Below are 72,089 nucleotides of genomic sequence, written 5' to 3'. Positions count from 1 at the left end.
GAATAAGCCTTCAGCAACCCACGTGCTAGCGAGTATGCATTTGTCGTACGAGGCGACTAACGGGACCAATGGTCAGACTCGCTGACTTGGTTGCCACATGACATCGGATCCCAATTGCGCAGAACGATACTAATGTTGTTGATCACTGGATTGTCTTGTCCAGACTCGATTATGTACAGATCGTCGCCAGATAGCTGGAATATTGCTAAGTGCGGCGTAAAACTAAACTCACTCACTAACTTAACGGTTCTGAATTATAAGTGACTCTATGTTTACGCCGTTCTAAGCAAAATTCCACCAAAATGGCGAAAGACAACAGAATATATATTTATCTTCACACATCTTGGGCATTACAAACGCTCTAACCAGTAGGCTCCCCAACCAGCCCTTAGAACTATGAACTATATGAACACAAGTTGGGCTTTCGTCTGTCATTTTACAAATTTTAAATGTTCTGGAAGTCTTTTCTCAATTAAATTTCTGTAGAAAAAAATCATATTTTTTTGTAAATATACGTCCACTGGTGTGGATTTGAATATTTTGTTCATATTGATAAAGCTAGGCATTCTAGTTCGGTGTTGCCAAATTTCAGACAGAGAAGACTTTACACTGTAATTACGGTTACTCTAGCCTCCAATGGTCTGATCAACAAGACTGTAACGATGCGTCGGACTTTCAATAGTCACTGTTACCTTTCACTGCTAGTTGAAAAAATATAGGAGAATATACGTAAGGAGAATGAATGCACTGAAAGTGAGGAAACTGATCGTGTGAATTTTAATTCCAGCGATTGTAAATCTTTCTGGCACTCGTTAAAGTCCTTATTGTAAACGAAACACAGACCAAGTAGCACCAGAATTTTGGCACCAGTAGTTTAAAGATCTGCAAATTCCTAACACAGAAATCAGTGATTATGACTAAACTGTAGACCATTTTATTAAAGAACACGATCACAAGAATTGTGGAGATTGCAGCAATTCAACAATGTTGTCTGCAGACATTACTGTGACTAAAAAGTGAGATTATCAATGATTCCTTAAGGCAAAATAAGGCTCCCTGCATAGATGGAATTCCGTCTGAATTCTACAAAACGTCTTCTTGTCTTATGACTTATATTCAATTACTTGCTAGTTCCATATTAGAAAGTGGAGTATTTCCTGATTCTTGGAATGTAGGAACGATACTTGCATTATCTAAAAACGAGGATTCATCAGATCCAAATGATTACAATGGTATATCATTATTCAATGTCCTTGGCAAACGTTTACTTGTGTCCTAGAACGTAGACTAAGAGCGTGGTTAGAAGTAAGTGGGGTTCTCTGTGAAGCTCAGGGCCCACTTGCACAAAGTGATCTTAGCGCTATAACTATCTTAAGCCTATACTGGAGAATGGGAGTTACAATCATTGTAGTGCTAAGATCGCTTTGTGCAAGTGGGCCCTGGTCTGTATCCGGCTGCTCTGCCACGGATAATATTTCTTGTACTTCAGTCATTTGCATAAAAATATCTCAGAAAACCGTTTTACGCCGCATTTATTGACTTCCGCAAGGCATTCGATTTGGTTGATGGAAATAACTTGCTTTATCAACTAAAAATGAAACTCATGAAAAAAAACTTCATAAAAATTCTAAAAAAAGCATGTACAAGAATGCGTATTAATAATTATGCATTAATCTGTTGGATTGTGGATTGTCTCAGTTATTCAAAAGAAAACGATACAGATTTACGAACGCACCGCACACACGTCACATGAATCAACATAAATTATACCAGTAATACACTATCCCGCAAGTCCTTGTAATTCATAAATTTGACATACACCTGTGCGCCTGTTCTTGTAAATGCAGGAATACGTACTCTCCTCTTCCACCTCCTCCACTCATCAAGAGTGACGTACTGACGACGTATTCTCATCACGTCGATTCAATACGTACCGTACTCAGAATGGAATATATTGCCATATACATCTTATTGTACATGACGTATCTGTGTACGGCATATATACCTGTCCACTTTACGTGATTTTGTGTATAAATGTTCTTGGCTTTCTATGGTAGGTGCTCATGAACTGAGAGGAAATATTTGTGAAAACTCGCGCAGTGATGTGTTGATCTTCATTTGACAAGCTTATTATATACTCATGCACACGTATACGGGAACACATGAAAATACAAGTGTTCCTTTATTCTTTACTTATTACTATCATTTATATAAATATTGTATTTATATAGCGCCTGTATCCAGATCACCCGCTCAAAGGCGCTTTGTTTTCCTCTCGATCATTGGGTGTCAGTCTCTAACGGTTATCAATCTCAACTCCCCGAGGATCACACAACTCATACAGCCATTGGGCGCATCGAGTTAATATGGCTTTCCTCTTCTTACGAGGTACCCATTCACGGCTGGGTGGACTGGGACACATAATCACAGCACTTTGTCCAAGTTTACTGGACGTTGCTGTACCCGCAACTAGGTGTTTGCATGTATTCATGTGGCCACCATCTGGTCATAAACTAACAGATATCATTTACCAGGTCTCTTCACACAAATGTACGTATTGCACTGTGAAAATAAATGATGAGTGAGTGAGTTTGGTTTTACGCCGTTTTTAGCAGTATTGCATCGATATCACGGCGGGGGATACCAGAACATGGGCCTCACACATTGTACCCATGTGGGGAATCGAACCCGGGTCTTCGGCGTGACGAGCGAACGTTTTAACCACTAGGCTACCCCACCGCCCCAATAAATGATGAACCATTGTATACTTTGAAGCGTTCCTTTATTCGCTTCAATGAGTATATTATGGCATGCTTTCACAGGGCGATTGATTCCATGAATTTTATTGAATGTAATCATTATATTTTAAGCACTGGACCATATTTAGACTTTAGCAATTCATCGACTTACCAATTTTCTATTATTTTGCAAGATGATGTGGTCAACAGCTGGTTTCAAGGCAGTCTTGGTGTTTTTCGTCATACATTTTCAGCTGGTTCCATGTCAGAGTCAGAATATAGAGAGTTCAAGTAAGTGCAAGATATTCTTAATTATCATCATCATCATCATCATCATCATCATTTAGACATGTCCTTGGGGTGCTGGATTAACGTTCTCTGCCAGCGATATACACATATAATCTAGCACCGTCACTGGTTGCAGTGGGTGTTATTATGAAGACAGGTGTCTATCACTTTGCTATAATCCACGTAACAAATACTAGCGATGAAAAGTGATGTGCCATCATCTCATTGCATGACATTCCATGAGCTACTGTTAAACTGTTGGAACACAGAAGTCAATATCGAGAGTGACCTCCTCTCACGTCACGGACGGGTACACGACGTTTGCTCAAAGACAGCTGAACCTGTTGGAACACTCTAACCAGTGGCCCAAGTTCTTTTTTTCGGCGGTTGCTGAGCCCATGTTCAAACAACTATGTGAGTGGTGCAAGATATTGTAAAAAAACACCTCCCCTCACCATTATGTACAATCTCCAGTTTGTAATTTTGTGGAGTATGTGAAAATATATTTTTTTCATTTGCTAATACTATATGGATTAGAAGACATGTCTTGATGATTCATGCTATCCCTTATGGTTCTGCAAAGTAAATGTCGTATAAATTACTCTTATGACTATATGTACGTTGATTGTTGAACAGATCATAGTCAGGTGCTGATACTTGGGGCCGGAGCATCAGGCTTGGCAGTGGCAAAGACTCTGGGCGAAAGAAACTTCAGTGATTTCAGAATACTGGAAGGATCGAACAGAACTGGTGGAAGAGTCAAATCTGTCCAATTTGGTGGCAAGACAGTCGAGGAAGGAGCGACCTGGGTGATAGGTAAAGAAGGCACACCTCTGTGGGATGTCATCCTGAAGTACAACGTGTCGGGGAAAAAGTCAGATTTTGATAGTGTTTTGATAAGAACCTTCAGCGGAGACAATGCCACGGACACAGAGGGGGAAGACGCATGGGCCAAATTAGAATCAGCACAAATTACTTTATCCGAGATCTTCAAAAGATTTGAAGACAACAAAACCGAGGACATGTCACTTCGAGCCTGTCTGGACATTGGAGGATGGTCCCCACGAACACCTGTGGAAAAGGTTGTAGAAATATTTGACTACGACTTTGAATATGGAGGACCCCCTGGAGTGACTTCATGCCACAGCGTCGGTTTAATAGCAGATGCAGTCGACGATCTATACTACGTTATGGATGAAAGAGGTTTTGAGTTTATTCTTAAGAAATACGCTGAAGATGCACTATTGCCCAATGATCAGCGACTACTTCTGAATGAAGTCGTCACAGACATCACCTACAACGACACGACAGTGACAGTTACTACCCACCACGGAAATGTCTTCACGGCAGACGTTGTCATCGTTACTTTCAGTATTGGTGTCCTGAAAAGCGGCTCTGTTACCTTCAACCCACCACTGCCAGACTGGAAGATCGACAATCTGTTCCGAGTCAGGTTAGAAAACTATCTCAGTGTGTATCTCAAGTTCCCTAACACCTCATCTAGGTTCTGGGACAACACTGAATACATCTTGTACGCTGACGACAGACGAGGCGTCTTTCCAGTCTGGCAAAACTTAGAAGCTGAAGGACTATTCCCCGATGGAACCAATATCCTCCAGATGGTGACACAAGGGGAAGATGCAGACAGGGTGTCAGAACTGACTGATGCAGAAATCACAGCTGAGGTGATGGCCATCCTCCGACGTGTCTACCCCAGCGTTGACGACCCGGAAGATGTATACATCACCAACTGGAAGACTAACCCGTTGTACAGGGGGTCCTTCTGCAACATGGAATCACTGGCCTTCAATCCTGTTATCTTTGAAGCCATACGGGGTCCTGTTGGGAACGTATTCTTTGCAGGGGAAGCTTATGATATGGAGTTCTCCTGCTATGTAACTGGAGCCGTGAGGAGCGGAATCTACACTGCAGAGAGAGTGGTTGCCTATCTCTCCTCTGGCCATTCTGGAATGACACAAGCTGATGTTAAATCAATTATTGGTTCACTTTTACTTGGTTCATTGTTTGTAATAATAAGACTGTAAATCAGTGTAACAAAAATGTAGTCTTCCCATTAATCAAATCTATTTAAATCTAAGTATGCAGCATCTCATTCGTGTCTTCTATTTACACTGACAGAAGTGTTTAAGAATCCTTGACGTCCCAAATACACGGGTTTACTGGGAAATACTTTGTCTGCTATCTTCAAATGAAACAAAATATTTGACTGATGTTTCAAATTGGGAAAGTTGTTCTCTACCCCAATGTAGTGTTGTGTCCATTGACTTGGTTTCACCCATTATGGTTCAAGATTTCTCCATACCGGTGCTCGTGGCTGCAAGTTGCATTCAACGCATGTCTACTTGGGGTGGAACACTATACCGCGGTATCAGTAGAACAGCGGTATTTTGACTCTGTGGTCGGTATACCGTAATGCTATAAAAAATCGGTATTTCCGCTAACGTCCCGTTATTTCTATCGAGTAATAAAATAACAATTTGTTCATTCTAAATAACAAAGCTTATGCTGTTTGTTTTCCATGTTATCAGATAACGTAAGGTTTGGTTCTTGTCCTCAATTTTATGCACTATGGTCCTGTCTCATGATCATATACCGAACCGAACCGAAACGGACCGAAACGGACCGTACCGAAGCGTACAGTTTTCACCCCTAGATATTGTTTCCCTGGGGCATCCGTCTCGCATTTAACTTGACACTCCGTTGATTAACTGGGATGCCTTCCAGTGTGCAGTAAACATTGAAGATACGGGTTAGAATTGATCTTCGGTAAACCATGTACGTCGTATGAGGTGACTAACGAGTTCGTGTGGTCAGGTTCGCTGACTTGGCTGACACACAATTGCGTAGATCAATGCTCATGCTGTTGATCACTGGATTTTCCTGACTCGATTGTTTACAGACTGCCGCCATGTAGCTGTAATATAGCTAAACTCACTCATTCCAATGTGGAGAACATTGTAGAATTGTAGAACAACCCACAATCATATAAAACGATTACCTGTGATTTGTTGCTCCGCATTTGGAAATCAGTTAATTCAAAAATATTATGTTAATAAATAAGAATATTAATATCAAGTTATTTAAACTGTATGGTGAGAGAGTGCTGTTCATTATGTAACAGTGAGTTGATCTTGTTTTACATCGCTTTGGGCAATATTCCAGCAATATCACAACAGGAAGAGGTGAGAAAATGGATTAGGTGGTCAGCTGGGACTGAGGGTTAATATATAGGTCAACAGCACCAAGTGAAATTTGTACACATTCAGTTTTACCTACAGATCATCTACTTATAGGTGAGAGAGTAAAACAGATGTACGCATCCAGTTTCACCCATAGATCATATCTGTACACGGCAGGGGGTGAAACAGATCTCTACATCCAGTTTCACCCATAGATCATATCTGTACACGGCAGGGGGTGAAACAGATCTCTACATCCAGTTTCACCCAGAGATCATCTCCCGACAAGAAAGGATCGTGAAACAAATCTACGCATACAGTTTCACCCATAGATCATTTTAAAAATGCAGGATGTAAAGGGAAACAGATCTGTGCTTCCAGTTTCACCCATAAATCATCCTTGTGCAGGTTGTCAGTGGGGATTGAGAGTCATGAGCAACTGAGGGTCGCTATACAGGTCCCCTATCGCAAGTGATGTTTGTAAGAGGTGATCAAATGTATTAGGTGGTCTAATGGATAGGGTGGTCAGTGGGGACTGAGGGTTACTATACAGGTCCCCTGCAGCAAGTGATGTCTGTAAGAGGTGAGAAAATGGATCAGGTTGTCAGTGGGGACTGAGGGTTGCTATACAGGTACCCAGCAACAAGTGATGTTTGTAAGAGGTGGCCAAATGGATTAGGTTGTCCGTGGGGACTGAGGGTTACTATACAGGTCCCCAGCAACAAGTGATGTTTGTAAGAGGTGCCCAAATGGATTAGGTAGTTAGTGGGGACTGAGGGTTGTCCCCAGCAACAAAGGGTTACTGTTGCCCCACAACAAGTGATGTTTGTAAGAGGTGACTAAAGGGATTGGCAGTCAGATTCTATGGCTTGTTGATTGTGCATCATCATACTCTAGCACTGTGGATTTTTGCTCACAGCATTGATCACAAGATTCCTACCCAGATCGAACCATATTTTTTGGCACTGTCATGTAGCTGGAATGTGACAGAGGTTTATGTCAGGCAACAAGTTATTAAGTATATGGTGAAACATAACCAGTGTCATATATATCACATGTGCACATATCACATTTTGTCACCTGTGAAAAATTGACCATACCATCAATGAACTAGACAGTCACACTTGCTTACTGCACAAATATACATGAGTAAAATGGATAATAAAGAAATTATTACACTGGCCAGTGCACTACATGACTTATGCAAATCTCATGCAATTTAATGTGTATTGCCCTTGCTATCATTCACACAATACAAAATTTCACACTCAGTTGGTTTAAGTCGTATGACACTTGTTCATGAAATTATTTCTATTGATCTATTCATGAAAGGCATTTTCAAAATGAATGTAGTATTCCAAAGGTTATGACTTAATCATGATGACGACTATACATATGGAATAAATATATAGCTATTAATTACTTTATTGTTATTTTCAACAACCACATGTGTCCTTCATCATGTTTGCTAACCATAAAGACTTGATCCATGTCAGGTGAGGGAGGCTAGATAGCCTAGTGGTAAAAGGGTTGCTGTAATAAATACCGAATAATTTGCTTCAGGTCCATGGCAAGATATCAACACTGCAAAATTGAAACAAAGACTAAGATCCAGAGAGTTAATATTGGTATTTTGGATTGCTACTTTTCGTCATGAATGAAGTGCTTATCCCTTATGCCACTTTTCATCACACCTCATCAGTGGGAAATGAGCAATGTAATAGCAACAAACCCTGCCAGTCTCTCAGGGAAGACTTTCTACATTCTGTACTGACCAAAATCCACATCCAAGTTAATCCATGAAGACTGAGATGGGTGACATGAAAACAAGTACGGCCTTTATGGCCTTGTAGCAATAACCTTTACTGCATTCTAAACAAGCATGGCCTCATAGCAATAACCTTTACTGCATTATAAAAAACAAGCATGGCCTTGTAGAAATAACTTATATTGCATTCCAGACAAGCATGGCCTTGTATAAATAACTTACATTGCATTCCAAACAAGCATGGCCTCATAGGAATAACCTTTACTGCATTCCAAACAAGCATGGCCTTGTAGCAATAGCCTATACTGCATTCCAAACAAGCATGGCCTTGTAGACATAACTTATATAGCATTCCAAACAAGCAAGCACTGTATGGCTTGTAGCAATAGCCTATATTGCATTCCAAACAAATATAGCCTTTATGATCTTGTTGCAATAACCTATACTGCATTCCAAACAAATATAGCCTTTATGATCTTGTTGCAATAACCTATACTGCATTCCAAACAAATATAGCCTTTATGATCTTGTTGCAATAACCTATACTGCATTCCAAACAAGCATGGCCCTGTAGTAACCCATATCAGTGTTCTCTCATTTTTGTAAAAGAAGAATCGATTTTTCCATATATTGCTTGTTCTAGACACAACAATATATGTCCTACGGTATTTTGATACATTGAAACATATTACTGTGTCTGAAATAAAATAATATTTTAAATATCACATAAAGCATCCCTTCTGTTCTTATAGCTGTCTTTTTGGTATGAAATGATAAAAATGAAACATTACACTCGTTTCCTCCTTAACTCTATTATATCTCTACTGACATAACAAACATGTTGATGGCTCCCATAGCCTTTGCTGTACTGTCAAGACATACATGTTTTAGATAAAAAACCCAAGATTATTCCATGTCTTGTAAGAACACTGTATGTTGCACTGACAACAGGTATAATTTATCAAGAGATGTTGTTGTACTTAGTTGTATTTTGGACTGAGACTTTGTAAAATACAAATTTTGGGTAAATAAATATTTTACTTTGCCTGCTTGCTGCACTTGATACATCCCTGGTGCATGGATGTATACCAGTCTATGTCACAGAATCATTGGTCCATAGAGATGAGTGAGTGAACATTAGTGACTGAGGAAGATTGCACAGAAATTGAAAGACATATTTTCTTAATAGCGTCATTGACACAACATCTGGATGAAAAGATTTCCTAGTCCATATCCAAGAAGACATATATGAAACTAGGGCATGTAATTTTTGAAAAAAGCAGCAGGGTTGGCAGGTACTTTTTAAGCATCAACACAGTTTACACCACACAAAACCTGTAAAATACTGACAATACAAGGCACTTGCTAATCAGGTATATTCACAGACCATGTCAAATGTAGTCAAGTATGTAACACACATCAAAGGAACCATCTGGAGAGTGTTTTGTTTGGTGTGAGGACAAAATGAAAGGTCTAAAATGTTTCTTCTGCTTCAGGCATTATGAAACATTCATGCGAAGTATCAGAGCATTAAGTAATGACTTTTTGACACCTTCAACTTTGTCAGTCCTTTGTTGTTTTGAAGAGTCCAAACTGGATGTAATACTCCTGAACACCATTTTACAATGCACTAAGGTGATCATAAGTTACTAAGGTAACCTTAGTTCAGTTCGGAGTTATAGCATGAGAATAAAGGTTAACCTGAGTAAAGGTTGTTAAAACCATAGGGACATAACTAGCCTGTTCAGGATGAAAAACATGGCCTCAATGGCATGAGATGGCTTATACTGAGCCTTCTGCTTTCAATGACAGGAAATGAGTGTTTTTTAACATCGATATTAACTAATTCTAAAGTTGTGTTTGGTATCCTATGATAAAAGAGTGATTATTGAGTAAAACTTCCAGTCTAGACACCCTTGTACATGTAATTTTATACATCTTAAAATAGTTCAAGGTTCAAAAGTTTCTTAAAATTCACTTGTCACAGAGCAAGTGACATTAAGAAAGCAGTTTGTCCTGACCAATTTTCCACCTATCCTGATTTTAATTGACATAATCATCATGATGTAATTATGAAATAAATCAACATGGTATCTGATGTTAATGCTTAGTGGACTACTTCCTTAGAAGTGATAAAAACAAAAGATAACTACTTTATGATTGTGAAGTTAAATAGCAACATTCACAGAGGATATTATATGAGTGCAGGTCATACTATGTTTACTATGTGTCATAAACACAGTATATTATGGGCATGAATATAATATTCTGTAATTACCGAAGTTGTTAAATTGAGGAAAATAAAGCAAAATCTTCTTTCAATCATAGGATGGCTACCCATCTTCTCATGTTGACCGCAACGTAACAGAACCCTGATGTCATAGCATTATTCATTCCAGATCACCCTGACAAAGATGATATTTTGCCCTAGGGCATTGTATGAAAAATATGAACCCAGATTGGTTAATCCTCGTAGGTAATAATGAGCAGATATGCAATGAAATCAAAGTTTATTTGCAGTTTGAAACTGTAAACAGAAAGTATTTAGTAGCCTACTGACAAGTAAGATCTCAATATTTGATTGCTCGAAATGAAAACTGACTTGTCATTGGTGTCAAGCAACAGGATTTTTTGAACCCCTGAATGGGTTAAACATATGAAATGGAATCATACCAAACTTTCGGCATGAGTGTGAGTTCATGCTTTTCACCCTTGGGTACAACTGTGAATTTCAAGGTTGCCAATGGGCATGACAGCACAGTTTTACAGTGCTTCCAGCAATACACCAACATAATTGTGAACACAACAGAAATCAGCTTCACTCATGGTAATTATGTGGAGAAATCAATGGTCTTTGGTGTGACTAACACATGCTTCAAGCATAAGGTTACCCCATAGTACCAAGGAGTGCTAGAACTCTTTCACTTCAAATAGTCAGTGTTAGCCATGATGCAGAAAAACCTGCTTATTGGACTCCCCAAACCATGTCCATGACACCCTCTCATAACAAAAGTAGCCATGATAAACCACATTTTAAGCATGGATGCAGAAAAACGGCCTATCAAACTCCCCAAAACAATTCCATGACACTCTCTCATGACACAAGCAGTAATGATGACTAACAACATTTTAAGCATGGATGCAGAAAAACGGCCTATCAGACTCCCCAAAACAATTCCATGACACTCTCACATGACACAAGCAGTAATGATGACTAACAACATTTTAAGCATGGATGCAGAAAAACGGCCTATCAGACTCCCCAAAACAATTCCATGACACTCTCTCATGACACAAGGAGTCATGATGACCCTAACTTTTTAAGCATTCAAGTGCCAAGTTTCACTTCGTAACTCACTTCAGAATTGCACTTAGGTCTTTAACTAAACGACACGCCAAATACCATCAGAATGCAAAGCATACACTAAAACCGTATTCAATCAGCTAGTTCATCTAAAAATAACCAACAAATAAATCATCAGATTTGTTCTTTTATTTCCATATAATGTTTTGGTAAATGAAATAGCAAAAGTTGAAAAATATTTCAGATACTGAGGTTTTATATGGAAGAGCAGTTGGAATAGTTACGGTTGTGATAAATATAACAATATGTTCCCTTTCCAAGTTCTGGAATGATGAATTCAAAATATTAATTTCAGACTAAATCAAATGGCAATGCCATATTGTCAAATGAGTGATTATTCCATTATTGCCTTTAATAAATATAAAAGATACTGCAGAATATGGTACAAACTGACTTGCTTTATATTACAATGGAACAGTGATCTGATTTTTTACAGAAAGATACCAAAATAAGCATCTTATATATGCCAAAGGAGGAAGAGAATTTACTTGATGAAATGTTTTCAGAAATATCTAAAATGATAACCAGAATATTGATCAGGGCCCTGTTTCACAAAGCTCTCGTAAGCCAATGACCACGCAGCTTTCCTCATAGCACCATTACCTTCTATGCAACAGTACAGGAGGTAGAAATGTTATGAGAAAAGTTATGAGATCTCAGGCTTATGAGAGCTTTGTGAAACAGGGCACGGAATAAACCTATGGAATTAATTTCAACAAATGAACCCAAACTTTCAGAAAACAATTTTTAAAATAACTTTTAAGTTAGCAATTGGTTTAGTATCAATGCTAACTAATCAGTTCAAAAGTTATTTATCCTTCCTCTTCAGCCTCCTCCTCATCAAACTCTCCCTCCTCCTCGGCAGTGGCATCCTGGTACTGCTGATACTCAGACACCAAGTCGTTCATGTTAGATTCAGCCTCAGTGAACTCCATCTCATCCATGCCCTCGCCAGTGTACCAGTGAAGGAAAGCCTTTCTTCTGAACATAGCTGTGAACTGCTCAGAGATGCGCTTGAACAACTCCTGGATGGCAGTGCTGTTGCCTACGAAGGTGGCAGACATTTTGAGGCCACGTGGTGGTATGTCACAAACTGCGGTCTTCACATTGTTGGGGATCCATTCTACAAAGTAGCTGCTGTTCTTGTTCTGGACATTCAGCATCTGTTCATCAACCTCCTTCATGGACATACGGCCACGGAAGATTGCAGCAACAGTGAGGTAGCGCCCATGACGTGGATCGCAGGCAGCCATCATGTTTTTAGCATCGAACATCTGCTGGGTGAGCTCGGGAACGGTGAGGGCTCTGTATTGTTGGCTACCTCTTGAAGTGAGAGGTGCAAATCCAGGCATGAAGAAATGCAGACGAGGGAATGGCACCATGTTGACGGCAAGCTTTCGAAGATCTGCATTCAGTTGGCCAGGGAAACGGAGGCATGTTGTAACACCAGACATTGTAGCAGATACCAAATGATTCAAGTCTCCATAAGTAGGCGTTGTTAGTTTGAGGGTTCTGAAGCAGATGTCATATAGAGCTTCATTGTCAATGCAGTAGGTTTCATCTGTGTTCTCAACGAGCTGATGTACTGACAGAGTGGCGTTGTATGGCTCAACAACTGTATCTGACACCTGAAACAAAAGAAAGACACAATGTATTTAAGAGCGTTTATTAACAGGAACCAGCAGAAATGTCTATTGTTAAGCTTAAAGTAAATACCTCAACCACATATTGCAGCTTTCTGGAAAATATCCCACAGACGTTCTACTGATAGTCATTTTCCCTTGACCGACGAGTTACTGTTTTGGAGATGTGCTTTGCTCAGTTTCATTAATGATTGCCGCTCTACTAGCTAGCAACCAGTTATCGCCAACACCTGGCTGTAGTGCTTGTGAAGACAGTTTGATTTTAACTCTTGTCGTAAGAGGCAGCTAACGGGATCAGGTGATCAGGCTCGCTGACTTAGATGACACATGTCATCAGTTCCAAATTGCGCAGATTGATGCTCATGTTGTTGATCACTGGATTGTCTAGTCCAGACTCGATAATTTACAGACCGCCACCATATAGCAGGGATATTGCTGAGTGCGGCGCAAATCTAAACTCACTCACTCACTCTTTCCCCTGCTCTCTACACTCAATAATGGCTACATGCAAATCCTTCCCCTCCTTATTTTAATATGCTGCAACAAACGTGGAATGCTGTTTAGTCACACTCATGCCTTCAAACCACATCACACTGGGATATTTATCACTTCTAGAAGGTTGACATCAAGGGGAAATCCTTGTCATAACAGATTATTGTCCCTTTTAACCACAATAGGGACCAGCTAGAATGAGGTTAAGAAAGGCTCCCTGATCCATCAGAAAAAAATTCCAGTAGATAACAAGCTTATCTCAAGCCTAGAAAATTTGTCAAGTCTAGTCTGCTTAAAGCATGAAAGTCAGCACTGTTCTGTTGAATGTTGGGTTTCACTTTATTCACTGAGTTAATTATGATCATCATCTAGGCCAAGCTTTGAAATGACTCGCCCTGTCAATATTGGTGTTGTAACACTGATCAAGCTATCATGTTACAGTTACAGAATACCAGATGCCTAGTGTCACATCACCGTAACACAAACTCTAAATCTTACCCTAACCCTTTCCCTAGCCCTAAACCAAACCCTCACCCTAACCAAATGTAAACTTTAGAGTTGTGATACGCAAGGTATCGCGATTCAAGAACTGCACGATACAATACATCGATACGATTGTTGTGTATCGATTCAACACGATACTTACATACTTAGCAGTCTACGAAAACACTGTCTCCCCTTCTATTTAGATTTTCGTGGAAAATATTGCCATGGACGTGCTCCGACAGATATAATTTTCACAAATTTATTTTGTTTTTTTGTGCAGAAAAGCCAGTTGTGCCAATGTTGATCCCTGCTGTTCCATTTTTTGGGAAAACACTACTTTACTGACACATTTTTTCTTGGGAGAAGAATACCTTCCCTGAAATGATAACATAACAGCACATTATTTCCATTACTTTTATTTTTCTGTATACAAGGACAAAGTAACATGATACATATCGTATTGTATGTATCGGACCACCAGTATCGTGATACGTATCGTATCGTGGCATGGGCGTATCGTCACAACTCTAGTAAACTTGCTTGCTTTCAAAGTTGGCATGTGTTTGGCATTTTGCAAACTTGCCGCTATCACTAGCATCAGCCAATATTTATTTCTGACTGTCAATGCTATTAGCCAATCTGTAGTAAACATCCCATTTGTTTCATTTAGGTAATTTCTAACTTAACATTTACTTAAAATATCATGGCTTGCATTGTGCAGTTATGAGTTTTTGCATGTGAACCCATAGGTAATTCAAAAGAGAAATTATTCCAAATGCCTTGGATGTCTTACGCAGTATTGACCCTTCACCCAATTTAATATAAAGCCATGGATATCACTTCTTCAACTTATCTGATCAGGAATACTAATCATCAGAACAGGATGCAGCGAGCTAATGAGTTATTCCAATCACCTTACGGGTACGCTCTGCTACTAATCCAATAAGTCAACACTTATCCCTGGGCGCGATCTCAAAGAATTAGTCGCTGATTACCAATTTCCCAAAACGATCGAAAAGGAGTGTTTGGGTGGGTGGGGGTGTCCCATCCAAATGTTAAACCGTCATGGATAACCTTACCTAATTTTACGTAAATACAACATGTCCGCGCCAGACATGACATCCACAGCACAGCCAGTAAACAAAAGTTGCATTACCCTCAGTAAAATAAAGCCCCATACGGTACACTGACAATTATGATCAATTACTCAAGGATCAACATAACCACATCTGTCATAAAAGTGTCATAACTTGTGCTGAGAAAAGTTCTTAGTCTTACCTTCGGCGATGGCACGACGGAAAATGTGTTCATGATTCTATCTGGGTATTCCTCCCTCACTTTGCTGATTATCAAGGTACCCATTCCAGAACCTGTACCTCCTCCTAGTGAATGTGTCAGCTGAAAACCTTGCAAACAGTCACAACTTTCGGCTTCTTTTCGCACGACATCGAGAACAGAATCTACAAGTTCGGCACCCTCTGTGTAATGTCCTTTGGCCCAGTTGTTACCGGCGCCACTTTGACCAAAAACAAAATTATCTGGACGGAATATTTGTCCAAATGGTCCAGACCGAACTGAATCCATGGTCCCGGGCTCCAAATCGACAAGGATTGCACGTGGGACATATTTTCCGCCGGTTGCTTCATTGTAATAAACGTTGATTCTTTCTAACTGCAGGTCAGAATCTCCGTGGTATGTCCCTGTTGGGTCTATTCCGTGCTCGTCGGAAATCACCTCCCAGAACTTTGCTCCGATCTGATTACCACACTGTCCAGCTTGGACGTGAACTATTTCCCTCATAATGACTGCGTGTGTGTATCTGGCGACAAACTATTCAAACTGCTAACGATTGTCAAAACACGTCAGTTATATACCTGCCGTTAAAACCGCTTCTGACAAGTTTACCGGGAGAGCTATGTCACGCGCCGAAAGGGGGCCTCGTTAAGGATGAAAGTGTTTCTCGTTTGATTTACTCGTTAGAAAATGAATTGAAAGTGAAATATTTGAAACATCATTGTTGACGCATAAAAACAATATTACATGTCTTTCAGGAATGCACTAACAACATACTATCGTTATTTATCGTATTTACATATAAATGATAGTGTATGTCATTACATAGCCATTTTGATGTAGACTTACATTTAATACATATAATACTGCATTACAACATACTGCTGACTTGCCTTAAATCGGGAAATGGGTGAATTAATTGTTTTAGCAATATGGAAAATGCTATCGTGATTAAAAACAATCCCAAATGCAATATTCCTTTCCTTTAGGAGGCCCCATGGTCGGAATCACCCTTTTGCGAGTGACGTCATCTTTGCACCACGTGTTTACGGTCTCGAATTCATTCATTCGGACATACGAACCGTATTAGCTGAATCGCGACGACGACTTTTGTAGGGAAAAAGTACAGAGAAAATACTAATTAATTATTTGATAAATGACTTTTTGGCATAAGCCTAAATTTGAATTTTATTTATAATTTGGCAGTCAATATACAATCAATGATGGAACGTTGTTTTGGCTCTTTTTTGCTGAGATAAACGTCGATGGTCAGATGTGGGCTTGTAGTTTCAAATGCTTCCTGTCTTTCATACAGACAAAACCAACTTTATTGGCAGGAACACACACATGCTCATATTTTAGCGGATGATTGCTCCGTGCCGAATTACATGTAACGCGTATGCCCAGTTTTAGAGCTCGCATTCGTGACTCGTTCCATATAATCTATCACTAAGAGACTCTTTATCGAATCAAGTAAACACTATTGTTAGTTGTCACCTCTGCATACCGGAGTGTCAGTAAGTGAATATTTGAGATAACCTGAACTGTATGGTGAACCTTGGACAGTGCTTTCGTGATGCAACACACCCAGATGTATAGATATGTGTCAGGTGTAAACTCTGAAATTACACCGAAATTGTGGTCTTGCGTACACCATGTTCCCCCTTTCTCCACACAAACACTTTTCATTTTTATTTTCAAGTTTTATATTTTTCAGTGGAGTCTTACAGACAGGCTTTGGTTTACTATTCCGAACATGTGGATGTAATATGGGCTGTTTCAAATTCGTTTTTTTCATTGGTGGGAAGGACACATTATTCATTATCGAGCGACTTGAAACCTGCCCACATAAGTACCTTGTGTGGTGGTAATGTGATTCTCCTGTTGTAGATACACCCTCGATCGGCTAGAGGTCGACTGTCCTAGTTGTCAGCTATCTATATACTATACAAGCAGCATTGCACGTGTCAAGTAGCTGGTAAATGGCTCCAGGTCACTGTAACCTGGGAATATGGGATACATGTAACGCTGATATTACCTCTGCAGGATGATAAATGTCTCCTGCGAGTACACAGCATCGCTGCACTCGGCGAAACTGTGCTAATGTAAGACCATTGGAGGTTTAGGATTCGAACTCTGCAACTTACTTTTAATTCCTAACTGGAAACACCCAACTAGTACATCGGAAACGGATTCCGACATCGAGAGAAGAATGCAGAAAGTAAAACAATCTCATGCACAAATAACGCCTGCGAGCGCCAGGTCTTCCCCAACACAGACAGCGACCGGCCGTCACACCGGCGGTTGTAATACACTCAGCCTGAGGGTAAATCACGGCCTGAGAAGTCTGTCGTGTCAGGAACAGCTTAAGATGAGGACCCCGCACATTATGCAATGAAAGAAAACACATTTTTCAAGTTTACTGTATCATATATTCATAAACCCGTCGACGCATTCTCGACGTATCTCCAGAATCGGATACTTGACTGTCCCAATTATACAGGACTAACATATTGTGTCACTTGACCGACAGGCCTGTAATGAATAGACTTTGCAATAGAATCACCTCTTGATTGATATGATTTAAATCATGTCGTAATTACATAAACTTATCATAAGACAAATGGAAAATAAATGAGTCAAATTTATGTCATTAAATACCTGTTCCTATAAGATCGACTATTGAAATAAGAAAGAATTAAATTTTCTGTTATATCTGAAGGGTTTAGACCCGTGAAGGTCCCGGGCTAGAATAGGCCTTCAGCAACCCATGCTTGCCATAAAAGGCGACTATGCTTGTCGTAAAAGACAACTAACGGGATCGGGTGGTTAGGCTTGTTGACTTTGTTGACACATGTCATCGGTTCCCAATATTGCGCAGATCGATGCTCCTGTTGTTGATCACTGGATTAATTGTCTGGTCCAGACTCGATTACTGACATACCGCCGCCATATAGGTGGAATATTGCTGATTGTGGCGTAAAACTAAACTCACTCACTCTGAAGGGGATTATGGATGACAACTCAAGGGAAAATCGTATTGAAGAACCTGAACGTTCTCAGATATTTTACAGACGTTTCAATGAATTCGCCATAGCCTTCCCAAGGAAAACCAGCGGGTCGAACCATCAGTCCTAAATATATATACATACATATTGGGGATTGCATGTAAACGTTTCATCGCAATACGCCACTTGAACTTTAGCTTTTAAGAATTTTGGGTTGAATTTCCCCGTTTTATCGATATCTACCATACCTGAAAATCTCAGTCCGTCCTCTACTGCTGTTCCTCGATTGGTTGGTTGATTGATTGGTATTTAAAGTCACACTCAGGCCTGTAAATGATCGAGTTTGGGCCAGACTGCCAAGTGATCAATAGCATGAGCATCGTTCTACGTAATTCGGATACGATGACATGTGTCCACCAAGTCAACGAGCCTGACCACGCCGATCCCGTTAGTCGCATCGACAAGCACGGGTTAATGTAGGCCGAAAACATAGCTCGGTAGAATGCCGTAACCTGTAAATGTTGAGAAATTTGAAAGGTTTTACTACTCTACGGAAACTGTACGACGAAAGTATTGTCTATTTCATACTCTACAATCCTTCTTGGCTTATCTGTGTTAAATTGTAACGTTTCCGTCTGACTCCGGAATAAAATTTTTGAACTTATTTCCACCGTTATTTAGGTAAAGTGTGGAGTACATGCACCCTGTGTGTGGTAGTTGAAATGGTCAGCTGATGTCCGAGATTAACCAATTATGTCAGCTGTTAGGCAAACTGTATGGGTCCCATTTCAGGTTTATCCATCCTAGAACCTAGTCGTCAAACGTAGCAATGACATCATTATTTACCAAAGATATCAAACAACACACTCTTTAGTTGTGAGAACGCTTTGACTACCCCAAAGCAGCACATAAGAAATGTTCCCCCAATGCCTGTCACAGTGTACAAAGCTGTTCGGCGACTCGGGTTACCTGAAATGCTTGTACCTCGGCGCACAATGAGTTCGTAGCAGACCAACTTGAGAACACGCCCTGTTGTCACCTAAATATAATTTACCCATGTTATTGTACTATTTGCAGCTCTCATCACGAAAACTTAATTCTGTGTATTCCTAGCAATTAACAAAATGTCACAGTGAATGAGTTGGGTTTTACTCATCTTTTCCCAATATTATATATTAGCAATAGTCGTTATCGCGGCGGGGAACACCAGAAATGGGCTTCAAATGTCGGGAATCGAACCCGGGCCATCAGCGTGAAGAGCGAACGCTTTAACCACTAAACTAAACCACTGCAGTACAAAAATGTTATAACATGACACGTAACATGTGTGAAAAATATCTAAAACGGCCCTTCCCCTCCTAATTTTTTTGTTGCAACATCACAGTGCTTTGGGTGTTATAATTTGTAAGCATTTGGAACAGATCAAGCCTCAACGACCATCAGTGGATGTAATCACGTGACGGCGAGGTATTTATCGTCATATCAACATGTATATGAAACGGTAAACACTGTACTAAGAGTAGTGTACAAAACCTGAAGCACTCACTCTGAGTGTTGTCCTGATACCGGCGAAACGTATGGTCATCCGATAGCCGTTGATAGAATAAATAATGCAATAATTAGAAAGATTTATTAAACGGGGTAATGTTGTGGAGAATCCAATATGCAATTGAATGATATAATTAAGCCTGTCGTCCAGACCCTGAAACAAATACACACACTAGAGACCATGCAATGAAATAACTTTTCCTGTCACGCTCACACGTTCAGTGGCATGTTAATAATAGGTGATAAGAAATACGTGTTGATGAAATCCCAAGCAATTATAGCTCTGCAGATATATTTAATCTGAAAATGAAGAAAATCTCTCCGGTTTCCTATTATTATATTTTCTGTTTATTACTTAGGAACTGTTAATGTGCTTTCAGCACAGCATGTTCACAAGAGAGGCGTTAATCAATGCTACACAGGCATTTTGAAGACGAGGAAAACCCTGTTCTGTCTCACAGTTCCTGAACCTTATTTTAGTCCTCTCTGCAATGAAGCAAGCCTCCCTGGAGCTCCTTCTCAATTTAAACGTGTTTATTTGTTGCAATCAAAACTATATTTATTCAGTGGCTGAGCGTTAGTCTGAAATGAACCATTCAAATATGCAGTGTTTGCGTACATGGTCAAAGGGAGGTAAGTCAAATTGTAATACTGAAACTGAATCAAGAACCCGTAAAATATTCACATCTCGTTGCGTTCGGTGAAATCAAAACTCGACCATGTTCACCGTCTTACGGGGCATTCAGGGTAAAGATTCTGTGATAACCAGTGTAAGTGCATCTGCAAAGCTGTACGTTTCGAGATATTGTATATTCTCAACAAGCGACCATCACTTGAATACAGTTGTGCAACTTAGCGGTTCAAGTGTTCATTCGCCAAGCTGACGACCATGGTTAAACTACCGCACCACCCTATGAGAAGCTGTGCTTCTTACAAAATACATAGATGAGGTTTTGAATCATCGTATCCCTTTCATCAATACAGGTCTTTATCTGTATATGCCCGACGTACAGCTTCCTGAAAGATGAACATGGGTGCAATTTGACTAACACTGGGCCCCGTTTCACAAAACTCTCGTAAGCCTAAGATCTCGTAACTTTTCTCGTAGCATCCGCAGCTCCTGTGTTACAGTATAGGAGGTACATTGGCTACGAGAAAACTTACGAGATCTTAGGCTACGAGAGTTTTGTGAAACGGGCCCCAGGTCTCTGAATGCATGTAGTTAACCTCCTAGATACCGAGGTTTTTGTATTGTTTGCAGGCGCACATTTTATAAGGTTTGAAAAGTGAACTCTGAGCGGGAATTGGTCCTAGATTTGCGTACGGAAATAAAATTACACAGAAATGTGGAATATTTAATTTCCTATCCGTTGGTATAAATATAATACAGTAAAGTTCACTTATAACGTACACGCTTACAACGAATTGCCGGTTACAACGAACAAATTCAGAAGTCCCGACTGAATGTACCTCGGAATGGTCACTGCTAAATGTTGTCCAAAACTTTTGTGTACGTTAAAAACCAGTAAATTTCTCCGTTTTTTTTATCGTGCACCAATAAAAACACTCTGCTACCATTTATTTAATTTGTCATCTTCACGAAAAGTGTGAGCGAAGAAAGTACAGTCTGAAGTGTATATGAAATGGATTTATGTTCTAATGCATAACATTATACGCTGAACATTAACAATGGCCCGCAATAAATGTCGAAAATGGATTTTCTTCTAGTAGTTTAGCTTTGTCTGAGATAATTGTGGATAGTATCAAGACAGGGAAGTTTCCACAGAAATGAAAACTGTGAAGTATATAAATATGCGTGATACATTTAGATATTATTGGACTTGAAAGTGAGGGTTGAAGAGAAGGGACATGTTGCTTCCAGGTTGTTCATAATAACAAATAAATCCATTTACATTCAAAAGGAGAGAAGAACCTGAGAAAATCTAATCTTGCTTCTTTTAGGGTTTCAGCATTGCTAGCCTTGCAGGGAGGGCTAGGCAGTAGGGTAAACAATGTGCTTCAAGGAGACAGGCTAGGTGCAATGTACGTAGCATTTTATCTGCTGTTCCGAGTCGTGATTTTGCTGGAATGTTGCTCAAAATCCTACCCACTTTCACATTTTGCAAAGTAATGAGTATTTTCTGACCTAAGCGACATATGACACTGGTATGCGGTATGCCTATAAACGGATAGAAATGATGATTCCACACAATAGCGAGCTTATCAGGGTTTGACGTCACAAGACCTATTTCCCGAGTATGCTCGCTTCAACACATATCGTGTTTCCTCAGTCTGCTCGCGTCAACACATGACATATTTCTTCAGCCGATGCTTCAACGCGTGGCGTGTTTTCTCAGCCCACGTTGCAACACATGACATTCATACTCTGTTTGCAAGGTATAACACATTGGGTACTTCCCCAGCCAGTTCTCTTTAACACATGGCGTGTTTCGTTATCAAAGGCTTCAACATATGACGTATTTCCTCAGCCATTGTTTCAACACAGGGAGTATTTCCCCAGCCGATACTTTAACACTTGACGTGTTTCCTTATCCAAAGCTTCAACACATCCCCTATTTTCCCAACTCCCGCGTCTGGACATAAGTTGTCTTCCAAGCCCGCCAAACGCTGATCTGGTTCAAGTGAGTAGCGACCGATGTGTTCAACTTTTGTGTCATTGATTAGTAAGAAGACGTTGGGAGGGGTACCGACACACCCAAAACATCGACGATCGACAAGAGCTTTTTGCGTCGACGGCAAGAGATACAGCATCGATTGATCCGAAACAAGGATATCGATATCGAACTGAAAAGACAAATCAAATTGCTGCTCAAATTCTTGAGACTTTAGAAGAACGAGTTACGGGTCAAACGATTGGGAAATCGTCTACGTGCAGCTCATCCGTGCAAAGACGGGTCACGTGACACTACTGGCACAGTAAGATAACCCTTTTTGCTTTCGCGTATCTAATGCTTGTGGGTAGACCATTTGTCTTTCTCGTCGACAACGACGACGTGCTCTTGTCAACGTCCTCGCAAAACATCATCCATAACATCACAGAGATGGCCAGGGACGTGCCCAAATTATTTTCCCGATTGAACATTTCTTGTACTTATTGGGGGTACGTCAACGTCAACGCCGTTGTCTAATATTGGCTGAACTTGGTCAGGCGCTGCATGGGGAGTGGGACAAACTTCCTTAGATCACAATTATCAGAATTATATAGTGTGCGTCGTCACTGAATTTCCGACAAACCGCTGCGGTAAACAGCGTATCACAGATCTGCAAACGTCAACACTTTTTCCCATCAAGACCATTCGTTGCAACATCTCCAGTTATCCTTCACTATCGTATTCCCAAATTTGTTCATTATTATCATAAAGTTATTAAGGGACATAAATGACTTTTACTTTGTTGGAAATTGTTAGCTGTGAACACTGACATGCGTGCTCACGCACACAGGTTTCATGGGTTGTTATACATGGATGAAGAAAGTTCAGGTCTTCCTTTCACGGAACCTACATTAAACTGGTTTCACTTGAGGGTGTAGACATAACTAACCGGCTTCCTGTTGTAACGCTGTGGACGGGATTAGATTCAGGTCAACCCCCTAGGCAATGCGGAGCGGCCATGCGTGTAACATCGTAAAGACGATGACAGGGCGGAAAACACACAATGAACCTGTGAGTGAACTGGTGACTCAAGTCAGCTGCATTGGTGGTCTCAACACTGGTCTGAGATTTACCGATGTGCTTGTAGTCAACCTCAGTTACTGTGTGACACAGGGAGGCTGTCCATTCAGTCAGCGTATGTTGTTAGTTAAACTCATTTGTTTATCACAGTCATCGTGATAGTGCTGAGTCAGGGAAAAAACCAACAATATTTACTCCGCCATTAAATACAGGTGCGTGGCAAGTAAATGTTTTAGTGTAAGCCCGATAGGTTGCAAAGCTTTATATTTAGACAGTATCGAGGATTTGCCCAACTTTTTTTAGTACCAGTCACATGTAAGCCGGGGCTTCATTTATAAAGGTAGTTAAGTCCCTGAAATAGTTTTCGAAATTCTTTTAATTTTTTGCTGTTCAGATGCACCTCAATACAAGGATTACATACACATGGATGCCACCGAACTACCCGAATGAAACAAAATAGCATTCTTATAAGAGCGCATGGCAAGCTCAACTTTGATAACCCCAGTGTGGTATCCAACATGGTTGAAGGTTGTACTTTATTTACAACTTTTCTAGTACAAAGTAAGCAAGCGCCGTTTTAATATGAACAAAACATCCCGCAGACGTGAAAAGGTATATGTATATAGGTGAGTATATCAGAGCTACAGATAATTTTTCAATCAGTTGGGTATTTACTACCATATCTGTTTGTGTGTGAGTATTTGCATTTTAGTAACTTGTATTTTGTATACTCTCATTAGTAAAACGAATTGAGTACTTTTACACAGAATTTCTTATCCTTATTGGGTAGTTAACTCTTCAACATATGTAAATATAAATACACCTCAATAGACTAAAAGTGCTTAGGAAATGTCATATTGCCAAACATTTGGCAGACATTTCTGAATACTCAACATGGAAGTCATGTGACTATTAGAGTAGCCTCGGACAGTGGCTTCAGCTATAAAAGTATATGTATATATAGGCATCGTTTACCATTAGCTAATGTTGTTGTAGAGTTTGTGCGCCAAGACGAATCATACGCAAGCCAATTTAGTTATTTGAATAAATTGCTCAAGGTATTATAGACCCTTTGGGTTTTAAGCGATTCTAACGCGTTTTTGTACACCCACATTTGTAATCAATTGAGTAAATGTGATTTTGATTGAGTAAAATACGCAAATACGCGCCTTATCTGGAGTTCTGGACTATATGTCTGCAAATGTTAAATTTATGGTGTATGTTAAATTTATGGATCTATGAACTACAAGGACTTAAGCAGTGTTATACCATCTTACTGATGTAAAATATGTTCATTCATGTAATGTGACGTGTGTCTGCGTCCGTAAGCCCGGAGGAGAAGTATAGCTTTCTTTTTATTAACTGAAACAATCCTCTCAGATTTGACGGTCTCGTATTGTAAAAATACACATCAATGCATAATTATTCATACGCTGGCCATTTTACTGGTCTACATGTCTTCATGATTACATATATTTCTACGCCTTGGACAACTTTGACATTTCACCCACGAAAAAAAGCTGTTTGGTGCGCAAACAGAATGTTTCCTAAGTGTAACTTACGGATGTTTGACGTCATCCGCCACATGTCCCCATGTTTCTTAACACGGATGTTTACGCACAAAGTATATCCTGTAACCCTCGTTCGTCCAATCGGGGAAGGCGTTTGACAAATGCTTCCTTCAAACACGTGAATGATATGCCTGCACTAGCATAATGCCTTCATTTAGGACCTAAACTAACAGTATATAAAGCTTTACCTCCTCGTTCAAAACAGACCATCCCGTGCTGCTATATTTTGAAAATTGTACCATCAGGCCCAACATTATGTCAGTCTCGAGCGCTATCGTTGTAAGCGTCCTACTATTTGGGTGCAGTGTCACAGTCCAGGTAATTAATTCGCCAGTGCTGTTTCTTTCCCTACATGCTGATTATATCTAAACTATACGCTAGTATTACCATGACCAAACCGTGATGATTATGATGATAGTTTTGAGATTTAACGGGCGCTTATCGACACTGTGAACGGTTCGCACGCGGAATTTGTGCAAACTGTAAATGGCTTTCGCTATCTTATAGTTTACTAACATGTATCCTTAACATTTTCGTATTCTCAGCTCTTCTATTGTAACATTTCTATGTTTGAATACTATAAAAAGACACGTCAGGTCTTTGTGGTACCACGATCTCACGCTTAACATTGACACTAGTGTTTTCAGCAATTTAAAAAAGTGTTTGCTTTGTGTTATATTTACCAGTATAACTTAAAAAGCTCGTAAGTTATTTTTCATTGTTAGATGCTTGTAGTAAGTATGATCCCATGCCATGTCTTTATAACTTTACCAATATATATCATCACGTCACGACTTTATAGCGGTACCAATATATACCATCACATGTCACGTATTTACAACGGGACTAATATGTATCGTCATATGTCGTGTCTTTATAGCGGTACCAATCTATATCTTAATATGTTAGGTTCTTACAAGGGAACCAATATATACCATCATATGTCACGTCCTTATAAAGGTACCAATATATATCATCATATGTCTTTATTGTAGTACCAATATATATCCCCGTATGTCATGTCTATAACGGCACCAGTCTATATCATCACATGTCATATCGTTATAGGGATACGAGTATAATCACATTTAATGTCTTTATAGGGATACCATGTTGTTGGAAAATTTGGTAGCCAGATTATCCCTTTCGACATCACATTCGGCTCAGACATAATGGAAGTGAAGGCATATAAACCAGCCAATTCTCCGGCCAACTTCAGGGCAACAAGCAACCTTCACATCTTTACAACGGTGAGAACCATTTTCCCAACTGGATTAACTCAAACCCTAACATAATTTATACAGATCTGTACACAGTTGGACAGTACGACCTTAGCGCTACAATTCTTGTTATGTTAATGCACTGTTTCATGATGGTCCATACACAACCTGTCTTAATAATATCGAAATGGTACAATCGACTTCAGAAGATATTTTGTAAGGACTCTTCTCACGTATGGTTCAAAACATTTTTATGTGACAGTACACCACAATACATTTTACAAAACGTCTTCATATCCTGTATCAACAACTTGTTTTACACAAGCTGATTGTGGATAAGCACATTAGGCTCTTCGAATGATGTCTGGTCACTGGTCTGTTTTTTCTAGCACCACATGTGGAGGGGATTCTTTCACATATTTGCAAACAGCAAATACCACTATTTCATAGCGTTTCATTAAGACATACCCAGTCAACATATAGCATAGAGCCAATCGCTTGTTTGTCTGGCAGCGTCAAATAAACACGTACTCATGATTTAGTCAAACTTGTACATTCGACTACAGTCCGTGTGATTTCATTTGAGACCGAGTAATTGCTCACAAACACAAAATTAATAATTGCAACAGACCAAATATCCAGGTGCGCGAGTTGAACTTCTGAAATTGAAATTTCACTACACATGCTTGTTGACAACGTGGCTATTCACCAGCAAGTGTTTCATCCTCGTTAAAAGTAGGGAAACGTTACAACAAAACAATTATAATTTGTAAAACAACTTTTACATTCAGGTGTCCCAAATTGTGAGACAAATAGAAAGAAGTGATCTGTCGATTTCATCTGACTGTGCAAAATTTGGTTTTGGTGCAGTTCATTAGGCTCTGTGTTTGTGAGCAATTCAGTCTCAAATGACATCACCTTGAATGTAGTAGGCAAGTGGAAAGTGGTTTGTTGTTTCTTTTGCAGAGTTTTGTTGCCATAAAGAATGCAGTGGACCAGCAGTGTTACATTCAACGATTCAACGCCACAATGGCAGGCATGAAGAGGCGTGTAGAAGAGGCTAAACGTGTAAGTATGGAAATGCTTTCTATTTAATCAAGTTGTCAAGAATGATAGAACTTAGTACTTGATGGCCCAAATATAAATATGTGTGCTCTGATACATGCACTCTACCTTGTACTGTTTGGTCAGTGTATTATATGGCAGCAACAACCCCGGTTAATATATACCTGTGGATCTATGCAGTAAACAGCGGTGTTCAGCATATCTACCACCAGTTTACAAGACCGATATGATTAAAAAGTCCACAGATTCACCCTCAGTTTCTTCAATAGGCTAAAGGTGTCCTGGACGGCGTGAAAGAGGAATGGGTGAGGGTGGACAAACTATTTCCCCTGAAGACGTGGACAGTGGAACTCCTCTTTGGACAACAAATAGCCGACTTCTGTGCTGATCATACAGTTTTCTTGGTAGACCGCAGATACTCCGGATTAGTTGATCCAAAACGTATGTATAGCTAATCTTCTGTTTTGAGGTTTGAGTTTTGTTTTACTCAGCAATGCTCCAGCTATATGGCGGCGGTCTGTAAATAATCGAGTCCGGACCAGACAATCCAGTGATCAAGAGCATGAGCATCGATCTAGCAAACGGGATCAATGATGTGTGTCAACAAAGCGAGCAAACCTGACCACCCGACCCCGTTAGTCGCCTCTTACGACAAGCATAGTCGCCTTTTGAGGCAAGCATGGGTTGCTGAAGGCCTGTTCTACCGCGGATCCTCACGGGCCCATGGCATAAGGAACGTATTTGTTAGCTACCGCGTCTCAGCTCGAATGGTGGAACAACACATCACAATTCATGCCACGAATATATCTAGGTGGGAAAAAGTTTCGCTTACACTACAATCCCAAGGACCCAACACAGCATTTCGTGACAGCACCGTACAAAAAGCAGCTCAATTTCATGTACGAAAGTGATCTATTTGGGAAACAGATTAGGTGGCGTAATGTTGTAGGATCTATAGCTGTATCTGGGTGAGTGAATTAAAATTTTAAGTCACACCAGCAGTATTTCATCAATACTGTGACTAAATCAAGTTCAATGTTAACCGTATCTTAAATGTTTTGGGTTACATCACAAATGCTACGTTTCACTACTATTTCACTATTACTGCTTGACAAGTATTAGATGAGCCTGCGTAGTAAACGCGTTTGTGACAAGTAGGCGGGGCAGGGAATGTAGACGAATACACTTGGTTGCAACAGGTACATGAGGTAGATCGGGAATTAAGCACGTGCAATACATGCTAACCGTTTCGTGAACTCAATGTTGCTTCTGTTCAACACTTGTCAAGTCGTATCATATAACAATCAAAATACGATTCGCACGAGGAAACTGAACTTTTCAATATTTAGACGACAACCTGTTTCCCTCTTGTTTCAAATGGAATGTTCTGGAGGGCGTTCCCATATATGCAAATTGGGGTCATTTGTCAGGTCGTGGAATTCAACCCGGGTTTTCCACGTAAGGAGCGAACGTTTAAACCATTACGCCAACCCAGCACTCTACTCGGAATCACGAAATTGGCCTGTTGTGATAAAGAACGTTCCTTTATTTTGCCATGAACTGAGAAGTTTTAGTTCTGAGGTGTACTCCCCTCTCTACTATTACAGCCGGACCTAACGGTAAAACCTGAATATTTTAGCACACATGCTTCTGATCTTTAAAGCAAATTCCTTTCTATCACGAATCAGTCTGTTGAAATTGCATTTTCAGACGTCAACTCAAACACGCGAAGCAAGAGAGGATTATTCTTTAACTGGAGGCCAAAAGTCAAGTGCCTTTCACAGCTAGCAAGACGTGTAATAGGAGGCTATGTGTCAGATCCATGTAACACCGACTTTCCAATAGTGTGTTAGACCAACTGCATGACCCTGAACAAAGAGACAAGAACCACTCGTGTCAGCTACTGCAAGCTGATTGAGTTGAAGCGGGAAGTAGCCAAGTGAAGGACCTGTTTTTGATCCCATCCAAGTATCACAAAAATGTCAGCACTACAAGATGAAAATATTTTTGTCAATAAAACCATTTTTTGTTACGTCATATTTATTTGTCAACGTTCCGGGAGACATTTATAGTCTTAATGGTATTACTGCTCTATTACGGAGCTTATGGCAGTGTTTGCAATATTTAATTTGCCCTAGTGCGTCTTTCCAGCACAATACTCGGATACTTCAAAGTAAAAAACAGTAAACCCTGTGCTTTGTATGTTTTGTCTTGTGTGATGATGAAAGCCAGGGGACATTCACTGAATGATATTCTTAAACGGTTAAACGATATGCTAGTGTATCGTATTGTGTTTTCATGATGTGTCACTTACAGTGGTGCTCCTCCTTAAGACACATCACATTAAACTGAAATAAATGTACATACTGTGTATTTATATATAAAGAGCCACGAGGACAGTCTAGCTTCATTTAGCCTTGGACCCGTGACAAAGACACTCCGTTGGCAACAGAGTCAGTCGAGAGTCAGTATTCAACTGGAACATGAAAATGAACAGGGGATACTGAAGACCCTATCTAGATGACCCTAAGAAATAGACCACATATTACTATTTGCAGGCCAAGGAATATCTCAGTACTAACGTGGATGATTATGTCATCTATTACGAAAAGCAAGAGGTCAAGATGGACCTAACCCCCTTCTACACACACGTTTGCCCTCACATCTCCCTCCCAACAAGTCGTTCAACAGGCTAAAGCGAAGTTGAACAAAGAAAGTGTGCTCCATAGGGGAAACAGCACTGAAGCAGTGACAACAAAGCGAATGGAAAGAATTGAAATTTTTAAATAGAGACAAAAGGCTAAAATGTGTCATTTGTAGTAGGACTGCCGACGCCTCAACATACATCCCAAACAGTGTGTTTGGGCTCGTGACAAACTTAAACAATTTTCAGCATTTTGTAGCATTTCCATATGGCATTTAACAAATGTGCCTTACAACCCGTGAACTGAACCCGTATATTTAACACATCTGTGTGTACGTTAGAATAGACTAATGTTTACATTCTTAATGTATATATGGACCCAAACAAATTTATTTAAACTGAAAAGGAGTCCAAGGCAGGACCATGAGACAGACTAAACTTGAGGAGGTATCATATTACACATTGGCTGAGTGAGCCCTTCGCTATGGTTCAGGTAAACAAACATGGAAAATCACAAACACTCACTTCACCAACCCACCATCACCACCACCAGATTATATCCAGGAGTAACTAGCCCGGGCCAAAACGTACCCTTTTTGTAGGTACATTTCAGTTACGGCTCTGTGACATGTGATATTTTCGACTTCGCCATGTTGATATATCCTCATGGTTAGTCGTTAGTTATCAAGTTTAGTTTGCGTCGCACTCACAACTACCCGAGCCAGGGTAGTACACTTATTAAAAAACTAGGCAAGGACAAATGTGCACCTGGGCTGACATTAATGTGAGATGTTGCATATCACTTGTGTGAGTCTTCATCTACATTCAGTTCGCCTGCATAACATCCAGAAAGCACCCAGCATGCACGTCATGCTCTTTGCGCAACAAGGCGTGTCTCGTTAATACACATCTTTTGGTTATTATTATAGTACTGCATTCCACAAGCATCGTGATCAAAGTTTCAGCTTTCGAAACTGAAACATTACTCTTTTAATGGTCTGCCTTCTACATCACAGGTTACACTTCTAAGCTTTTTGTGCGTGACTTTGTGTGCGTGATTGTTTATTCGACACGTGTAGTGTACTTCACCTGATGAAGGAGCAAGGATATACCCCGAAACGTTGCGTTCCTCATAACATAGAAATTGACATCCATCCAACTCTATTTCTTATCATGTATATACCAGCAACATCTTTCGGCATTATCATATCATTTCTTTGATACATTTATATTTAGCAATTGTGAATCAAGATATTTCGGTCCCATTCAAAGTAATGCTTACTAAACTGTACTGCATCTAGTACTATCGCTTCACTGTGGATCTACAACACAGTCCATAGTGTGCATTACCAGCATTGTACTGCTGATGTAGCACTGATATCGATGGGGGTGTGCGTGCGAGCGTGCGTGCCTGTATGTATCTATGTCAGATTTATAGTTCTCTCAGTTACCTTGTCAAAAGACAAGGCAAACTATATCCCTGAGATAAGTTTAGAAACCTTCACGAAAAAGATAAGTAAATTAAGAGAAAGCATTTGGACACGCAGCCCTATTTACTGGAACTAGACAACACCTTACTATGTCTCCCGAAAAGGCAATTCTCGAAAAACATACCATAACACAAAACATAATAGAATGATTCGACCCGGCATCAATCATCTCCAATGTGATCTAAAGTCGTTGTGAACAACCTTTTGATTCTGCCCAATGAAGATGGACACACACACACACACACACACACACACACACACACACACACACACACACACACACACACACACACACACACACACACACACACACACACACACACACACACACACACACACACACACACACACACATTGTTAAAAGCGGCTTATGTTAACAACCATCCTCACTACTCCGGAGAGCAACATAAGGGCAAGAATCATATGGTCATACAATACAAGAACAATAACACGTGCTGTATGTTGACGTCCATCCAGCTGATAGTGTTGATTCACTGCTCATCCACGTACACCCACCGAGGAAGTCAAAATATGTTTCAGTTAGAATTTGCTCTCTTGTTACCTCTTATATTTTTATATTGCAAACATGCCGCTTCTGTTATCAGATTGTTTTGATCTCGACAGGGTTTGCACTTCTTATCAAGTCTGCACTGTTAATAAACTTGGTTCATATGTCATTTAGGGAGTCTTCCCTTGAACCACCGATCCTCTGCTGATTTAACACTCAGTTAAGTAGGACTAAGCGGAACACAACATCAACACTGATATTAACATTGTGTCCAACATCCTTGGTTTGACTAAACAAGTGGTGCAACTGCATAATACAATGTCTGCCAGGTACAGCAAGTTGAGGGAGAGCTAAAAGAATTTAGTGACAACCAGGGACAGCATCAACAACAAAAACTATTCGAGGGAGAGCGAGGGGAATGGTATCTGTAGTCAGACTGGGGATCTGTGCTGAAGACTCCCTTGATGAAAAGCTTTTTTTAAAGTTAAGCAAGAGGTAAAAGAATTTAGTGACAACCAGAAAACCAAAGGAGTAAAAGAACTGCCCATAAGTATGTCTCTAATAGCGATGGGTTCTGAAGGGCATTTGTCCTTTCGAGTATATCTGATGCGTAGAATTGCCCAGCATAAAATTAAGACGTGAGCAACACAAGTAATCGCTCAGAAATGAAAATATCTATTCCAATGATATAATATAAGCCTTAGTGTTGACTACCCAACACATTAAAAGCTTGTGATAAAATTTTGTCTGCTCAAGAATGCAGTTTTAACAAACTATCCCGTAAATAACATGTGCTGTATCACTTCTTGAAAATATTTTGTATTGCAGAACAGGACAGAAGAGATCTGGATCAGTCAGCTGATCTTCCCTTGGGAGGTGAAGTAATGGACACAAGGTAACGGTATCAAATACTACTTTCAAACACTATCTGGTTCTGACGCCTATTAATAACCTTTGTATTACTATACTACTAGATATTTGTATAGCGCCGATATCCTGTTGGTTCAACTGCTCAAGGGCACTATGTTTTCCCCTCGATTATTGGATGTCCATCACAAAGGCACATAGTATTTTCAATCTCAAGTCCCTGGGGATCATACAACTCTTGCAGCCTACCAGGTGCACCGAGTTAATGTGACTTTCCCATCCTTACGAGGTACCCATTCACACAGCTGGGTGGATAGTCACAGTACTTTGTACTTGTTTACTGCATGTTGCCGTACCAGCAGCTAGGTGTTTGCACGTATTCGTGTGGCCACCATTCGGTCATCTACCAACAGATTCTTGGGTTCTTTTAAGTGCACAGGGTTGTGTGCTGCACACTATGGGTTGTGACAACACCGGAAGAGTCTGCACACAAAGTTGACTCCCAGGTTTTCACACCTGGTCATTGATTGCCTCGAGGAACATAATTTTAAGCAAAGTTCTATCCCCTATCGTTCCTCGTTTAAGTTTGTTTTGAAACCTGAGTACCGGATGAGTTTCTTCATCAGCATTTCTTTGCTTTCTATCTTTGACTGCACAGTGTTCCTCCGAGCAAATACACACAACAGTTAATGTCATGCAAAGAACAGTTCCCACTCTGAAATGCAGAAATAATTTCACTTGATCTATTAAGCTGTTGCTGTGGGAATGATTTGTATAATTGTTTGATTGGCCTCCATTTCTTGATCGATGAATGATAGAATGATCATTTACAATAGATCTTGGAGTCCAGTATAACATCTGGAATTTCGTCACAGGTAATCAGATTGGTACGCCGAGCGTCTGATATTTTGTAACAAAACAATGGCAACACTCCACTAATGGCTGAACGAGGATCACTAAAGGCTAGAATAACGTACAGCATCCTCTGCACTGCATTGTAGGTCACGGTATCAATAACTGCACTTTCATTCACAAAGCTAGTTCTACCCCGACGTGCAATGACGTACCTCCTTGTATCCAGGTCAGTGACACATTGACCTCGTGCTAACAGCTGGTTCAGCTAAGGTATGTTTAGAGCAAATTTCCACTTTAGTTACAGCGATAGTAACAGTAACTGTATTTTCTGGACATTGTCATTGGCAGGAACCGTCGCCCAGTTTCATTTTCATTTTCAAATTACATGAATGAAACAATGCATCAGATAAAAGACAAACATTTTGAAAACGATTTATTTCGTAAGTGATTAATAAGAAGAACAAACGATTACATGTCTGATTCATTTGGCTGATTAGTAGCTAAACTAGAAAGAGGATCAGGTCGTTGTGGTCTGTCTCACTGCTTGTCATCCAACTCGGTGTGCCATGTCCATTTTCGATCATTTAAAGACGGTCTCAGTTTGGCTGAGGCATTAAACTATATTTAAATACGAGTATATACGAGGGTACTCTAATAAGATAAGACAAAAGTGCCCTCAACAAGATTATTTTGTACTGAATATTATATGCTCCTTGAAAGACACATCACATGTTATGAGAGTTCCAGTAAATTGAATGGACACAAGAAACAATGTTATATAAGGATACAAACAGATGCTTTAGAGTCAAATATTTGACGTAATAGGCATTGTGCATAGACTTTAGAGAATGAAGCATTTTCACTGAACCTGATTCTCTGTACGTCTACTTAAAGAAACTGAGGAAACGTTTCCCCATCGTCTTCATTCCATCGGCGAATCTACGAAGTGTCGATTCGTCTTCCTTCTGTACGTTTACCCTTTCATCTCTTCTTACTTGTTGTGCCCTCAAATCACATTCTGCCTGAAACCGGTCGTCTGTAACCTCATCTTCTATTCTCTTCCTTTCAGAAAGTACGTTCTTGGCCTCCTCCGCAAGACTTGCCAGTTGATGCTGAATTTGCATTCTCTCCCCACCTTCAGCCTTCTGCATCTGCTGCACAAGCTTTCCCTTCTTTGCCTTCATCTCCATTTCCTTCTCTACAAGTTCCTCCATGGTCCTCTCATTTTGTCTAACTACCGAACGCTTTCTGGCATGTTTATCCCGTTCCTCCTTTAGTTTCAGTTTCAACTCTTCCATTTGTTTCACATTTGCTTCGTGGAGCATTTCATAATGCTCTCTCTCCTTCTTGATCTCTTCGCGCAGTTCTGCCTCAATTTCCCTTCTCATCTCTTGTTCTTTCTCCGCCCTATCTCTCCGGATCCTCTCTTGAATAATATCCTCTGCCTCTTGAAACATCTTCGACGTGAAATGTTTCCCTCCATTCTTGTTGACCGTGTCCTTGATGCGTTGTAAAAGGCATTTTACATCAGCTTCTTTTTCAGATGCGTCACCTCTGTTGTTTAGGGCGACATATCCACCACCGGCATTACTTAGAATCTGTTTTAATTTGTCTGGAGCGCCTTGAATGTGTTTCTCCACTGTTTTCGTTTGAATTTGATCTCTTCCAGTAAAGACAACGACCAAGTATTTGAGCACATGTTCACCAAACATGTCATCAATTTCGTCGAAAACTTTTCCTTCTTCTTCGGTAAACCTGTTGGTTAAAGATGAAACCAACAAGAAGGCATGTGGTCCTGGAGCTGAAATTGCAATACATTTCTTAATTTCCTTATCAATAACCTCCTTCTTTGTATTGGTGTCAAATAACCCGGGTGTATCAACAATCTGGATGGTGTTACCAAATACCTCGCGATGTACAAACTGACATTTTTCGGTAACCGAGGACATTGATGATCTTGAGTCAAAAACTTTCTCATTTAGTATTGTGTTTGCGGTTGCACTCTTTCCGGCTCCAGTTTTACCAAGCAGTACGAATCTCAATTCGCCCGATACTGAAAAAAACCAAACAACATAATTCCTTTATTAATGTATTACATCATCTATACTTGGATCAATATGGGTATGTATATCAGATAGAACTGAATACGTATGAGCAGTAAGCATGATATATCCTTTAGATTGTATCTTGACAGAACTTCACTATCCATAAATTTCCAGGTATGATATTGCGAGTGTCTGTTCTTTATTACGTTGGTTAAATATCTTGGAATATATATAAACATGAAGAAGATGTACCGTGAATCTATGTAAAACACATGGGACACAGCTAAGCGTATGGAACCTCTTTGATGTAGACCTGTAGACATACCTATTCCTTGACGTAGGGGTTTTGGAACAGGGTTGACACGTGCGATCTTCTGGGTTGGTTTACTGTACACAGGTTTGACCGATAATGGAGGTTTAGGAGCAGGATCATTCGGGATAGAGCATGGACCTGTTGACATCCGTTGTGCGCCTTCGAAAAAGGAAGGAAATAGAACTGTGCATGTTCATAATATTAATGCCAAACAGAATAATAATCTCGTTTGAGTGTTTAATGTAGTGTTGCCCAGCGGGAAAATATGGTTGAATTAACAACAAATAATGACTGTACCTGTTAAGACACGTGAGGTAACAAAGCATCCATCTTTCGACTTATAGGTTGCTACAACTAAGGAACTAAACATGAAAGTCTTCAGGTAAACCTTCAGATCGAAAGGTGGAAAATGTTTTATCTATATTAACAAACGTGATTTGGTTTTGCGTTGCCCTAACATTGCAACAGAAGTAGATTACAACCTTAATCGCGTGACGTTTCTGCTAAGAGTGGAATTCATACCTTTTTCGACACCTCTTGTCCTCATCAGTTTGGGTGTTCCACATGCTTGGCAACTGTCATGGGAGGCATCGTTGTTATGGAAGCAGGTTGAACATACCCACACTGAAATATATGGATGACTTTCATCACAAACATGCATGATGTGAATATATTTTGTGACTGTTGTTACAACATTTATTGGGGTGTGATATGCAAACTGATACCAACGTATTTATGAAGAGCATACACTCTGCTGAGTTTTAACTTCCAGAAAATACGAAAAGCAGGAACTGAAAATTGCCAAAAATAATCTCTTTGAAACTGGAGCCAAGTTGTTCATTCCATAATGATTAATTTTAGCTCAGGTTTCAGGAAAATAATGGTTATTCTCTCTCTTCCTCTTCATGCCACGCTTCCATAACAGACTTGTCAACAGTACTCATTCTCGCTGTCTTTTCTGGTGTTTCAGCATTTCTCGGGTCAGGTAAACCCTGAGCAAACACGACTCGTAACGCTAACAAACTTCCACATGTTGCTGATAAGTAATAAGAAAAACACACTATATCTGCCTATTTCATGCTCTACTTTTAAATTTTAAAACAGCAGGAAACTAATCAAGCACGTTTGATTTCAAATCAAATAATGTAACTGTGGCAACTAATGTACTGTGAGGTAATGTTTTCATTGTTGAATAAACATATCATCAGCAATCAGGTGTTCTAAGGATAATAGTATCGGTGAGTATCGTATGGCGCAATGAGATGAAAGAGCAGGATTTCCTTTCTCATACGTCCCATACGTGTGTTTCTAGCACAAATTAAGGCCGAGAAAATAGCAAAGTGAGTACACTGATCAAAGTCTTACAACTCGCAAAATTTTATCGTCGCATTTATGGTACTGACTGTTCAATCGTAAAATTTTATCTACGCAAAAATTCCTGGTTTACAGTATATGATGTGTGTGGCACCGTGAACGTTAGTGTCAATGACGTATGTCATTGTTTTAGTCTTAATCACTTGTCTGATCAATCATTGTTTAGAATGTGGATACTGTATCTGCACTATATCAAATGTCGCGTTGAAATGATTCAGAATACAGTATGCACCAGTCATCTATTTCTGTTCTGGAAGGCTCTTTTGAAAAAGGTAGGTAGGTAGATAAGGTTTTACGGCGACCTTGGGCCTTAAAAGGCCTATATGCGCCCAACACTTAACAAACTGTTAAATTTTTGTCCAGTTAACTTACGTCGTACTTATCCGTTTTAACGAGAACGTCTAATACAATTTCTTTGTATGCAACCACATATTAAATTATCGCCAAGTATTGCGTTCAGTGTAAAATTAGTTTTGGTTTTTGTTAAGCACAATGTCTCTAGGAGCCTTTCATGAGCTGGACATTCAATGAGGTGGGCAGTGCCAGTTACAGCTTTCACACAGAGGAGAGCTGCTGTTATCTAAAATGCTTTTATATGCCTCTAATCCATAATGTCCTAGTCTGAGGCGAGTTAAAACAATTTCATCTCTGAGACAACGCCAACGAATCTAAAATGTTTCTTTACCGCAGAACGAAACACATAGAGAGAAATAGAAAGAGTACTCTCCCCTGACAGCTTTAATACTTTAGATGAAAGCAAAACATTGTTTCATGGATAACAACCAAGTATTTCTTTGTATCGTAGAGTCAGGCTTCTTTCATCAGAATAATCACGTTGAGTTAATATATGCTATGCTACATAACACCATAGTCACCACCATGACCATACCTCACTATATCACTATCAATCACCCAGACGCCAGTGACACAGGTATTAGGAAAACATAATCTGGGTACTGTATTAAATTAGGTTTTACCTCTTAACTGATTGATTTGACAACAGCACTTTCTCAGTAACTTGACCCGTGAAGGTCCCGGGGTAGAATAGGCCTTCAGCAACCCATGCTTGCCATAAAAGGCGACTCAGCTTGTCGTAAGAGGCGACTAACGGGATCGGGTGGTCAGGCTCGCTGACTTGGTTGACGCATGTCATCGGTTCCCAATTGCGCAGATCGATGCTCATGTTGTTGATCACTGGATTGTCTGGTCCAGACTCGATTATTTACAGACCGCCGCCATATAGCTGGAATATTGCTAAGTGCGCCGTAAAACTAAACTCACTCACTCACTCACATAACACCATAGTCACCACCATGACCATACCTCACTATATCACTATCAATCACCCAGACGCCAGTGACACAGGTATTAGGAAAACATAATCTGGGTACTGTATTAAATTAGGTTTTACCTCTTAACTGATTGATTTGACAACAGCACTTTCTCAGTAACTTGACCCATGAAGGTCACGGGTAGAATAGGCCTTCAGCAACCAATGCTTGGCACAAAGGCGATGATGTTTTTCGTAAGAGGTGACTAATGGGATCGGGTGGTCAGGCTCGCTGATTTGGTTGACACACGTCATCAGTTCCCAATTGCGCAGATTGATGCTCATGCTGTTGATCACTGGATTGTCTGGTCCAGACTCGATTATTTACAGACCGCCGCCACATAGCTGGAATATTGCTGAGTGCGGCGTAATACTAAACGCTCTGTTGAACCGTCAACATTTTGCAGGTAAAATTTGTCGTAGCGTGCCAGAAGTTGGCTGAGAAACATTGAACGCTTTCATTACTAATTGTTAGGCAGGTATTCTAAACGTTGTTGAGTCAAGAATGAAGTGCACTGCTTTATGGATAAACAATTTCTTATTTATTACATAGTGCAACGTTTATGTGTAATTCTTACATCGTTCTTGAGCTAAATGTGGTATGTATGTATGTATGTATGTATGTATGTATGTATGTATGTATGTATGTATGTATGTATGCAGTGATGAACCACTTGTTATTCAATATTACATGCCATTGTAACAAATACTCACGCAATTTGCTTATACTTATGCACATATAATATAATGCTTTAATGTTAGGCATATTAAGCAGTAATTCCTTTTCGATAAAAGCTGCACTGGTTAATTACGATGTTTTCTTTATTAGCTAATCATGAAAAATAGAAAATTCTGAGTAATCTTTCATTAAACATACTAGGTATCATAGGGTCAATATAGCGTCAGATGATATACAACACATATATAAAGAAAAGTGTTATCTGAATGTTCAATGTATTGACGAACGTCAAACGCCATGATATACAGACAAAACAGCATCGGCAAACATCAGTGGTATAGACCATGAAGCACATGCCGCATATGGTCATTCATTATCTTGTGTACCCGCCTCGCACCTCCAAGGCACAGGTGCACCTTCCTCTCATTATCAAATTCATAAAGAAAGTTTGCGAAATGGCACTCAATTCCTCTACTGGAGCTTCATGGAGTGATGGGAAGTCCACTGACGCTGGGTGATGTGTGTACACAAATCAACCGAGTTCATCCCAAGCATGCTCAGTTGGGTTGAGGTTTGGCAAGCACGCTAGCCACTTTACACCCTGCTGATTAAGACAATCCTGAGGCCCAGTGAGGCCTAAAGTTGTCGTCTTGCAGTAGGGAGGGTCGATAATAAAAACAACAGGATCCATGCTGTCGGCCACGTGCACCAGAGTACGTCAATTAAGAGTTATCCCTGCACAAACGCTGATGATGGAAAGCGTCTGGAGAGACTTTGCCATCCAACCAGTGTGTTGAGCAAAGGGTAGGCTACCCATGGAGGACAGTCCATCCATATCCTGAGGCATAAAATCATGACGGTAGTGGTTGGCGAAGTTGGTTTCTTCAGTCCAGAAATAGCCTCACTTGATGTCTGACTCAGGGATGTTAACCCTGGCCATGGTTGCTGCAACAGCTTAAACGTCATAAGGGCTGGACCTGAGATGGCCGCGGAAGTTATGAGAAGACTCAAATGAACTATGCCTGAAGCCTTCCTCTAAAATCTGAATTTCAGATGTTCAAGCCGCCGCTGCTAAGGACACCAGAAACACCGACTGTATCGAACGTGGTTTGAATGGTTCACCTGCCAAATAGATCAGAACCACTGATATCTGTAAGATGGAGGCCGCAATGCCTATACCCGGTCTTCCTGATAGAACCTGTTGAAGAGGGTTCTAAGCTCTGGGGACCTCTTAAGGACTCCAGCTTTAGACATCAGAGAACCCACAGCAGAGAGGTTTGTAGTGATCCTGGTTCCTTTTATTTGTTCCGGAGGAAAAGGAGAAAGTCTGCAACCGGATCATCCAAAGGCTACGGCCTGCCGAAACAAACAGTTTGTTAAAAATAAAGCCCATGACTTGTCACTGCACGAGGCCCTATGTGTCACGGAAATAGCTGAAGTTGAGAATCCCCACTTCAAATAGATCCCCCTTTATGCGAGCATTATATGCAGTCGAAACTGTTATGGCTCCGGGTAAAGTCTCCTCCTGAGTGGGTCCACAGCAGATCCACCAAATCTAGTAGTTTTAGAGGTGGACCGCCTGTGAGTGCCACCAACCAAAGGCATGCAGGCCAGAATGGCGCTACCAGATGTAGTCGAAGGAGACTTGTGGACTTGTGGAAAGGTATACGCATCCAACCGATCCCAGGTGCACGAGCGTCCAGATCCCACGCCATAGGGTCTGGGACTGGAGGAATGAATGTCTCTAGCTGCTTGTTGGGCCATGTGCCCAACACATCTACTATACAGATTCCACATGGCAGCCAAATGAAGACGTTTGGACTGTAAAGCCCGGGGGTGGTGTCGTGGGGACTTCATTTCAATGGCGCCCTTAACTAAAGTTGTGACACAGCCTGAAGCTGATCGTCTGGCGCTGGGTGCCTCTATTGGCTGGGTGGTCAATGGTGGAGATGACGTGAGCGCAAGTTGGTGCCCTGAATCTAAGACAAAGGGTTCATGTAAAATCTGAAGCCACTTGTGTATGAACTTCGACAAACGACGTGCCATGTCTCGGACATCCATGTTCTTCTGAACCAGCAGGGTGCAGTCTGGAATGCTTGTGACCAGCCAAACTCACTAGGTCGTTTCCAAATCCGGGGTGTGTGGAGAGAGAGACTGACTATTCTGAAGATGTAACACAGGGGGGATAATCCAGACACTTAACGCAAGGAACACGATCCAGAGAGGCACCAAGCTGCGCCTAGACACACAGACCACCAACGGGAAGATGCATACACTTATCATCCTGGAAAGTTGGGCTCCAAGATGATGATGGGTGTCGAAGAAGAACCAGCAGATGAAGACTGAAGACATTGTTTAGGTGGAGATCTTGAACAGCAGTGTCGATGGCGATGGTGATTTCGACTGGACGCTGAAGGATGAGTGGCACTACAATGTAGGGCATCAGGTCTTCACCAAGAAACTGATCTGTGAGGAGAACGACCGTGACTCCATGACCAAACGCGGTCACGACCTGACGTTATTGCTCCTCACAAAAAGGTGAAAGTCGGTCAGCAAAAGACTGGGGTTTCCAAACAGACGACTGCCACTGCTCAGGTGACTGGCGCCGGTCAGAAGACAGGCGCAACATTGATAACTGATGCTGCTCTGGTAACTGGTGCTGATCAGTAGACAGGAGCCGATTCAAAGCCTGGCATTGATCCAGAGGAATGCTTCTAGAATGCTGTTGCTGGCCCTACATGACCACTCTGATTTATGCTGCAAACTCCTATTCATACTCAGGGCCCTTATCCTCCCTGGTACCTTTCATGTCCGGGCAGTCGGGACACCAACCACGTGGATCCTTCCATTCTTTGGTAGATGTAAGCTGTAACACTTGGTGGTAAACATAGTGTCTCAGACACAACCTCAGTGGGATACAAAATAGGCCCGATGAAAAAGTAAACACTGCAATAAGATCAGAGCAAATCGAGAACACAACCTCTCAGCAAACAGCTTTGAAGAAGGAATGATGAGTTTCTGGTCATGCACAGTGCACACAAACGACAGGCAATACTATTGGGAAAACACTTTTATTCAGTGGAACATAGGCTATCGGCTTCTAGTAGTAGTGAACTAGAAAGAAATCCATTTGTTGTAAAAACGAGCAAATTAAAGAATATGTTACTAGTTGCTTGATGTAGCGACAGTTAGTACCACTCAAAGCTTTATTTCAAGTGAAATGACTCCCAAAAGCGAATCAATCTTCCAATCACCCCAGTTCGCTTTGTTTTCACGCCTGCATCTTGGCCTTGGTTTTGAGCTGTAAGTATAGAAAGAAAGCATGTTTTAATCGTGAATGATAGTAGCAAACGTTAAAGTGTACTTGCATGTATTTTACAACTACAGAGTAAACGATTGTGCTTATCCTATGGTTACAACTAAATCAGAAAAACAAACACCACTCAGATGTTATGGAAAGTTAATAATTGTAAGATTGCACTTAACACCTTGGACGTGCGGTTGTGTAGAGATGTTTTCTTGTACTTTTTGAAATGAAGGCTTTGGTTTTAAAGTTGGTTTGGGTCCTCTTTCACGTCTGAGTGGATCGGCTTCTGTTAAAATAAGGCACAACCTAAGAATGTATCACATAGAAAGGAATGAAGAACTCTTAAATATTTATTGGTGCTTCAAAATAGATATTAGAGAATAATTTTACCTTCTCTTGATTTGGTTGGGCTGACTATGTCCCTCGATACATCCTTCTTTCTTGTATATATTTTAGTTTGGGGTTTGTTTGGCCCTGAGACAGAAAAAACAAGCGATGCACAATCAAACTTCCACAAGAAAACAATGATCATATTAATGATCACTGAAACTGAAATATGCTGTTCATATATATGTGTGTAAAACAATACCCTTACCATGTGAATAGTTACACAATAAAAACATTATATTGTACAAAAGTGTACATACCACATCCTGTTGTAATATCTTTCCGTTGTGTGTTGTTTGGCGCGAACATAGGGGCGGTGATGCTTTGTTCAGCCAGAATCTCTCTTCTTATCTTATCCTCTATTTCCTGTCTCATAGAACTTTTCAACTCTTCTTTCATTGACCTGTAACTCTGTTCTTGTTCATTGCGAGCCTCTTCCTCTTTCTCTTGTTGCCGCCTAGTGGCGTCCTCGAGCATAGCCACAGTATAAACCATATTGCAGTTCCGCTTCTGGAGATCTTGTAACATGGATATCAACTTATCTCCACACAGTGCTCTGGAATTCCACGTTCCTGTGTTGTCAAAACCAATGTATCTTCCTCCACATGCATTAAGGATTCTTTTCAACTCCGGGGTACTCTCTTGTAGGTATTCCTCCAGAGTGACGCCATCATACTTAAGATCATCCAGTCTCGTGAAGATCAGAACAGTAAATTGGAATACATGTTCTCCAAACAGTTCTCTGAGGATATCGATCATTTTCCTCTCCTCTGGTGTAAAACGACCTATGCGAATTACAAGTCCAAAGGCATCAGGGCCTGGTGTGAAGTTGTACACCGATTCTGCAAGTCTCATTTTACTCGCATAAACATCCTGTCCTTCTGCAAATAGCCCAGGTGTTTCAATAATGTTTATATTGAAGTTCTGCCATTTCACTTCATGGACACTATTCCAGCCAATCGACGATGTTTGACGTGTAATGGGTTTTCCAAGAAGTGATTCTATCACGGCAGTTTTGCCATTGCCATTACGACCGAGGAGAACAATTTTCAGGTGGGTGCTCATCGTCCTGCAAAAAATGTAAAAACGTGTTGGTTTTGGTTTATGCTTGATGGGTGAGGTGCGAAGTATTTCTTCCTTAATGTTTATTTTGCCAATTATTTCATGTATATTGAGCGAATATGTATTGAGTGATCATATTGTTAAAATTGTAATAAAGAGCATCGAGGCAACTTACCGCATGAAATCACAGTGTCCCCATGTCAGTGTGAGATCTCACTGGCGCACAGAAGCACGGCATAAAGGGAGGTAAAAAATGTACTACACGACCTTTCGATTTGCCAGCCCATTGTATGTATATATAACTGAGATAATTTCTACATATTAAGTGTTTGCCGAATGGGATCCATCTATTCATTACCATTCCCAGAAAGCCCCAGAAACCATTGCATGGTAATAACCCACATGACACACACCTTGAACCTGAGTATGATGTGTATAAATCATGAAACTGCAGTAAACATGCCTTAGATTTTAATGAATATCATAGAAAGGAGACGCACATCCTACAATATGAGTGTGAAAGTGTTGTTTCAAAAACAATGTGCAGTGTTGATACAGGGAAGATGGTGAAGATCAGAAGCATCCCCATTTATACTGGGCTGTTCCTGTTTGTCTACTCGTACGCGACAAATTATGTTTAGATGAAATTTTAATCGATTGCATGCGACGGTAGCCTATCAATAGTCAAAACAGGCGTGCGTTGTACACCGACGTGTCCGGCCTTGTCTAGGTATATTGCACTGTGAAGAGTTTCAAGTTGGGGGGGGGGGGGGGGGGGGGGGGGTCATCTCAAAACCATTATCTTTTTTTTTTGGTTATTTTTTTTAAAAATCTTTAATCTTCGCATTGATACGAGAGCCTGTGGCTCTAACCACTAAGGCGACAAAAAGGAGAGGGGGAAAGAGTTAACAAAATGCAAAATAGACACATGCAGGTGGAACAAGAGCAATACAAATGCTACTATGTCTTTCCAAAACGTCATCTTTGTGTGATTGCAAATAGTTTCAGTGCCAAGACGCGGCAATTTTAACGTTCCCCATTTGTTGAAGCGTTTGTAGAAAATGCCACATGCAGAGTAAAGTACACGTGCAAGTAAGCGGAAAAGTGTGCGGTATCGATCACTATAAAATTACAAGTGTTGTGTTATATTTGTTATTTTTCTTTGCCTGGAAAACAGGAAATCTTTTCACGACTGAGAGCCGCCAAACGAAATATAGTCTTAGGCCGCCAAGTCTGCAGTGTCAACGTTTATCAGAGCACCATATCTCGCTTTTGGGATCGTTTCCTGCAGACCAATCCTGCCCAAGATTGCCCGGGAAGCGACCGTCCAGAAGTTACCACCAAACGCAATTTCTTCCGGTGGTGTTGCAGAGTTCAGAACTTGAATCTTAGAAACCGGGGAAGAGTCTGGTTCATAGAAGAATCACGATATTTTCTTCAGCGATAGAAGACAGCGTGTTTACCGTCGGAGAAATGAACGTTTAGCCGATAAGTGCATTCGACAAGTCGCCAGATTCGGTAGACCCAGTGTCATGGTGTTTGGTGAGGTGGGCAACGCAGAAAGACCAGATTTAGTGGTGGTACAGGGGAAAACTCAGAAAAATCACGTCAATGCTACCTTGCCAATTCTAACGTCAATATATTGCAGTGGCCTTCCTGGTGACCAGATCTAAACCCAACAGAACCCCTGTGAGATGAACTCGATCGACGTGGACGTCAACGTCACCGTCAAAATACGCCTAAAACACTTCCATAGCTCGCCATCGCATTGCAAGAAGAGTGAGGAAGGATTCTGTAAGAGCGCCTTCGTCGACGTATCCAGACTGTGTAATTGCTGGCAGTTGTGACCTTACAAAGTACTGACTTTGGCGCATTCTTGTAAACAGAGTTATGTTGGCAAACTCTTTGTCTCTGAATTTTCACCCGTGTACCACTGACAATGCATGAAATAGTTGTTCTTAAACGAAAGAAATACATTCTTTTAAAATGGCTAATGCGTTTCCTCTTTTTTTTTGAAAAGTGTATGTTTTGAAACCATGAGGGATACACAGAAAGTGACAAGGGTCCTGAGTGCTTGTGCCAACAGACGATCAGCTCTAGCTGATGGTGCCAAAGGTTCACACAAGATCATGCACAGGCTATTCAGCTGTCTGACATTTTGGTAGATATTTAGAGGAGTTTACATGGTACATCGCTTGTCTGCCTTATACCTTCTTTGCCATGCTATGACCGTAACATGATGTAAAATGACCAGGAGAGGTGAAGTAGAGCCTGTTTACACTTTCATGACCCCTCCGTTGTCATGACCGATCTCAGAGATTGACCTTTTTCTTCATTGTGATGCTTCTCGAACAGCTCATCTGCTGCCATATCAGTCAATACCGCCTATTGATTTGGGGGGTAATAACAAAACAGTTGAGGATAATTATTATGCTGTTGTGGCTGTGGAAATGTTTTGGTATAAGAAACTGCACAAACTGAAGTAGTGTTTTTCGAACAGACCACGTGCAAAGAGTTTGTGCGTTGGTCATATTCGTTGACAAATAATAACTACCTTTATGTGACAGCTGAATGTGTCCGACAAGCGTGTGACCGCTTAGACGTGTGAAGTGAGTAAAATGGAGATTCAGGAGAACAAAGCACAACAGATCACATTTTGTACTTACTTTTGAGCTGAAGACTCCTCCAAACGCCCGTCCCTGTTCGACCAACAGATATCAAGCTGTAAAAAATAGATTTTCAACAACTATACTAATGTTGATAAGAAATAATGTCAATTTGCATTTTTTGAAACAAGTAAAGAAAAATCAATATTTAGACTGTATTGCATAAGCTCATCCTTTCGAGCAAGTGTTTGCGGATTACATTATAAACATGTTGATCAAATGTAATGAGAAGATATATGTTTATCTGATCCTAATACTTAAGCAATGTACAAGCAGATAATATGTTACTGTAGTTCGCCAATGCCATGTTAGTCTGTCTCACTGTCCCTGAACCACATTATTTTACCTAATGCCAAGCCTTCTCTGCAGTGCTAAAGCCTTAAATGAAGGCTCCCTAGGCATCCTTTTCAAATAAAATGGGTTTTTTAGTTGCTATCAAAATTATATTTATTTGGATACTAAGCCTTAGTCTAATGCCATGTCAACAATCTTAGTTAACTCAGGGAGATGTGAGTAGCTACTCACCAAGCTTGCAGACAGAGAGCCAGGTAACGCCTTGTCTGTCCTGGGCCTCACTCTGCATATATACTACCTGTCGAACCTGTTACATTGCCCATATATGGCAAGTCATTCCTGGAAAACGCAAATCTTTGTAAATGATAATTTTCACTGACAGCCCTGTGCACACTGTATGCGTGTGTTATCTGTGCAGACTAATATTATGTCTCAAGGAGTTTGCAATAATTTAACTCAAATGTATGTGTGTTTGAGTCAATGTGTAAAATCAGGCAATTTGAAGAAAGAAATATTAGTCGATATACTTGACAGACTGGCTGAAACATTTCAATGGGTATTATCATTATTAGTAAATGAAACCTTCAAGTTTTAGAGGAACACATAAGATACAGACATTCAAGGGGCATCTTTATTGATATATTACAATATTTTCAAAATTAAAACATTAAAAAACCCATAAGAAAAAAAACCCCAACAAAACCAAAAGAAATTTTTTTTTAAAAATTAAAAAAAAACAAACAAAAAACAAAACAAAAAAACAAAAACAAAAACAACAACAACAAACAAACAAACCACAAACAAAAAACACAAAGAACGTTGGGTGTCACATTTAGTTTGCACAGGTGAGATTTTCGTAGCCCCGTTCGTTGCATTTGACTCCACCATAGGTAGAAATAAGGTTGCTGACTGTTGCACAAAAATATACGTAAACATCTACATGCAGTAATCTAGAACACCTCGGCTCTCTGTACGTATTTAGGCTGCAAGGACCGGACATTATGTAAGGCCCTGAAACACATCTCTCCTCGGTATTGATATTTTCCTGGAAAGACCCCAGCTGTTACATTTCAAACACGGTTGCGTTGTTCACAAATCATTTATCACCAGGATAATTGTACGTTGAAACTCGTACTCGTTCTATTTAGAGCAGAACTGACAAATTTGTCTGCGTATAATTGTCCTCATATATGTTATAATCTAACTATGGATTTGAAAATATAATTTTAAATTACTGTTTCTGTGCAAAAGAAACAGGCCCTTTTTCAATTGATATCTAGTGTCAATGTTTTTCACAAACTAATGATTTTGGATCTGAACCTTGAAATTGAGAATCCTACCACGTACTTTGCGGGAGACGACTGAACTTCCCCAAAAGCTTGGACGCTGTGAAACATGACTAGGCACACAGGTAAAGACGCACCCGATGTCACCGGTAAAGAAAGCAAGTCAGAGATTAACACGGTGTCATTTCAAACAGCTATCTTACTACACAAAACGCACAAAGAAGGCGTTTGTATGAAAGAAAGGGTGTTAGGTTTGGATTATATTATCTCCGGCGCATTGTGTTAACAGAGACACGAATGAAGACACGAAAATTTGATGCAACTGGGTTACTGAGTAACATACACGAAAGGAAAGTGGGCTGTAAGTCATTATCGCGTCATACACTGTTAAGATCCGTGCTAGCATTGATCTTCAGCAGCCCATGCGTGTCGTAAGAGGAGTAGTGTAAGTAATAACTTACCTTTACTACTAGAGTCGACCTACGGATTGGTTGGCACACGTATTCAAATTGCACAGATCGATGTTCATGATTTGATCACTGGATTGTCTGATCCAGACTGGATGCTTTACAGGCAGTCGTCATAAAGCTGCAATACTACGTTTTTAACCTAAATTCGGACCAACCCAGTGTCGAAAATACACTGTATTGTCAACAAAACTTCGTACTGAGGGGCGGTGGGGTAGCCTAGTGGTTAAAGCGTTCGCTCGTCACGCCGAAGACCCGGGTTCGATTCCCCACATGGGTACAATGTGTGAGGGCCATTTTCTGGTGTCCCCCGCCGTGATATCGCTGGAATATTGCTAAAATCAAACTCACTCACTCACTCACTCGTACTCACGGAGTAAATAATGTTGTCGCCTCAAATGTTTGTTCAGTATTGAACATAAACAGAGACTGAATCAGAGGTTTCTTTCACAAAGTGTTTTTCCTTTAATACATGGCAGGTTATTAGCAAATTAAATTTAAGAAATGAGAATGTCAATGCCAGACGCTTAGCTTTGTGGTCAATGTCTACTGCCAGCTTTCCAACGCTCGCTCTGGCGTTCGAGTCGGCGGTGTTTTTTGCTTATTGTCGGTTGCCAATTTACAGTCGGTCGGGCGATGAGAAACACAGAAATAGGAAATGTTTTTCCAAGTTTTAATCAATTTGGTTTGTGACATTTTCTCACAATAGACGCGTAAGAGGAATCGTCCGGGTTACATATATATATATATATATATGTGACAAAAGCAGCAAAAACAATTACCTGTGTGAATAATCTTTAATGCAATATAAACAAGTGTTGTATGGGACAATAAAGCTATCTAAAGTGTTCCGTGAATATAGGTGTTCAGCAGCCAAGGCTCAGTGACATTTCATCGTCACTCGAAGTGCAAGAGACAGAAACTAAAAAGAATATCATTTCGTAAGTTTTGGTCCAGTTTCGATTATTTACATGTTGCTGTCACATATAACTGAAAACGTCGTTGAAGAAAGAAAGAGTGGGATATCGTGACTGTTACACAGGACCATTGAAGCGCCATTAAAATCTAGAAAGCTGATCCTCTCTTGGACCTAACATCATCCTCCAAGAAACGTTTCCGAGATAATCTGAGTCTGCTTAAGTTTACAACGACTCATAGGAGGCGGTTAAGCAGCCCCACATCCGAGTGTCTGCTGGATGCGAAATATATAAAAATATATCGATTTTATTGTTACCACTTCTTTGAGGTACAAACTGAGCTGGAATGGGTAGGAAACGTGATAATAATCAATTCCAAGTAGACTATGTTTCTATTTTTATACATACGAGCAGTCGGTCTGCCTTGGGTCGAAACTGAGAATAAAACACATCGTTCTTTTTGAAACCAGGTACGCTACATACGTTTAAACAAAAAAAAAGAGAAAAGAATGTTCTATCCATTATGACGTTGGTAGCAAGGTGTCTTTCTTAAACAAATATTGAGAATAATAGTGCAAATTGTAAAAATGACAACAGTTGCTATAGCCGAAAAAGTATCTAATCGCCATGCAAAATCCCAACACAAAAAATATCAAAAGGTTGGGGTTTTACAAACTGATAAATATGTTGAAGCATCAAAAAAATAAATCCCCACCAACACGAAATGCAAATAATAATCAACAATTTGATCTTAAAACAGATAAAGAATACCTTCGATCACATTTGCTGCTTCACAAGACTATTATCCTGGAATATTGTCTGAAACTAAAACAAGACAATTGCCAATTCCACTAGACAATGACATCTGATGTTCACGTTTTTGTTCATGTGTTCATGTGTTTGGTGTCTTATCGCCACTGATGACGACGCCCTTCACAAATGCGACTCTGGACCAGACAATCAGACCTGCACCACTGAGAAACAGTGACAGGAAAAATAAAAACATCAACATGACTGACCCTCCAATCCCATTTATCGCCTCTTACAAAGGATGTACAAGACGCCAATGGCTATTCTTATATACTCACTGCTAAAAACATCCGCAATTCATCAATATCTACTATGACGTAGATCCACTGTGTTGAATAGCTTTATGGTATGTTATTGATTCCGCAAATACGGGTTTTCACAGCAAAAATGATATCCCAGAATTCGTGACTGGTTCGTGACCTCTGCTGAGCAGTCAGTATGCGCAATAAATAGTTTAATTATAGACATGAAAAGAAATGAAACACTTTGAAGGCTAATCATCTGCCAGTTGTTGAAATGGTAAAAAAAATATTAGGATGGGAAAATAACGAAGCCAGTGTACGTCTCTATATTTTGTCTCATAACCCTAATTAGTTTATTGTCATATTTGTATGATTTCGAAAATTAATAAATGAACACACGGTCTGCTTATACTTATAGTAAATTTCTAACATGACTTAAACATTTAAACATTGTATGGACTGCCAATGTGGATCCTATTTCACACACATACACGATCTAGTGTGTGTTTTCTGTCATATAGATTCTGCTGAAACAAAATGCAAATAATTCAAACAGATTAACTTTATAGCAACAATGTCAGGCTACTACCTTGTTCAGGAGTGTATTCACCAATGTCCACATAAGAGAACGAGCTGGTAAATAATCCTGCTCTGTGTCGTTTTTCTTACAACAGTCTAATTTGCGAAAAAGTAACACATCGTTTCACGTCTTTCACACTGGTGAAAACCTGATAAAACTCTCATTGGCCACTCAAGATAGCACACCTGGCAACTCATTGTATGATGTCTGCCATTCTAAGTAATTTAGTTAACTAATAATGAGCAATCAAACAACGCAATGGTGGTTAATTCTTTGAAGGAAGGATGTTGTTTTCACACTTTACGACAGGGTGATTGACAGTATGGATTAGTACATCTACACACACTGCCTTTAGACAAATCCGCTGTAGAAGATAAAAGTAATTAATCAATCAGTGTGTTATCGGTTAATTCTTTGATCGATGTTTGTTTTTGTAACTCAGCTGATAAACCCTCTTGCATCACTTACATGCACATATTACATAACATACAATACATTTGCTACTACAGGCCTTAATTTATAATGTTGAGTATTTACTCCAGACAGGAGAAATGCCAAATGGGAACCTTTGTTGAGTAACCTGAGTGGTGTCACCACTAATTATACCTGTTACAAAGTCATTTACTGACCACCAAGAGAATGATGACAAATAACACGTGTAGGTTTATACCATCAAACGCGAGTTCGATGTAGATGTAAGCAAGGAAGATGTAATCTCTGTGTCGCATGCAGCCTGAAAACACTTATGGGCCGAAACTGTTTTGAGGATACCAACGGAACTTCGTTACATAAGAAATACATACAGGCATTTGCTATGTACTTGGGTAAATAAGTGTAATCAGTTCTTTTACGTAAGAACATTTTCAGATTTGTTAACCAATGGCAAAGTCAATGTTTTTTAGTTTACGAATTCAAATAAATCAACTGTGTGTTTTTATTATCATAGATAATAAACCAGGGTATCTACCATAGCTACCAAAATTTACGTATGATATTTGCTTTCACAGCTGGGCCAACACTCAAAACTATCTGAATATAAAGCTTTGCAATCTTTCGGACCGAAACTAATGGCTTGCTACGTGCCTGTAGACATCATATTTTCACGTAACATGATTTAATTTCGAGGTAAAAAACACAGAAATAGGACCAAATTGGATCAGTCGCTATACCATCCAAGCATCCGAAAAAAATACCTACACTGCTGGTGTAGACGGTTGGCGAGAAACATTATTCGCTCCGCATCAGTGCCCCTTTCCGCAACCCTTGCTTGTCATAAAAGGCGACTGTGCATGTCGTGAGAGGCGACTAACGGAATCGGGTCAGACTCCCTGACTTGGTTGCCACATGACATCGGATCCCAGTTGCGCAGAACGATGCTCATGTTGTTGATCACTGGATTGTCTGGTCTAGACAGATCGCCGCCAGATAGCTGGAATATTGCTAAGTGAGGCGTAAACTCTCTCACTCACTAACTTAACGGTTCTGAATTATAGGTGAGTCTATGTTTACGCCGTTCTAAGCGAAATTCCACCAAAATGGCGAAAGACAACAGAAATTATATTTATCTTCACACATCTTGGGCATTACAAACGCTCTAACCAGTAGGCTACCCAACCAGCCTTTAGAACTATGAACTTCATGAACACAAGTTGGGCTTTCGTCTATCATTTTACAGATTTTAAATGTTCTGGAAGTCTTTTCTCAATTAAATGTCTGTAGAAAAAAACATATATATTTGGTAAAAATACGTGCACTGGTGTGGATTTGACCTTTTTGTTCATATTGATGAATCTAGGTATTCTAGTCCGGTGTTGCCAAATTTCAGATAGAGAAGACTTTACACTGTAATTACGGTTACTCTAGCCGCCAATGATCTGCTCAACAAGACTGTAACGATGCATCGAACTTTTCGTAGACATCATTACATTTTACCGCTAGTTAATAGAAGAAAATGAAAGCATTGAAAGTGAGGAAACAGATCGTGTAAATGTCAATTTCAAATGTCAATAAATCCTTCTGACACTCGGTAAAGTCCTTATTGAAAACTAAACACAGAGCAAGTAGCATCACACCATAATTTTGGCACCAGTATTTTAACGATCTGCAAAATCCTGACACAGAAATCAGTGATTACGACTAGTCTATAGTCTGTACAAAAAATCTTCTCGTCTTATTCCTCATATTCAGTTACTTGCTAGTTCCATATTAGAAAGTGGGGTATTTCCTGATTCTTGGAATGTAGGAACGATACTTGCATTATTTGTAAACGAGGATTCATCAATTCCAAATGATTACAATGGTATATCATTATTCAATGTCCGTGGCAAACTTTTACTTGTGTCCTAGAACGTAGACTAAGAGCGTGGTTAGAAGTAAATGGTGTTCTCTGTAAAGCTCAGGTGGGTCGGTGTAAGAAAGAGAGGAAGAGAGACAATGCGCATGAGCAACAATCACTTATGATTAAGAAATATATGAATGAGACATGTAGGGATTGGGAAAGAGAGCTTTGACGATGGTCATATTATGATTGTTAGCCATTTCCTGAACTTGAAAGGACCACTGCCCCTTCATCAATAGTAAACTTCCAAACTTTTAATGGGCCATATTTAATTCTCATTTGCAAAATTGCCCGTCGCTGCCTTTCCGAATCCTCGGACCAGTTAGCTGCCGCACTCAGAAATATTGAGGCTGTCTGTGATAGCAGTCTGCAAATGACACGAATGACATATAGTGCACTCAGCAATATGCCAGCTATAAAATGGCTGCCTGTAAGAAGTGGAATCTGAACCCGACAGTTCGGGGGTCGCAGCATGAGGATCCATCTGGGGAGCAATGGCATGTTTCAACCAAATTGGTGAGCCTGACCCACAGATCCCATTGGTCGCCTCTGACAACAAGCATGTGTTACTACGTACAAAACATAGGTCTGTCTTAATTAAAGGGAGTAACTTTGTTGCGACTCATTCAGTGATATTGCAACTAACCTGAAGTGGTATGTGGAGAGTGAGTGAGTAAGTGAGTTTAGTTTCATGCCGTACTCAGCAATATTCGAGCTCTATGGCAGCGTTCTGTAAATAATCGAGTTTGGATCAGACAATTCGGTGACCAACAACATGAGCGTCGATCGGCACAAATGGGAACCGATGACATGTGTCAACCAAGTCAGCGAGCCAGACCACCCGGTTCACTTAGAGAGTGGAAGAACACTTGCATGCCCTGCCAGTTCAAATGTACTCTATCTCTGGCACTGATGTGGGCGTGCGTGATATGGGAGTGGTGGGCCACTTTCCCTCCCAGCTTCCTCACAACATTGGCAACACGCCTGTTGAGCTTGTGCCACTTAATATCAATGGCGCATCATACATTACCATATAATTGTAGCCTTTGGGCACCTAAGACGCAAGTACAGCAAATCAAGGTAAATACTGTCGAAGAGGGGATTTGTTGGTATATAACACAGATCATTGGAGCCTAAATGTATAACTACAACTTTTGGCTGGGCCTCCTGAGCTATGAGCTTGTCAATGCAAGGCCGGAACTGGGCCCAACGCATTCCTCCTTTAGCCGCTTGCCGCTGATGGCAAATCTCTGTCCCGCCTCCGTGTGCTGTAGCAGCCGGGCCAAGTAACTGGATCCAATGAACCAGTCTGCATCTGAAACTCGTGGAGATAGTTATAGGATTGCGCCCATGCATTATGGCATGACAACTGTACAGATCATAGAAAGGAAGGTATGCGGATGTATGTCTGGTAAGCGTCCGACTTCCAACGGCCCAGTTCCTGGATCCGTTGCGAACTGAACCCCCGTAATGCTGCTGCGGTGGCAGCCCCTATGCGAAATGAATGTGATGAGTATAAACTGGGGTTTAATGGGCTCCGGTATTGATGCCAATGCCTTTTTGAGCACTGAGTGAAATTTAGTTAGTGGTCAGCCATCATAATGAGTGAAAATATACCCTGCACCAGTAGGTCTGAGGCGGCAGAAACGCTGCACTGCCGTAACAGGACATAGGTGGGAGCCCGGCAGCGCCTGGATCGTAATGTATGTTCCCTGACCATCCTGATCTGTTTTGGAGCTCCGTAAATGATGTACCTGTATGGCTGACGAGTCGACTGCGACAATTATGTCTGAAAAAAGGCACGCTCTATTAGTTGTGTCCTTTGCTGAAGCTGCCACTAACTCGCCGACTCTAAAGAAACGAAGAAAGTCAACAAATATGTGGCAGAATACAGAGATACCTCGAACGACTGGCTGCAAACCAGAGGCAAGGCACGGAGGATCTCTGCAAGCAGGTGGGTTGTTATTGGTTGTCGTGTATCCTGTCGATGAGACAACCTAGACATACCTGAAAGCCCTTTCTGAACCAGAAAATGGTGCGATGCATCGTAGACATTATGCAGTTTATGAAGTGCTGCCAGAGCAGATACGTATTTCAGGCGACCTACCTGACACCGACAAATAAGCAATGAATTGCAGCCATTGGTTCAGCAGTATAGGCCAAAGAGACGGTAAACCGAATGCAGCGCGGAATTGACCAAACGCTGTTTTGCTTGTCTGATAAGTGTGCCATGTACTTGGTGCCAAGGATGATGCGATGAGTTGACTGGCCTAAGACATCAAATGTCCCACATGCTGTCGGGTGTGGGGGTTGGTAACTGGTCCGCGTGAGGTGCCGCTGACCTGAATCGTGCCCACTGAAATCTCGAAAGAGAATTTGCTATAACGTTAGCGTGGGTGTCAATATATTTTGCGTTGAACAGAATATTGTGTCTGAGACATAACAGCACCGAGCATCTAAGGAGTGACATGACCCGTGGAGACGTAGCTATATGACGATTTATTATGTGGACTGCAGCCTGATTATGACGAAAGAACATTATCCGATGATAATTGTTACGTCTCGTGGACCGGGTGGACCTGTGTATTGTAAACTGAAACCTTGTTGAAAACGTTCCTGCAGGATAGTGCTGTCATTCGCATTAATGCTGTGATAAGAAATTAGCCATGGGGTTAGGTTGCAGACTTTGATTGGTGAGGGTGCTAGATTGAGATCAGTGATTGTTGCTAGCGGAGTTCTTGTTGGCATGTCCAGGAAATGAGCTATGGTTGGGCCGCGAGCCCTTGTACTGAAAGCATGTACGGGCTCCGTGCCCAGTGCTGGAACAAGACTGGCACTTGTGCACATAGTTGCAGTTCTGCCATCTGTAACCTTGTTTATTAGAATCCCAACATACGGGTGCGGCGGTATAGCCACGCTGGCTATGAAGTCTGTTGGCGGATTGCTGGGGTTGTCGCTGGTTGTGGAGCATTAACTCCAGCCACAGCTGACCGTCGATAGTGCCCCAACGCCGTGTCGGGTTGCGCTCCATACGCTGTCTGAATTGAGGGTCACACTGTGCCCAAAATCCCCACCAAAACGTGCCGCTGCCCATCGCACTGTCTCCATGTATGCAAGCAAATGCTGCACCATGTTGGGATCCTGGTGTTTTTCGATATAAATATTGATGAACGTTCGAAAAGCGGACGTCCACTATCCTGTGATCAATGGGCATGAGGGTTGCTGCTTAGGCCTGAAGAACACCTGTCCAGAGCTGTCCAGTTCCATAGCAAAAATAACAGACTCCCATTAGACATCGTTTTGAAGTGGCAACAGTTGTCGCAGGTCTACAAATTCCCCCTTATGTATTTTTCCCGAATAGACGCGCGGTTATGGGAACCAAGGTTCTCGGTTTGCACCTGAAACTGCTAGTAGCCACCGTGGCGAGTAAGGTTGTCAGGGAGTAAGGCACCCGGTTGAATGAGATTGCTATTAGCGGTATTAGCAAGTGACCTACCTGTCTCTGCGACTTCGTGACTGGTCCCCGGAGCTAGCTCAGTGCTGACTGTTGGCGGCACCATGGGAGTGTTGTTCCCAGGCTCCTCCAGGCATAAGCCGACGATTTAAAGCCGATCTGCGTTTAGGAGGCATTTCTTAATGACTTGAACTCACGAGCAACGGTGACAAACAGTGGAACGTTCTCGCAAAAGCACTTTCCTTCAGCGGTTGACTGAGCACATGAAGCTATGCTATTTAAAAATGTGACGTAATGCCAGCGGATATTACGTGGCTCTAAGTTTAGCTGCACAAGAGCCAAGCTGCTGACTTAAGCGGAAGTGACTTCAAGCGCGGGAATTAGCTGGTGGATGAAATGTAAACAATGGAGGGTTGAGAAAACGTAACGAAATGGTAACGCAGCCCATAACACCATTTAGCTAAATACTGCGAAATGTCAATACACTATCCCGTAAGACCTTGTAATTCATAAATCTGACACACACCTTTTGGCTTGTTCTTGTAAATGCAGGAATACTTACTCTCCTCCTCACCTGCCCCCGTCCCCCCTCTTTAAACCCCACACTTGAGCATCATGGGTAACGTATTGACGTTGTATTCTCATCACGCCGATTCGAAACGCACTGCACTTAGAATGGAATATATTGCAATATACATCTTACAGTGGATACTATGTCTGTATACGACATATTCATGTATACCTGTCTGTACTACTTGATTTTGTGCATAAATGTTATTGGCTTTCTATGGTAGTTGCTCATGAACTGAGAGGACATATTTGTGAAAACTCGCAGTGATGTGTTGCTCTTCATTTGACGAGGCTACAATTAATCATCAGACATATCAGATTATATATTCATGCACACACACGCATATATATATATACATGGAAATACAAGTGTTCCTTTATTCTTTATTTATTATTATCATTTATGTAAATATTGTATTTATACAGCGCCAGTATTCAGATCACCCGCTCAAAGGCGCTTTGTTTTCCTCTCGAACTTTTTTTATTTGGGTGTCATCATCATCAGAGTTGGTCTGTCAGTTTCATGTGGTTGTGCAAAATTTGGTTTTGTTGCAATTATTAGATATTGTGTTAGTGAGCAATTCATCAGTCTCAAATGGAATCAAACGGACTTAGTCAACCTCAGTTACTGTGTGACACGGGGAGGCTGTCCATCCAATCAGCGCATTTTATGGGTTAAACGCATTTGTTTGTCACAGACATCGTGATAATGCTGACGGAGGGGGAAAAACAACAATATTTACTCCGTCATTAAATACAGGCGCATAGGAAGCCATTTTTTAGTGTAAGCCTGATAGGTTGCAAAGCTTTATATTTAGACAGTATCGAGGGTTTGCCCAACTTTTTTTTAGTACCAGTCACATGTAAGCCCGGGCTTCATTTATAAAGGTAGTTAAGTCCCTGAAATAGTTTTCGAGATTCTTTTCAGCTTTTGTTGTTCGGATGCACCTCAAGGATTACATACACATGGAGGAGGTGCCACTGAAACACCCGAATGAAACAAAATATATATAGCATTCTTATAAGAACACATGGCAAACTAAACTTTGATAGCCCCAGTGTGGTAGCCAACATGGTACAAAGGTTGTACTTTATTTACAACTTCTCTAGTATAAAGTAAGCAAGCGCTGATTTAATATGAACAAAACATCCCACAGACGTGAAAAAAATTATATGTATACAGGTGAGTATATCAGAGCTACAGATAATTTTTCAAGCAATTAGGTATTTACTTCCATATCTGTCTGTGTGTGAGTAACTGCATTTTTTAATAGTAACGTGCATTTTTTATACTCCCACTGGTAAAAAGAATTGAGTACTTTTACACAGAGTTTCTTATCTTTAATGGGTACTCTTCAACATATGTAATAAAATGCACCTCAGTAGACTAAAAGTGTTTAGTAATTGTCACATCGCCAAACATTTGGCAGACATTTCTAAATACTCAACATGGAAGTCATGTGACTATTAGAGTAGCCTCGGACTTTTATATCGGTACCAATATATACCATCACATGTCACGTCCTTATAAAGGTACCAATATATATCATCATATGCCTTTATTGTGGTGCGAATATATATCCCCCTATGCCATGTGCATAACGGTACCAGTCTATATCATCACATGTCATATCGTTGTAGGGATACGAATATAATTGGCTTTCAAGAAGGTAAGTATAAAAAATAACATTTAATAAAAAATGTCCAATTTTTTACATACTTATTATAGTTGAAAGCCAACAATTGCCCAGGATCCCACAGTAGGAGGAGGGTTAATGGGGGTTAAGACCCAGATCGCCTCTCAACCTGTAGTAGTGTAAGTGGTTCAGATGAGGGAGACGGAAGGTCGGTACGGAAGAACGACTCGTTCCCCTCACCCCTGTAGGTGACCCCATCTGTGGTGAGGAGCCCGCATAGGGAAGAACCACTTAGGAGGGAACTGAAAACCCAACCGAAAGGATAACCGAGAATGAGGAAAGATTCGAATGTTTATTAACAAGAAATCTCAGAAAACCGCGGAAGATTGCCCTGTACCCCTAGGAGACCTACATAGGTCTTAGTGTGTTCCGTCTCCTGATGAACAGTGACCCCTAAGTTTTCTGCTAAGCAAAGACCTGGACCCGCTTGTATCAAACTTTAATAAAGCTTTAATCGTTAATTAAACTATGATTAGTTAATCATTGATTATCTTCAGCTGCATGAAACCCTTAATAAAGGAATCCTTTCATTGATCCATCATTAAGCTAATGAAGGTTTGGGGGTATCATTATCTCGCCATTAGCTGTATCAACATGGCAGACGACATAATGTTCCATCAATTTGGACGTCGGAGAAAAGAGAAACATTTTCGTGAACGGATTAATCATTTGGAAGATATGAGCAGCGAGGAAGTGAGAGCGAGGCACCGTTTCAGTATTGAAGCGATACAGAACATTTGTGGGTTGATTGGCGACAGTCTACGTCCCATGACAGCGCGATCTAAAGCACTGAGTGTGGAATTACAGGTACTTTTAACCATGTCTAGTTTCTTAAAATAGACAATATTCACGAAACGCGCTGTCACACATGCACAGTAAGACATAACAAAATATTGACGAACGAAATGTACACTTATGAATGAAAAAACGGTACTTACTTATTACAAATAACATATATTCCTTTGGTCAGAGCAAGAGTCATGTCTTACCCAGTCAATTTTAATGATTGCATACCCAAACAAAACTCGATCTTAAATTTACCGTATCGCTGTCCGACAACAATGTCAAGGCCACGGTGATAAGGGAGAAAACTCTTGTGATAAGGGAGAAAACTCTTGTGAAAAGTCCTAAACATAGCTTTAAAGTCTACGAAATACTTAGAACATTGAGAGTTCGATGTTATGTGTTAGTGGGGAATTATTTTATTTTGTGAGTTTTGTACATATATATAATTTAACAGTTGACTTTGAATTTTAATATGAGTAATATATCCAGAAATTATTGATCTTCATAAAAAATACGAAATGGCTAAAACGGAAAACATGTTGTTTACAGTCAAAACCTTCACCTGAAATGTGATTTGCAGTAATGAAATAAATCTATAGCTATAGTAAGGACTGTAACATAAGTATTACCTACTATGCGGATTCTGTCTCAGTATACTGAAGACTTGAAAATAATATTTTAAAAATTTCAATCTATATGTAAATATTAAAGGCATAAGGACACTATGGTTTAATTTATTCCAGGTGCTAATAGCACTACGCTTCTACGCGACTGGCAGCTTCTTGCAAGTGATTGGCGATACGTTTGGAGTGGACGTATCCACTGTGTCAAGGGTTGTTCGAAAAGTTAGTGTAGCGCTAGCACGACTCCTACTACAGTTTGTTAAATGGCCAAACATGAGAGAAAAGAGAATCATAAGAAAGGAGTTCTACTGTCTTGCTAAATTCCCAGGTGTCATTGGTTGCATCGATGGAACCCACGTAAGAATACAGGGCCCCTCAACAGACGAACCAGCTTACGTAAACAGAAAAAGATTTCATTCTATAAACGTTCAAGCTGTTTGCAACCATAAAGGTACAAACTCTGACATACAATTAAGCACTTTCAATAAATATGTAAAAAATTATATGACCTAGGCTGCATGGCAGTGATGTTAATACAAGCTTGACGGCTTGTTTTCACAAATCCTAATTCATTTTATTGACTCGAATGTGTCGATGTCGAATAATCAGATTCGATATATAACGTGAAATTGCAAAGGGAAGTAATCATTATGTGTATGAATAGATTGTAGAGAATATGAACAGGTGAAAATATACAATGTGGAGAGTATACAATAAGTAATTATACTCTATTGATACTTATTTAAACAGAATTTGTCACTTTTTCCACTAGGAAAGTTCACAAATGTAGTGGCACGTTGGCCTGGCAGCACTCATGACAGTCACGTTTTCAAAATGAGTCAACTTGGACAGAGCTTGCAAAATTAGAAAGCTACCCTGCAAAAAGGAATCATTCTCGGTGACAGTGGATACGCTTGTCGTCCGTTTCTAATGACACCATATATGCGAACTACTTCCGATGACCAAGAGAACTTCAACTGTGCGCACAAGAGGACTAGGGTCACTATAGAGCGCGCATTTGGGTGGTGGAAACGCAGGTTCCACGTTCTACATGGTGAAATCCGGCTGAGTCCAGAGAGAGTATGCACAATCATAGGTGATTATATATTAGAAACCTAAGTCAGCAGTAAGATTCGAGTACTCACTCGTATATTCATTTCCCAAATCGATGGCTAATGCTATTAACAAAGGATTTTGATCGAAAAATCTCTTTTTCCTAATTTCATATGTCCAGGTGCTTGTGCTGTTTTGCACAACATCGCAATCGATTTCCGGGAACCCATGAGCGAAAGGGAAGATGGGGAGGAAGAAGAAGGTGACCTCGGCGGTGACTATGCTGACCGAGAAGACGGACGGAACATAAGGGAATATATAACAAGAAACTTCTTCAGTGCGGTGAAACTTTAATCAATGACTAAGTCTTAAAGGTCACATGCAACGTAAAACACAACTTTGCAGATTCTTGTACCTTTCGGTATGCATTTACCAAAACAAATCATAAAAAAATTCAACCTATAAAGTTGAAAAAAAAACGCGATGAAAAAAAGCCCGCGAAATCGGAGTTCAAACGTTTCACTAAATTCCCCCCAGCGCTGGGGGGAAAACTGGTTCCAACAGATGTGCTGCGCTGCGCCCGTGACGCATGCGCAGTGAATAGGTTCGCGGAGCTTGAAACAGTATGCATGCCCAGCGTCTGAGGTTGTGAGCAGTAATCTAATCTTGGTTGTGTACACAAACAAGTATATAATCCCTTCGTTACGTAAAAAAACTTGTTGATTGTGGTAAGCAGTCTCTGTCACAGAGAGAGCTCAGTGTCTGGTTTATTCACACCAATATGTCTATCTGCCTGTCTGCTAAAGACAACATGCAATACACAGCTTCGATCATTGACCACGTGCAATTTGAACTTAACACCTATCAGACTATACGACATAAAGAAAATAAGTTGATTTATGACTCGTGCACCCGAGTCCCGTGTCTGCCACATTATGTAATTAGGCACGTGTGATACACATGTCATGTTTTTATGTCTGTGGGTTGCAAACATACTACTTTCATTTTTTTCGGATGACTGGATCTGACGGAAACTGGTGCAAACTCTTGTCAGTTATAAGTCCCGCTTTGTACTTGGACGAATAACAGATTCCAGTAGTTTATCATCTCTACTGAAATGATTTTTTATTGGATCGAGCGCAAATTCAGAGAACATGTATTTTCCAAACCCAACATCTCTACATTCTTCATGGATAACGGCTTCTTTTAGTGTATATGATTTTGTTTGACAACAGTATATGAATCCATACTGAAACGACGCATCAAGTACACAAGAGGAAGTTGTTATCCATACAGAATCTTACTTTCTTGTGGATGGCAATACTTATAAAATGCCCATCAAACAGATCATCTTTCTGTACACACAATGAACCGTTAGCATATCAGCAAATGAAACAGCCAATCGGAAGCCGTCGTTACACTTGAGTGCATATCCACCAGCTATGACTGGGTTCGGTCTCCCGAGGGCTTCGTTTCGGGGGAAGTAAGCCCAAGTACAAAATATTGCACTTTTGAATCGCGATTGTACGCTTATAATTTTGTTTATTTCTTTTTTTAAAAGCAGCAATGTATATTGTATGTCATGAATAAGTGATAAATGTGTTTTAATTATGTTTGATTTTTCTGGTTGCATGTGACCTTTAAGTGTTCAGTTTCCCATAATTCCTAGCATTTACATGTATGGTGGCTCGCACTTGTAATAATGGTTGAAATAGTGCAGAAACATTGTGATCTTAACATTCGCCTAACTCCATCCGCAACTTCTTATTCATCAGCTCGTAATAGGTGGTTTCAGTGATGAGTTTCTTCTTCTGCTCCGGGAGGACCTAATACTGGAGCTGTGTGACGTCATCAGACTTCACTTTCCGCTTGGAAATCCTAGGCCCCTTTCCCATAGTGGACACCCTGACTCTGAAACACGTTGTCAATAGGTCCTTTTTATTTACTGATTTACACCAACTGACGACATGTGCACTGTATCATTTAAACCTACTTATAAACATATGTGTCATACTAAACAATAGGACATAGAGTAATTCTTACTTTTGTGTTCTCAAATAAAGGTCCAGCTGCTCTTGCTCACAGTAGCTGTTAAAATATGCTATACATGGTAAAACTGTTTCACAGCTTGAATATCGGTATTATTAAACATATATATCTACATACTTGTCTTCGCATACACTCTTGCTCTCTACGGAGGACTCGAAACTGCCTACAGCTGCAATATCAGCTGTGTAGCTACAGCTTGGTAAATCTGCATCAAGGGATGGGACGACATCACTTTCCTGTTGCTCCTGCAACACACGACTCAACAAGTCCAATGTTTTTGGAGAGCCTTGGATCTCGAAGGTTTGAGCTTCTGAAAACAGATGGGGGTTTTGTTATTATTTCTTGTGAATTATTCATAACATGCCAAATGGGTGACCCACATTAAATTCATCACCTGTCCACCTAGCCATGAATAATGAACAGTCCTTTAGGATACAACAAATATTATATTCACGAAAATTATTTATGATACACGGAATTGACAACTATGGAAATTACATTAATTGATGTGGGTCTGTACTAGTTCAAGCAATTTTGACTTCACATTTTCATTAGAATGTTTCAATGAAAAATCAACTACAATATACTTTATGTCAAAGCATAATTAATAATAATGACAGCATGAATGGTTCGTCTATTACTGCACGTGCTATATATTTGGAACACCTTTTAACATATTGATCTATATTTACGTTATGAGAGAAATAATAGCAAGCGTCTGTAAAATGTAACGGGGTTTCACATTGGTTTGGATATTCGTTGAGAGAGGATGCACGGTATGAACAACAAAAGAAATGTGATTGAATAAAGCTCTACATAAGGTAAGAATCAAGAATGAAACCTGTCCGCAGTTTTGACATTATGTTTAGAAGTCCAAAGCTTGCCTATTTCAATGTCTTTGTCTACTTGTTATCGGCATAACTAAAATTAACATGATTGATCTTTTTCATGAGTTGAAAAATTATATTCGTAGAATTATTTACATTGTGAGGGAACAGGAGATTCCACTCCGGCCACACCGTTGAAACACGCTGAATCCGAATATAAATTCATGATTTTCTCAATAGAAGAGGAAAAAGGCTTGGGACATGGACCGCCACCTGTTTTCTTCGTTTGAAGTTTTCTATGTGAAAACTCTTTTTTTGGCATTTTGAAACATATTGTTCCATTTTGTCTTTATTTCTTTGGGCGTTCTGTTGCTCACATCGAGGCTATTGATCTCGGCGGTTATTTTGTCCCATATTTGCTTCTTTTTGTCATTAGTGATGGAGTTAGTAAGTTTGCTGTTTAATACCTCGATGTGATCTTCAACTAGGTCTGTTAGAATTTGTACTTCACAACTTTCAAAATTTTTACCATCATGCAGACGATAGATTAGTGTTTACCCGCAATGCATCATGGATAATAATTAGGGGATTCCCGTAAGTTAATCATGGTTTAATGACGAGACCTTCATTAGAGGCATACTTAGTTAATGGGTGTTTAAATCAGGGTTTATGCAACCGTATTTAAACACTCCATTAACTAATCAAACATTAAGTATATAATCAATGATTAGTGTTTAATTAATGATTACATAATTACGCGTTGATACAACCGGGTCCTGTGGTCCTAACCGGGACATACCCGCCAAATCCTCATTCGATAGTTTCTTCAAGTAGTGGTCGCCAAAGACTGACCTTGACCTCCAGAAACACCCGGTGAGGATGCCTGTCACAGCAATATTGCTGTGGTATGCCAAGGTAACCGATGCCACCCTGATTGTATGTGGGTTGGTTCTCCGTTGTCTGTCCGTAAGGACTAACGGAGGAAGGAGATGACCAGGTCCCGCTGCGGCCACCTCTGATTTAAAGTCACTTCCTGCTTCCTGAAATAGACGATGGGGTTGGAGGGCCATCCGATTGGAACGGAGGGAATCCTTGCCACAAAAGGAAGCCACTCTCGCCCTCTTGGTGGCAGACGGGTGGTCCTCAAGTTCCACTAGCGGTACCCCTGAAAATTCCGCCACAGCCGCCAGGTGAGCTAGCGGATCCGCTGTAGGTGGAGGGGTAGCGTCCTCAGCCTCCGGAAGGATGCGAATGAGGGGAGGGTTATATATATCCACCTCGTTCGGAGGGGTGGGCTGTCTGATGGGGGAAGCCATCCGTACCACTCTCCAGGGTGAATGGGAAGATTCCCATACGGGGGAGGGGGACCTCGGCAGAGGGTTCGGAGGGCCTAACCACTGGTCTAGAAGGCTGGAGACAAGTGTCTTCACTGATTCGAGCACCCTAGCGGTTAGAGAAGCTTTGTCCGACCTGCTCCTTTTTATTTCTTTTTCCTCCTCCTTCTTTCCGGAGGTGAGGGGGAGATGCTGGAGGAAGCCCTCCGTGCACGAGAAGGGGCCCGAATCGCCAAACGGCTCGTCCGATGGGATTTCATTGAGACCAGGGAGTCCGTACGTGCTTCCTGCTCACTTTCAACGTCGAACTCCTTCGACCGCTCCCGAATAACGATCTCGACCCCACCTGCCGAAGCCCGAGGGGAAAGGGAGGTATGGGGAGATGTAAAGTGAGAAACCCTCGAGGAGGTGGAGGAAGCTGGGGAGGTAGCCGAAGCCGAGGGCTTTTTCGTACGAGATTCCTGTTCGGATCTCCGGATGGCGGTCAAGTAGGCCTTGAATTCTGGCTCAGATAGATCCTTACATTCCGATCAGCCTCACACGTTGGTTTGCAACCCCTGCAGACCATATGAGGGTCTTTCTGACTCTTACGAGTCCCGCATCTCCCACAGAAGGGGGGATAGACCCGATCCATAATAGGCCGAGTTGCCGATATCCGTGGTGCAACTACCCGTACGAGTACGGACCCTTAATACCCTGAAGGATTCGTTCACACACCCAGAAGGGTGAAATAAATCCAGAGGGTTCGGTACCCGAAGGTTCGCATGGTATTACACCAGCCCAGGTCTGTCGTGGGACGCCTTGCTTAAAAAGACGGGAGTTAATTTGGAATTGCTCACAGATTACGACATGCACCTATTCATTGAGAAAGGCTTGCGAGGTGGGATTTCCATGGCATCCAAACGATACGCGAAAGCAAATAATCAATACGTGAAAGGTTACGATCCTAACAAGCCAACCAATCACATTCTCTACCTCGACGCAAACAACCTGTACGGCTGGGCCATGAGCCAATATCTACCTACAGGGGGATTCGAATGGGTACCTCACGTTGATGTTATGGGGGTTGCACCAGATTCGAACAAAGGGTATATCCTCGAGGTTGACTTAGAGTATACTAAGGAATTACACACATCACACAACAGCTACCCCCTGGCCCCCGAACGTATGAGGGTTAACCCAGACTGGATGTCTGAGTACCAACATAACTTGTTAGGTGGGCGTGTGACAGACGTTGAAAAACTCGTGCCTAACTTAATGAATAAGACCAAGTACATCGTTCACTATCGCAACCTACAGCTGTACCTGTCGTTGGGTATGAGGCTGACCAAAATACACAGGGTGCTCATGTTCGACCAGAGCCCATGGATGGAGCCCTACATCAGAATGAACACAGACCTACGAAAAAAAGCCACCAGTGATTTTGAGAAAAATCTCTACAAGCTCATGAACAACTCGGTGTTTGGTAAGACTATGGAGAACCTGAGGAAACGCGTGACCGTGAAGCTGGTTCGGTCGAGTGAGGAAGACAAGCTCAGGAGATTGAAAGCCAGTCCGGCATTCAACCGTAGTAAGATATTCACAGACAACCTGGTTGCCCTACACATGAAGAAAAGCCACATAAAATTCAACCGGCCTGTTTACGTGGGGATGAGCATCCTCGATTTATCCAAACACCTGATGTACGACTTTTACTACAACGAGCTCAAGAAACAGTACGGCGACAGGTGTGAAGTCCTGTACACTGACACGGATTCCCTGCTGTTAGAAATTCGAACCGAGGACGTGTACGAGGACATGAAAAAACACCTCGATTTATACGACACCAGCGACTACCCTAAGACCCATACCATACACAGTACGGTAAATAAAAAGGTCCTAGGTAAGATGAAGGACGAGTGTGCTGGCACGCCCATAGCCGAGTACATAGGTTTGAGACCTAAGATGTACTCCATACTGAAAGCCAACAATAGTGAGATCCGGAAGGCTAAGGGGGTTAAGAAGTATGTGGTGAAACAACACATCAAACACGCCAGATTCAAGGAAGCCCTGTTCAAGACCCGTACCTTTAGGCATAAAATGAACACACTTAGAAGTGATGGACATAAGATATACGGACTGACTATAAACAAGACGTCCCTGTCGCCTATGGACACGAAACGTTGGCTAGCTATTGATGGGATAAACACATACGCGTATGGACATGAAAAAATTTGAGGCTATTTACTACAGCCCGCGTGGGTACTGGAAAGGAGCTAGCGCAGTAGATAAGCTAGCTAAAATAGCGCGAGTACCCCCGGAGGAAGCCAAAGCGTGGCTTGAAAAACAAGCCCTGTGGCAGATCTATTTGCCGGCACCACGCTACGTGCCTAGAAGGAGGTTCGGTATTAACATACCTAATAGCGTTCACCAGGCAGACCTACTGTTCCTACCCCACGACAAGAGGTACAAGTATGCCTTAACCGTAGTGGACGTAGCCAGTCGTTACAAGGAAGCCGAACCCTTGACCACGAAAGATTCGGCCCAGGTAGCCAGAGGATTCGAACGCATATACAAACGCAGTCCGCTGACGTGGCCAACAGAGCTGCAAGTTGACCCCGGACGGGAGTTCATGGGTGCCGTGTCACAACTGCTAGCCAAACACGATACAAAGGTCAGGCGTGGCACGGCCGGAGCCCATCGCAGCCAAGCCATAGTTGAGAGATTTAATAGGACTTTGGCTGAGCGCTTGTTCGGTCATCAGTATGCTAGGGAGATGGCCACCCCTGGAAAACGATCGACTGAATGGGTCACGAGGTTACCCAAGGTGGTGTCGGCAATCAACCATGAAGTCACCCGTCTCACCGGTAAGAAACCGGCAGACGCTATCAAACTAAAATCAATAGTTGCAGAGTCGGCCGCTCCATTGCGTGGGAAGGAGAAACAGATACCAGATAGGGCCCTAGTGAGGTATCTATACCAGCCGGGGGAACACGAGGGTGATAGCCGTAAGCGGGCCACCGATCCTATATGGTCAGTCAAAACTTACAACATAGATAAAGTGGATATGAAAGCCGACGAACCTAACTTATACTACTTGAGGGATGGGCCGGGTAGGGGGTTTGTAAGAGAAGAATTACTGATCGTACCGTACGGCACAGTGTTACCTCCAACACACGTTAAGTAGTAGGGGTAATAGTAGCAAGAGCTAAGGACCCAACCAAAGCCTTATTTAGTAAATAAGGCTTTGTAGAGACTTTTCTTGAAAGTGTTTTAAAACCCCCATTGTATATACTACTGTACAAATTTTCGTTGACAATACAGTAAAGAGCCCAAATGGCTGATCAACTTAACACTCGCCTCACCTTATATCACATTAAACGAATTGGGGGGTATCTCTAAGATTAGGAACAACGGTATCTGGTTCGGGGATTTCATTCCGGAGAAGAAATTAGTACCCATAGAATCTATTGGTCACGAAAAAAAGGGGTTAAGTGCTTTGCCAAACAATAAATTAACATTTAGCAGCAATAATCCTTTTAGCATGAGTCTTGTTGATAGAATATCCTCCCCTTTCACACTCATCATAGAAGTCTTCTTTACGTCTTTATTCAATGGAAACCCCCCAATAGTACACCAAATTTTACCCGGGGTGTCAATACACTGGTATGACAAACACATATACCAATATTGTCGTATTGTTATACAACGGGATACCACGGGTCCTATAAACCACTTAATAAGCCTCCGTGGGGTTTTTATTACAACAGAAAAGTCTATTAGCCTCTCACCTATTACCCTGACTAGTAATCTAGAACTTGTAGACTTCAAATTCATTGATAGACTTTTAACTGAAACCCAATTAAAATATCTTTCAAAATATATATTATAGGATGGGTCTGTACCCAGTCGTAGAGGAAGTAGCGAAGACGCTGGAAACCGTAGATGGGTTCCGCTTGAGGCAGTTATGTGATGTGAAACGTCAACTAGAACAAGACCGTGACACGCGGAAAGCACTATGTAAAAAGTACCATAGAGCTTTCAATATCGTGGACGGGGCTGACACTACCCTTATGGCAACCAGCATGGGACTAGGGGCGGCAGGCGTTGGGTTGTTGGCTACCATCGTGGCTGCACCTATAGTGCTAGGTATTGAAATAACAGCTGGGATAGCAGGGGTGTTAGGGTTGGCGCTTAAGTTGGTATCACGCAGACTGCATCGTAAGGCATTGAAACACGACGAGATCAGGGTTCTGGCCGAAGCAAAGCTCAACACAGTAAGTGGGCGTATTTCCACGGCACTCTCTGACAGTAAGATCTCAGAAGAGGAGTTTCGTTCAATCCTCTCTGAACTCACAAAATATAACGGAATGAAACAAAATATTCGGTCCAAATCTCGTAAGTCTGCTATCAGTGAGGACGAGAAAAAAAAGTACATAGAACAGGGGATACAAAAAGCCCAACAAGCCTTTATTATGAACACCAAAGAGATCATAGGCGGTTCACGTTAAACTGTTTCATTGATATAAACGTGACATAGGCACAGTGTTACCTCCAACACACGTTAAGTAGTAGGGGTAATAGTAGCAAGAGCTAAGGACCCAACCAAAGCCTTATTTAGTAAATAAGGCTTTGTAGAGACTTTTCTTGAAAGTGTTTTAAAACCCCCATTGTATATACTACTTGTACTCACAAAACAAAAGATGTTGTTACCCCGAACGTTTGTTCAGTATTGAGCATAAACAGAGACTGAATCAGAAATTACTCTCACAAAGATTGACACAATGGTCATTTGTAAGTGTTTTCTTCAATACAAGACAAGGTATTAGCAAATTAAATTTAAGAAAGGAGAATGCCAGACGCCCAGCTTTGTGGTCAATTTACACTTATCATCAGTCAACTGCCGGCTTCCGAACGGTCGCTCTAGCGTTCGAGTCGGCGGTGTTTTTTCGCTTATTTTCGCGTCGGTGGCCAATTTGGAGCCGGTCGGGCGATGAAAAACACAGAAATAGGAAATGTTTTACTAAGTTTTAATCAATTTGGTTTGTGACATTTTCACACAATAGACTTAAGAAGAATCGTTCGGGTTACACATTATACATGTGCGCCAAACAAAAAATAGCAAAAACAATTACCGGTGTGAATATTCTTTAATGCCATATAAAGAACCGCCGTGTGGGACAACAAAGCTGTCTAAAGTGTCCTGTGAATGTAGATTTTCAGCAACAAATGCGGTCAGAAGTGAAGGGCGGGATCGGGTGGTCATGACTCACTGACATTTAATCGTAGCTCGATGTCCATGGGGCGGAATCTAAAAAGAATAAAATTTCATAAGTTTCGGTCCAGATTCGATTATTTACATGTTGCTGCCACATATTACTGGAAGCGTCGTTGAAAGAAATTAAAGACTGGAATATCGTGATTGTTACATAGGACCATTGAAGCGCCATTAAAATCTCGAAAACTTACCCTCTCATGGAGCGAACATCATCCTGCAAGAAACGTTTCCGACATAATCTGAGTCTGCTTACGTTTACAGCAAGTTATATGAGGCGGTTAAGCAGCTCCACATCCGAGTGTCTGCTGGGTGCGAAATATATATAAATATATCGATTTTATTTTGACGACTGCTTTGATGAACACACTATGCTGGAATTGGTAGGAAACACGATAACAGTCAATTTCAAGTAGACTATGCTTCCTTTTTTATACATACAAACAGTCGATCTGCCTTGGGTCGAAACTGAGTATGAAACACAACGTTCTTTTAAAAAGTAGGTACGCTACATACGTTTCAACAAAACAAGGGAATGGCGTTCGTAGCAAATTAAACAAATATTGAGGATAATTGTGCAAATTATAAAAATGAAAACAGTTGCT

General features: G+C 40.9%; 4 protein-coding genes across 5 annotated transcripts; 2 read left to right on the top strand and 2 right to left on the bottom strand.

Annotated features, from left to right (window-relative positions):
* The first annotated feature begins 2,932 nt into the window (after positions 1-2,932).
* LOC137298561 (uncharacterized) lies at positions 2,933-5,071 on the top strand. The gene is made up of 2 exons (XM_067830861.1): positions 2,933-3,029; positions 3,663-5,071. The coding sequence occupies exons 1-2, from the start codon at positions 2,933-2,935 to the stop codon at positions 5,069-5,071; spliced, it is 1,506 nt and encodes a 501-aa protein (XP_067686962.1).
* Positions 5,072-11,472: 6,401 nt separating this feature from the next.
* Positions 11,473-15,915, bottom strand: LOC137299142 (tubulin beta-4B chain-like). Of its 2 annotated transcripts, XR_010957785.1 has the most exons (3): positions 15,258-15,877; positions 12,057-12,986; positions 11,473-11,915 (listed from the first exon to the last, which is right to left on the bottom strand). XR_010957785.1 is itself a non-coding variant. In XM_067831687.1 (2 exons), the coding sequence occupies exons 1-2, from the start codon at positions 15,777-15,779 to the stop codon at positions 12,171-12,173; spliced, it is 1,338 nt and encodes a 445-aa protein (XP_067687788.1). In that variant the 5' UTR covers positions 15,780-15,915; the 3' UTR covers positions 11,473-12,170. The 2 variants fall into 2 exon arrangements, 1 of the variants encoding a protein (XP_067687788.1); XM_067831687.1 differs by having other exon boundaries at positions 11,473-12,986; positions 15,258-15,915.
* A 9,314-nt stretch (positions 15,916-25,229) lies between these two features.
* Positions 25,230-29,408, top strand: LOC137298316 (uncharacterized). Its single transcript, XM_067830520.1, has 5 exons — positions 25,230-25,409; positions 26,195-26,341; positions 27,278-27,379; positions 27,646-27,817; positions 29,087-29,408. The coding sequence occupies exons 1-5, from the start codon at positions 25,347-25,349 to the stop codon at positions 29,227-29,229; spliced, it is 627 nt and encodes a 208-aa protein (XP_067686621.1). The 5' UTR covers positions 25,230-25,346; the 3' UTR covers positions 29,230-29,408.
* Positions 29,409-34,160: 4,752 nt separating this feature from the next.
* Positions 34,161-57,548, bottom strand: LOC137297684 (GTPase IMAP family member 9-like). The gene is made up of 6 exons (XM_067829600.1): positions 57,334-57,548; positions 47,429-47,536; positions 46,904-46,959; positions 36,621-36,722; positions 36,111-36,257; positions 34,161-35,793 (listed from the first exon to the last, which is right to left on the bottom strand). Coding segments are annotated over exons 3-6 (1,419 nt in total). The 5' UTR covers positions 46,905-46,959; positions 47,429-47,536; positions 57,334-57,548; the 3' UTR covers positions 34,161-34,624.
* Between the last annotated feature and the right edge of the window lie 14,541 nt (positions 57,549-72,089).

This window comes from Haliotis asinina, chromosome 10, assembly GCF_037392515.1.
Source record: "Haliotis asinina isolate JCU_RB_2024 chromosome 10, JCU_Hal_asi_v2, whole genome shotgun sequence".
NCBI classification, from domain to species: Eukaryota; Metazoa; Mollusca; class Gastropoda; order Lepetellida; family Haliotidae; genus Haliotis; species Haliotis asinina.
This window is presented reverse-complemented; position numbering and strand designations above follow the sequence as displayed.

What these genes read in the sequence shown, in the direction of transcription:
- LOC137297684 (XM_067829600.1), bottom strand. An exon ending in GACAAGAGGTGTCGAAAAAG is followed by an intron (nt 36,258 to 36,620) that starts GTATGAATTCCA and finishes CCTTTTTCGAAG; the next exon opens with GCGCACAACGGATGTCAACA. An exon ending in ACCCCTACGTCAAGGAATAG is followed by an intron (nt 35,794 to 36,110) that starts GTATGTCTACAG and finishes GGTTTTTTTCAG; the next exon opens with TATCGGGCGAATTGAGATTC.
- LOC137298316 (XM_067830520.1), top strand. Translation starts at nt 25,347, where the DNA reads ATGTCAGTCTCGAGCGCTATCGTTGTAAGCGTCCTACTATTTGGGTGC. An exon ending in GGTGCAGTGTCACAGTCCAG is followed by an intron (nt 25,410 to 26,194) that starts GTAATTAATTCG and finishes ATGTCTTTATAG; the next exon opens with GGATACCATGTTGTTGGAAA. An exon ending in CGGATTAGTTGATCCAAAAC is followed by an intron (nt 27,818 to 29,086) that starts GTATGTATAGCT and finishes TTGCATTTTCAG; the next exon opens with ACGTCAACTCAAACACGCGA.
- LOC137298561 (XM_067830861.1), top strand. Translation starts at nt 2,933, where the DNA reads ATGATGTGGTCAACAGCTGGTTTCAAGGCAGTCTTGGTGTTTTTCGTC. An exon ending in TCAGAATATAGAGAGTTCAA is followed by an intron (nt 3,030 to 3,662) that starts GTAAGTGCAAGA and finishes ATTGTTGAACAG; the next exon opens with ATCATAGTCAGGTGCTGATA.
- LOC137299142 (XM_067831687.1), bottom strand. Translation starts at nt 15,779, where the DNA reads ATGAGGGAAATAGTTCACGTCCAAGCTGGACAGTGTGGTAATCAGATC. An exon ending in CCGTCGTGCCATCGCCGAAG is followed by an intron (nt 12,987 to 15,257) that starts GTAAGACTAAGA and finishes CTTTTGTTTCAG; the next exon opens with GTGTCAGATACAGTTGTTGA.